The sequence below is a fragment of the Hibiscus syriacus genome, unplaced genomic scaffold (assembly GCF_006381635.1).
Source record: "Hibiscus syriacus cultivar Baekdansim isolate YM2019G1 unplaced genomic scaffold, ASM638163v2 tig00110777_pilon, whole genome shotgun sequence".
Taxonomy (NCBI): Eukaryota; Viridiplantae; Streptophyta; class Magnoliopsida; order Malvales; family Malvaceae; genus Hibiscus; species Hibiscus syriacus.
In genome coordinates this window covers 681,440-753,528 of record NW_024062858.1, presented here as the reverse complement: position 1 = coordinate 753,528, position 72,089 = coordinate 681,440, and the positions used below count along the sequence as shown (strand labels likewise).

Sequence of the window (72,089 nt, the reverse complement as noted above, 5' to 3'; positions counted from 1 at the left end):
AAATTATATATAGAGGGGTATTATTGTAATTATTTCTAAATATATAAGGTAAAATTATATATTTTTTCGGGTCGGGTATTTTTCACCCTAAACCCGAACTCGACTCGACCCGAATATCACACATAAAAAAATTAACCGACCCGACCAAAATAAAGTTTCACCCGACCTGACCCGAATATATGAATTAGAAACCCGACCCGAAATAATTAAAAAATATTTTTATTCAATATATGAATAAGTTAACAAAAGATTGATGAGGATAGTATGGTCAAATTTCAGTTACCTCCAACAAGGGAATTGAATTCCATCCATTCTTGGATGAAATCACTTTCCCTCATTTGATGGAAAGTTTAAGCCATTAGAGATTCAAATTCCCTTAAAAAACTTGAACCAAACATAAGAAAGTGTAGAATTAAATTATATTTCTCACCAACCAAGAGATTCATGCCAACCAAACACCACCTAAAAGTTATTTCAGAGGCAAATATTTGTGGTTATTTTTACACAAACACATGCACACTTATGATAAAGTTTTGAGCCGACAGTAGCGAGAACCAATAAATAATAAAGCTCAGACAAAGCAGATGTAAAGTGAAATCATTCACTCCCAGGTGTCAACCTGATTAAACAGTTATTTTATATTCTTATCAAGTAAAATATTCTATATCGATATTTATCAGAATTTATATAATTAATTGCAAACGCAATTTTATCACAGCATATATATATATATATATATATATATTAGGAATTTTAGTTTAAATAATTTTAAGTATTTTAATTATGATTTAGGATATTAATTTTTTTATATTTTTCTTATCTTTGTTTTAGGAATTTTAGTTTAAATAGTTTTAAGTATTTTAATTATGATTTAAGATATTATTTTAGAAATTATTTTTAGTTTGTTTTTAGGAATTTGAAGGTTATAAATACCCTCTAAGGGTAAGTCTAGAAACACATATATCTCATCTGAGAATAAAATCTTTTGTTTCTTTCTAGCCTTCTCTCTATATTTCACATACTTCCTTTATTTCCCTTTAAAATTTTGTTTTCAAATATGCAAAGTATGACTTTGGTCATGCTTAGCTAATTTTCTTTTAAGCCGAAGACTAAAGCGAACGCTCAATTCCAAATGTGAGAATTGTAAGTTACTTAAATCACTTCGGATTTTTCTCTTTGTTTTTTGAATTTATTTTTCAAATCAAAACGATTTTCAACATTGGTATGGATGTTGTTATGGTTAACGTTGGAAGAAGGATTGGCTTATTGAAGCACATTCAACTTCCTGAGAACACACTTAACAAAATTGTTTGCTAAGAGGAAACGAAGATTGGAATCAGTTATTGTTGAAACAACTTAATCCGAGTCGGCAGCGAGGAATTGTTCTTGTAGTAACCGGTGAATCTTGAAGTAAAAATCAGTTTAGATGATTCGAGGAATTTAAGGCAAAACTGAAGTCTGAGGCTTCTTTTACTATTTCTTTATCCCAATTTATTTATTTTATTTGTTTATTTAATTTTTATATCATTATACTTCTTTAAATAATTTAAAACACACTTTTTATCTTTATTACTATTTTTAAATCATTATTTATTATTTTATTATTTTTCATTTTTCATTTTATTTTATTCTATCTTTTTAACTTCATCTGAAATTCTATTTTCTTCTAAAATCAAGAAAGAGTTTTACTAAATCAGAAATACCACAGTCCCTGTGAATCGGCCCTGTTTCTCGATACTATTTTTCTTTTCTTTAAACTATTGTCATCTTCTTTAAAGTCATCAAATGCTTGTTTTTTCTTCTTAAAACACTAAAGGTTCTTCCACAGTTCAAATATTTGTGGGTATTTTTACACACAAATACATACACACTTATGATAAAGTTATGAGCCGACAGTAGCGAGAACCAATAAATAATAAAGCTCAGACAAACCAGATGTAAAGTGAAAGCATGTCACTCCCAGTTGTCAACCTGATTAAACCGTTAAGTTATATTCTTATCAAGTCAAATATTCTATATCTGATATTTATCAGAATTTATATAATTAACTGCACACGCAATTTTATCAGAGCATATATATATTAGGAAGATTGGACGATTTGGCACGTAAAAAGAATATTTATCTTGTCTGGCACAACATCTTCTTTCCTATAAACAATTTGTTAGGAGGTGATTAGGTGTTAAACGTTATAAATAATTAATATATATTATTGTAGATATCTATAATGTTAAATGGAGATAAATAATTCTTTTTATCTAAAATAAATCATTCATCGCCGCACTTATTCTATAAATATATGATAAGTGATTAAGGAATACAATATTAAATATTGGATAAAATTCTAATTAGAAATTAAATTAGAATTTATTGTAATTCTACTAGTTGAAGATTATTTGCTAGTTAACTTTATTTAGTTAAAAATCTTATTGAATAAGGATTCTTGATGATAAAATATTTATCTATATAAGTGAAGAGTAGGTATTAGCCTTTAGAATTATGGAGATATACTTATTTTAGATAGAAGTAATCATTTTTTAGTCTTTGTAATTTTTAAAGTTTATGTTATATTGGTAAATTTTGTAAGGATATTAAAAGAATGATTGGGATACTTCAGGCTTTGGTATAGATACCAAATTTTAGGATATATGTGATATAATATATTTGTATTCTTTGTGATATCTATATTTATAGTGAATTATTATTCTTCATATTCACGGAGGTAGGTAAGTCGAACTATGTTAAATCTCATATGTTGTGCATGTATTATTTGTATGTTAATATCATTTTAGTTATTTTTTTTCAATTACAAATTTCTAACAAGTGGTAACTAGGTTTGACTTGATCACGATAATTATATCCTTGAAGCATGAAATTCCATCGTTGGATTGCAACACTAGATTCAAGTTGGAACAAATTTGAGAAGAAGTCCAATTTCGTTAAGTACCTTGGATATAAAAGCTGCTATTTGACAATAATATCTACAAATTGTGCCACCTTACATATAATTATCATAACAATATGTATGATATCAACATTAAGAGCCGATATAAAAACTATCATGCATGGCTCCAAAGAGAGGGGTTATCTTTCTTTCGTCGACCTTTACTTGCCTATGGCCTTCAGCTCACCAATCTCCATACAATCACCAATTATGACTTTTTGTTTAAATTGAAAGAATGAATCGCTTACGACTATCATAATTCATATTTTACAGTCATCAAATATTAATAATATTTTTAATTAAAAAATATGAGTCAAATTTATTAAAAAATTTGAGGATAAAAAGGAGAAAGAAGATCTTGCGAAGAGTGAGTGATGGTAAGACGACAATATGCATTTGTTGGCAGGTTATATTGGGTATTGGCTAGTGAGATGATTGATTGGTAGCCTTGATAGAAAATTAAACCCTTATTTATTTTGGATGCAGAAAATAGAATTAACTGATTTAAAATTATCTCCAAGAGAAGCTTTTTTCTTGCGACATCCAAAATTCCAACTCCTTTCAAATTTTGTAACCCTCTAGACCCAGCCTAGACGTTATGCCTATGTCTAGGTGATTACGTATCACATTCAGAAATTCTTTTTATTTTTAAAACAATCATTGAAATCCATATCTCAGTATTCTCAACAGGAATATTCAGACCCTCAGAAATAGAATGTGATACATATGAATTTGTAGAACCACTATCAAACAATGCAAAGTAGGGAAATGAATGAATGGTAACAGTACCTGAAATCACATTAGGCCCATCGCGATCCTGTCGAAGTCTAGCAGTGTAAACCAATACAGGATGTCTGGCCTCAGATCTGACTGGACCCTTACCCTGAGATGCTCGGCCTCTACTAGCCGATCCTGGTACTCTGCCCTGACTACGACTCCCTGCTGGAGTCTGAACAGTACTCTGAGTACGAGCGGGAGTACAAGCTGGCGTCTGAACTGAACGATCTCGCTCTGGACAGTCCTTCAAGAGATAGTCACCAGAACCATATTTATAACATGTACCCAATTTCATCATGAATTCCACAAGATGGTGTTTCCCACAATAATCACATGTTTGCAAAGGCTATGACCCAGAAGAACCACCATGTCTAGAAGGTTGAACAGTTGAAGAACTAGATGCAACAGGTCTGACACTCGCACCGCCTCTCTGAAAGGACTCGCCCCTCTCTTGTTGGGGTGTGCAAAAGAATCAACAGAACCAGAAGGCCTCCTGAATCGGTCTTGAGCTCGATCTCTATCTCTCATGTGCTCCATACCCAATCGCTATATTTCCTCTGCAGTCTTGGCTATCTCAACCAAGGCATCAAAATTTCTCTCCTGGTGGGTAGCAACTCGACTCCTAATCTCATACTTGAATCCATTCTCGAACCTCAAGCATCGATCTGTCTTAGTGTCAACAAGTCCAGGAGCATAGCAGCTCAATCGGATGAACTCAACCTCATAGTTCATAACAGACATATTACCCTGCTCCAGATTCTGAAACTCATAGCGTCGCTCCTACAGATATCTCTCTCCGATGTAACGACTCTGGAAACATGTCTTAAAAACATCCCACGTTAACTGGTTCCTCAGAATACTACCAGAAATCGATTGCCACCATCTGAAGCTCTCTTTCTTCAACATAGTCAGGGCTCCCTTTAACTTCTGCTCATACCTCAGATCCATCTTATCCATAATTCTTTCTAAATCCTCTAGCCAATACTCAGCGTCTGTTGAAGGTCCACCAGTAATACCCTCAAATGGAACTACTCCAGTAGCTACCAAGGAATTTGAAATCTCTACTGCATTCATATTACTAGGGACTCTAACAGCTATCTGAAACATGCGAAAGACAGCTCTATTAATGGCATATTCATTCATGTCAATATTTTTAGCTTCAGTGACAGGAGGGTATCTCACAGGAGTAATCGGATCATCATGAGAAATGGTTGGATCTACATGCGGAACAAGAGGATCACGTGGTGACATCGGATCATCTATCGTAATAGAAGGTCGAGCAACTCACGCTCGACCACTGCCATGACCTGTCTTACGACCTCTAGCAGTACTCATCGATAGATCTATAAGGCTCTACAGAAAGAATTGGAAACATAAGTCAGACTAGCATCAAGGATCTCGAAAAAAATAATTCATAAAATAAGGTGATACATTTTTGAAAATATCAAAATTCTTAAAAATTTAGAGTTTATGACTCATCCACAGTCCGAGTGTTTAAAACCGAAGGCTCTGATACCACCAAATGTAACTCTCAAAACCCGGCCTGGACGTTATGCCTATGTCTAGTAATTACGTATCACATTAAGAAATTCTTTTTATTTTTAAAACAATCGTTGAAATCCATATCTCAGTAATATGTGAAATTTAACCATAATAAGGATTCATACGATAACCATATATAAAACATATTTTAGGAAACCATATAAAACACATACATATCAAAATACCATAAAAAACCGTATAAAACATTTACAGAACAAAATATCGGTAATACGGATATATCCAAAATGATAGCAAAATACATGTCACCAAATACAACTGAAAAACATAAAGAGATATACGGTCATACAAAATTAAAAGTAGTTAATCTCCCTTGATGCCAAATCTGCTAGTTTACGGTCTGTTGTCTGAAAAGGGTAAAATTTACAAAATGAGCTAAAAAAATCCAGTGTGCTCCATACAGTGTATAAAAACATACTAATAAAATATTCCGGTTTATCAAACATGTTTTAAAAATATGAACACTACCCTATCCGTCCAGTCCAAAATGTGTGGGTTCCCTAGAACCATACACCCACCATCAAGTCCAGTAAGGCCCTGAGCACAAAGCTGAGGAGCCAGTAAGGCCCTGAGCACAAAGCCGAGGAGCTAGTAAGGCCCTGAGCAAAAAGTCGATAAGCCTCCAGGTATACTTCCTCTAACATTATTCCCCCAATGACAGTAATAAACATATATGTATTATAGTGAAAATGGTGATTAATCCATTAAAATATGAAAATGTTTCATGCTTGAAAATCATATATAGAAATTACGGAAACCATAAATCAAATCAGTAATATCCGGTAAATCAGATATCGGGTAACCAGTATTCAGAAATCATGTATAATGTCGTAACAATATTCAAAATTATTTACCAATTTGAAACAATTCATATGATAGTTTAAATCAGTAAGATAACACTTTCAGGAAACACATCTGTAACAGTCTGAGTAATCGGATAGGGAAGTCTACTACTGAGTCTGTCGATCACGCTCTGATGCAGTGCTAGATCCTACGAATCAGAAAAATCCATATTGGAATCCTAATATGAATAATCTTAACCTTTATTTAATTAATCTACGGAAAGCTACGAGTAATTCTTGTAGTAAGCAGTTCGGGCTGATCTGACGAACAGTCAATACCGGATCTAACTGATCCTCGCTCAGGTGAAACATGAGTACCTTTATAAAATGTCTTACTGGGTCAATTCCATAACCATATCTCAAATAAATAATAAAAAATGCTAAAAATACTAAGCATTTTTGGGTTAACGAGCTCGATTTGGGGATTTCAGGTAAGAATTTGGCAAAACGGACTTCGGAATCAGACTCAGGACGTTGAAAAACATAAAATATGACTTTTCAAAAATTGACTTTTTGGTCAAAGTTAACGGGTTTGACTATCAATTTCGAGGCTTTCAGGTTTGAATTTAGAAAAACGGACTTTGGATTCAGAATCTGAACGTCAAAAAACATAAGATATGACTTTTCGAAAAATTTGACTTTTTGGTTAAAGTCAACGGGTCAGGTCAAAGTGTCAGGTCAGGTCAACGGGTCCGGTCGGACCGGGTCAGACCGGGTCGGGTCAAACCGGTTCAAGAAACTACCCACACGCGTCAGACGAAGCCCGCACACAGTGGCGGCGCGTGTGGTGGCCTACGGCTGCCTAAAAATCACAGAAAAATTTTCTAAAATTATTTTAAGGGATTTTGAGACACTTATCAAGCTCGGTTCAAAATTTTGAACGGTGGAGAGCTCGATTTCAACACGTTGAAAAATTCAACTGCTTTACCTCCCTCAAGTGCCCGCGACGAGCGGACTCGAAACGACACAAGGAACACGATGGTCCAGGAGGTGTCGAAAATGGAGCAACGATCGGCGATGAATTTAAGATTTTCTCGGCAGTGGTGCTAAAAAAAGTCGAAACTTTGAATCGAAATTCACGACGTTTGACAATGTTTCACTTCAATTGGTTTACGGGGTTTGTTCATAGGTCGAAGACGAACATGATGGTGGTTTCAAATCGACGATCGGTGGCCGGACGACGTCGGGATCGGGTTTGGAAGTAAGGTGTTGGAGGAGTAATTTAACAGAACCAATTGCACGCATATATAACCAATATTCTACCGACACTCTAAGGAGTAATTTAACAAAACTATATTTATTTACGTATATACGTATGATTTTATATTATGAACGAATTTATAAATTTTAAATAAAATAAACTAATAAATTTAAGGGAATAAAAATGAATTTTTAATAAAATATATCTAAAATGGGAAAACTCCCGAGATAATGCTAGCAAAATAAATAATTCATGAGATAATGCATTGGAGGGTTTAATTGCTGAAATAGGGTGATTTCTACAGTCCATGCATAGGTCGACATGCCTTTCGGGCGAGCTGTGGTGAGAGAATGAAGCTTTGCATGTGCCATGCACGTAGCCAACAAGTCGACATGCACTCCCAGCGTCCTACCAGGTTGCCATGCACACCCAGCGACATGCTTGGTCGCCATGCACGCCCGACAACCAAGCTTTCACGCGTGCTCTGCTCCCGTTGCTCCCTTGTGCCATAGCTGCGAGACTGTCCCCTCCCGCTATCATAATTGCATTGTTACAGCGTAAAATCAGCTGATGCATGCAACAATTAGTGCTGCATTATTGCAGCGTTCAACTGTTGAAAAATTTACAGCCTTCAATGTGAATTATACAGCTCAAATTGATTACAGCTTACCAACTGTGCAAAGATCATTATATATTGGATATGAGGGGTTTAGGGTAGAAGCATAAGAAAGAAAGACAATTTGCCGAGAGAAAGGAAAAGAAATGAAGAAGAAGAAAGGGAGATAAAGGCTCAAACATCGTTCTTGAGGTAATTTTTTATTGTTTAATTTAGTTTATTATATGAAATAATTAGTTTGTTAGTTTAGGGTTTAGGGTAAAAAAATTAATTAATTAGTTTGTTAGTATAAATTATTAGTTTGTTAGTTTAAGTTATATTATATTAGTTTGTTAGTTTAAGTTATATATTTATTATATAAAAAATTAGTTAATTAGTTTCTTAGTTTAAGTTATTAAATGTAAAAAAAAATTAATTAATTTGTTAGTGTGGCTAAACGTATATTAGGTTGTTTGTTGAAGTTTAAGTTATATTATAAAAAAAGTTAATTATTGTTTAATTAGTTTGTTATTTTAACTAAGTTATATTATAATAAAGAAATAATTTATTAGTTGAAGTTATATTATAATATATTAGATTATATAAAATTAATTTGTTTAATTTATTGTTGTTTAAAGAAATATTTTTTTACACGTACATGGCATAATTCCACAACATTTGCCCACGTACATATTGATTCGAAGAAAGAAACAAGAAAGGAAAGGAATAATGCATAAATACGAGGTTAATTTATTAGTATTTTTGTTCATTTTTTTTGTTGTGTATGTGTAAATTAGTTAGTTAGTTAGTTTATATTAGATTATATAAAATTAAGTTGTTTAATTTATTCCCGTTTAAAAAAATATTGTGTTTAAAAATATTTAGTGTTTTTTAAAAAATATTTCGTTTAATTTATATTAGATTATGTGTAAATTAGTAAGGAGTAAAAATTGAATGAAATATAATCTTAAAATTTATAATAATTAATTAATAAATTTGTTTGATATTTAAAAAATAAAAAATATTATCAAACTAATCATTATTATTAGTAATCATTAGTAAATTATTAGTATCAAATCTAAATCATTAAATATTTAAAATAAATAATTATTAGTAATCATTACTGACTCATATTATTATTAAATCATTTAATATCAAATTATTATATTAATAATAATTATTAAATCATTATTAGTAATATTAGTAATCAATCAATTTAAATAAGAAATTTTATTTTATCGTTAATATAATAGTATATTATATTTATTTATTTATTTAATGATTTATGAAATTATCTTATCTAATTTTTTTAATCTAAATTTATATTTTTTTATTTGTAGAGAAAATGAGCAACAACGTTTTCACGATTGTCCATTATAATAGATAGATTATGGAAAATGAGGTCGGAGTTGTTTTTCAGTATGAAAAACCAATAGATATGATGTTCAAAAAAGACATCACATTTATATAAATGAAGCAGAAGATAGAAAGAAAAATTTGAGCTGCAGTTGATGGTTTGAGGTACAAGTTTATGATATGTCTCAACCTAGTCATATATGTTGCAGTTCCACTTGAAGAAGATGATGATATTGGAACCATGATTAGATTACATGAGTCAACCAATATAGCAATTATTGAGTTATTTGTTGATGTGCGTAACATATGTGATGTTCCTGGGTCATCAAGAGGTATGACTCAAAATCCAACTGAAATGGCTTTCGATAGTGAGTTTGAGGACCCGACATACAGGATCCCGAACAGTTTTATGACACTATTGGAAAGTAAAAATGAAGTCGGAGGGACATCTGCAGCATCAGAGTATGAGATGAGAAACATACACCATTTGGAATAGACTATTGATATTGATGCTGAAAATCGATAGGGAGAAATTCATGATGATTCAAGTGAAGATGAAGAAATCGAAGAACCAAAAACCCATTTTGGGCGACGACGATAATTTTTCCGGTGGAGGTACAATTGATGAAGTTCTGACACCGTATAAAGCTACTCCACACATGTACGAGATAGATTATGATGCGATGAGGGCACCTGAATTCCCAGACATGCCACATTTACCTCTGTACCAAATGGCTGAATCATTCGATAATTCTGGTGAATTTTCAGTTGGGGTTTAATTCAGAGGAAAAAAATAAAGCTATGCTGGTGATTAAAGAGTATTGCATCAAATGCATGTTAATGTCCATATTACAGAGTCCAACCAGAAAACCCTATATACGAAATGTGTAAAATATGGCCCAGAGTGCAAGATCAGAGTGTCAAAATTCAAAAGCACGATGCTTGGGTCATCACAAGGTATAATGGTCCTCACACATGTTTGCGAAACTCCATCGAACAAGACCACCAGCTATTGGACTCCGATGTAATATGTGAATACGTGAATGCGATTGTTGAAAATGATCCAAGGATATCTTGTTCAGTGTTAGCTGCATCTATTCGAAGCCAATTTGGATATAAAGTAAAATATGGAAAGGTGTGGAATGCGAAGATGAAAGCAATGAAGCTGACGTATGGAGATTGGGATGCATCGTACAATGAGCTACCACATTTTCTACAAGCAATGAAACGATTTATCCCATGAACCATAGTGAAGTCTCAAACCATGCCCGCATATGACGAAGAAGGTCAACTTGTACCAGGGAAGAAAATATTCCATAGACTATTTTGGGCATTCAAGGCATGTATTAAAGGATTTCCATTTTGCAAACGTATGATCCAAGTAGATGGTACGTGGTTGTACGGTCAATATAGGCATGTACTCTTGATGGCAATTACGCAAGATGGTGAGCGAAATATCTTCCCAATTGCATTCTCCATTGTTTACGGAGAGACAACAGAGGCTTGGCATTTCTTTCTGACCAATCTACGACAATATGTCGTTCGTGAAGATGGAGTTTGCTTGATATTCGATAGAGGAACGGGTATTATGAAACAGGATACGAACTACGCTGACTAAATTTTGATAGAGATTGGAGAATTTGAAGGTATTTTACGATGATCAGCGTGTTTGGAAGTGAGCTTCAAAAATACCGCGGGAAAATGGTCGCAAGCATACGATGAAGGTCGGTGATACGGACATATAACCACAAACCTTACTGAGGCTATTAATTCAATACTAAAAAGGTACACGTCATCTCCCAATAGCGAGTGTGGTGAAAGAGACGTACTTAGGTTGGCTAAGGTTTGGTCCGATAAAGGCAAGGAAATTGAGAGTCTCAAAATAGAGGTAAAACTTGAGCTCCTACAGTGGTGGAATCAATGGAAGCAAATGAGCGATTGGCAACATCAATGGTTGTTCATAATTTCGACTGAGTTGGTCATACTTTTGTTGTGTCGTGTATACGTCGTAACGTCAGAGGAGAAGACCAAACATTTAGAGTTGATTTATGACACAAATGGCGTGATTGTAGTCATTTTCAGGCATGAAAATATCCATGTGCTCATGCAGTCGCTGCATGTATGTATGTTAGTGTAAGCGCATACACTTATGTTGATGAATGCTTTCACCTACATAGGATATTAAATGTCTACAACTATGCGCATACCAGTATGGATTTCCATGCTAGAAGAGAGGTCAAGCAAAGAGATGCGGATTATGTAAGGGTGAAGGCCATTCAAAAAACAATTGTCCTAATTTACCAAGATATAGGCCTCATCATTAGTAATCATATATGTATTTCTATGTATTTATATACTTATTTTGTAATAATGAACGTATTTTTGCAAGAAAATTTATGTAATTTCAGTTCTTAAATTAATAGATATTCGAATTGAAGTTGAATTATAATAATGATTTCATACTAATGATTTAATAATGATTATTAAAATTATAATAATGATTATAATAGTCAATTTATCTTTATAAATATGTCGAATTTATTTTTTACATTTTACGTAGAGACTTGCATATTTCATATTAGTTAATTATATAAAAAATCATAGATGTCATTTGGTCAAAGTCATACTTCGACTCAAACATGTATTAATTATAGAAAAATTAGTTAATTAGTTTATTAATATTTAATAATTTGATAGTAATGATTTGATGGTAATGATTTATTAATAATAATTAATTATTTGATAGTAATAATTTAATAATGATTACTAATAATGATTTATTATTAATATTTAATGATTTGATAATAATGATTTAGTAATTATTAGTAATAATAATTTATTAATAATATAATGTTTTGATAATAATGATTAGTAATAATGAAATTATTATTAATATGTAATGATTTGATAGTAAAGATTTAGTTATTATTATATTTAATGATTTGATAAATTATTATATCTTCACATTGAAGTTGAATTTATGTAATTTTTATCGATAAATTATTCGAGCGGACTTTTTAAATAGAGGGACCTAATTTATATGACATTTATAATTTGAGGACTTGAACAGATTCGAATGGACGTGTGGTTCAATTAATCATATTTTCGTTTCATAACTAATACCCATCCATAGAACACTAGCTTGGTTTATAATAATGATATGATTTGATTTAGTAATGATTTGATAATCATGATTTAATAATGATTTTATATTTAAAATTATAATAATTATTTAGTATTGATTACTAATAATGATTTATTATTAATATTTAATGATTTGATATTAATGATTTAGTAATGATTAGTTTGCGATTGTTCAGGAGTATGGTACTCATCCTCCTCATTCATTGGGGGCATTTGAACTGTCATTCCACCATTTTGCGATTACATCCCACTTGCAAACGTTGACTGACAAATTCTGGTGTTTTGACATCATAGATGTCATTTGTTCAAAGTCATACGTCGACTCAAACATGGGAGAGTACATGGGTGCCTCAGGCTGCACAAACTCTGGGTATGTATGTTGGGACAATAGAACCATCAAATGCATGATGCAACGATCCCGCATCACTGAACGGTTGTGGTACGCTATTATCCACATTAGTTATTTCTGCTTCAGGTTGTTGAGATGAACTCCTACTCCCACTCGGTAGAGAGTATTCAGCTTTACCAAATCTTTTTTAAACATAAAAAATTGTCGCCTCTCTACCATCGTTGAACGGCTTTACATTATCTCAAAAATAAGCAAGGTAAGCCAAAGTCTCAAAATTAAAGTCATCGTATTGAATAGGGTCAATAGTTGACATGAATGAAGCTCTATTGTTCCAAGCATTAATGTAGGTTGCATGCTTCTCAACCCAATTCACCTTTTCTTTATGGGGACCATCAAATCTGTGAAGGTGGTCATGCGTCTCAACCCAATTCACCTGACGACGACCATCTAAGTTTTGGAGGAGGTCATGATCCCATGGACTCTGCGGAATAGGTTGGTGGAAGTGGAATTGTCTCAGCACTCTATCCGCAAATTGGGTCTCAACAAAAGCAAAATTGATCAATGCTGTAACAACACACCAATATTGAAACCCATCAAAAACCTCGTGCGACACCAACGCCAAAATTTCTTCATTTATGTATGGTCTCCAATTAAATTGTAAAATTAAAATAACAATAAAATTGATTTAAATCAAATAATATAGTTAATTTAAATAATAATTAATAATAAAATATTATACACTAACTCCTTTTTGCCCTTAATGTCGATATTTAAATTGAACTCTTGAATATTGTTGTACACCAACCCCGTGCCTTTAATTTTATGCCTCCATCTGTATATCAATCAAAACAAAAATATAGTCATTTTGTTCAATAATTTTAATCAAAATAAATAATTTTTAATTAATATTTTATATTAAAATAGAGAATTCATATTATCTTCCGGCAAGTGAAAAGTCAACCGCAGTCCGACTAATCAGTGTCAAAAACGGAAGTCTATGCCAAGCCCATGATTGTAGCAGCAGCAGACATCCACCGATTTCTGCTGTATTATTATCATTCACGACTAATTATGCCTTGAACATCTCACAATACAAGAACGCCAATATCGCCGCTCCCCAGCTATATTGCCTACTATTCTCAAAATTTCTTAAAAAAGAAGATACTGAGTGTGAACATAATTATCGGATTTATCCGGCATTAAAATTCCCCCAATCAACTGCAATATGTATGCTCATGTTGCATATATAATTTCTTGCTCCGTACTATTTGATTGAAGCTGAAATTGATTCTTCAACCATGACAACCTCACATGTCACCCTTTACACTCTGGTGGTACGTGCGTTTTCCCAATAAACAAACTGCAAAGTTGTGCCACATTATTAAACTCATGTGTCATTACCATCGTCATCCCATATGTTTGGACCCCGAGTTGCATTGCCACATCCTCTAGAGTTATCGTACATTCGCCACACGACAAATGAAACATGTGCGTTTCTAGTCTCCAACGTTCAATCAACGCACTGATCAAACCTGAGACCAACTTGTATTCTCACATAATTGTTACATACCAAAATCCAGCCTCTTGCAAGTTTTCTTTATCAATCGGTGTGGCTTGGGCACATATGTAGCCGATGATGAAGGACTCGCTGCTTGTTCTCCTGCAATTAAATAATACAAAAAATTTATCACAATCATAAAATAATATTCAAATATTTATTAATTATAATTCATTAAACAAAAATTTATTCACCATTATTCCCAAATGAGTTGAAATATGTTTATTGTCAAGTCTCAACAGTGGAATTTGGTCAACCATTGGAATGAATCTGTAAAAAAAATTAAACAACAATATTTATAAAATCATTTAATATAAACTAATACAAACTAAAAACTAACTAACAAAAAAAATTTATATAATAACTTATAATATAATAAACTAATATACTAACAAACTAAACTTTTTAAAATATAACTTAAACGTGCCCTTAATCAACTAATAAATTATTTTTTTATATAACTTAAACTAATAAACTATTTTTTAATTATAATATAACTTAAACTACTAATAAACTAATTAACTAAATTTTTTATATAATATAAATTCAACAAACAAATATAACTTAATTTTTTAACTAACTACAAGCTAAGTAACTATTTTTTATATATAACTAACGACAAACAAACAAACTAATTAATTATTTTTTTAATATATAACTATAAAAAAACTAATTAAATAATTTTTTATTTATGTATGATATAACTTAAACTAACAATAATATAACTTAAACTAACAAACTAATTAACTAAATTTTTGTTTTACCTAAACCCTAAACTAACAAACTAATAATTTAAAATAATAAACTAATTTAAATTAAATAAAAAATTACCTCGATGTTTGTCGGACTCCCTTTCTTCTTCTTCCTCTTCTTCCTTTCCTTTCTTTCGGCACTCTTCTCTTTTTCTTTCTTATGCTTCCTTAACATCATATCATACCATATATATTTAAGGGCATGATGCTTTAATTCATGCAGCAATAATTGAAGAAATCACGGGACGTTGAAGCAGCAAATGATGATGCATGAAGCAGCGAAAATTATGCTGCAATAATGCAGCTATTAAAGCTGCATGGGAGCAACGGGGAGCATGCGACCATGAGGGGAGCAGGCGGCAGAAATCTCACCAGTTTGGTCGCCGGGATCACATGGCGACCTTATAGGTCGCCCGACATTCATGTCGACCTTCATTGCGTGCATGGCGACCTACGTGCTGCGTGCATGGCGACCTACATGTATGCAAACTCACCACAGCTCGCGGGGACGGCATGGCGACCTCCTTGGTCGCCCGGAGCGTCTGGCGACCTGCATCGCCACTGTAGATATCACCCTATCTCAGCAGTTAATCTGGCGAGAGCATTATTTGGGGAAAAAAATTGACAGCATTATCTCGTGGATTTAGCCTATCTAAAATATATAGAGATTAAAACTTTTAAAGGCACGGTCTTCCCATCTGTCCCTCCATCTATCCTGTATTTATCTATTTTTTAATTGCAATGTTGAAGAATCCACCAATCATTTTTTTCAGTTTTTTTTGTGGTCAATACACTAAAGTGCGGCTGAGTGTGGGGTCTCTTACCAACTTCAAGATTGTAACAACCATCATTTCCACGCCAATATTGTAATGTGATCATTCTTTCTGAATTCTAGGACACATGTTACTCTTTAAAAATCGTGAAAATTGTGAGGTGACGGTATTCACTAACGTAATATGGGTTGAGAAATTAACTGAAAGAAGGTCGGTTATGTTGGGGAAATTTAGTCACATGTAGAAGAAAAAAATAGTTCAAGAATTTAGTCTTAAGAAGTAGCGCAGAAGCTGAATTTTGAGCACTTTTTCAAGAATTTGTCAAGTAATGTAGATTCAAAGACTATTAAAATAATTAAAGGTCGATTTAAATGATTACTTCAAGATATAAAGTGATAATTAATCAGCTATGAGAATTGTTAAAATTTATGTTCATTCATGATCGGATAAAACATGCGGAGATTGAAGTACTTTAATTCAGAAAAAAATTAACAATGGAACTGTTAAACTACACTATGTTCCTACTCGGTAGCAACTTGCAGATGTTCTTACCAAAGCCATTCCAAGAATGAGCTTTGATGATCTCAAGTCTGAGTCAGGTTTGTACAACATATACACCCAGCTAAAGAGAACGTGTGAAAATCTGTCATGATTTAAACTATTGTGAGAGATTCTAATCATTTGAATGACAATCTTACTTTCCAGTCTTTTGTTGCAATTGAAGTATCTTCATCTCTATAACATGATGTTCATCAATCGAATGTAAACTTCACAAAACAATTTATGAGATGCACAGGTTGAGAGAATTTTAAGAGATGCATCAATTTAAGTCGTCTAAGCGGACTCTTCCTTGTTTTACTACAAACAAGATAATTTGGTCATTTATCTTATCGTCTATGTTGATATTCTTATCACAGGAAACTCCGAAGGAGAGATTGCACAACTCATAGACATGTTAGACACTCATTATTGGAGGAAAAGTAAAAAAGGGTGGGAATTGGGGCACCGCCTAGATGCACGTTTTCAAACAAAGGGTAGGCATCGAATGGTGCTTATTTCAAAGGTTGGAAATTTTGTGTTGAAAATGGTAATGGTTAAATCATACATTTAGCCATTTTATTTGAGGGTAATTACAAGATTAGTCTCTAAGATTCAACTATAAATATCCTAGCTCATTAAGCTTCAAAATCATCCCAAAAATCATTTCTTTCTCCCAATACTAGAGAGCTTTCTTGTGAGTAATGAGTGTTTTGTAAACACCTGTAAATTTTCTCTCTTAGAAAAAGATCTACAACAGTCTGGAGACATAAGAAAATTGGCTGAACTCCGTTTTCAATTTCGGTATTATTTTTCCGCTTTTATTTTGCATTCTCACTAATCTGGTTATAGGGAAATTACTCGTTCTCATTTTATTTCCCAACAACTGGTATCATAGCTTTTGGTTGTGAATTTTGTCAATTTTTTGTGAGGTTACTATTCACGTGAATAATGAAATTTTATCGGCAATACGAATTTGTTGACGGAGATGTTTTAATACATGGTGTTTCGCAAGAATTGTCAGAAACGATCCAAATGAAGCCAGATTCAGTGGCAGCGATGATTGCAGACGAAGGGAAGGTGAAAATTGAAAAGTTCGATGGTGCGGACTTTGACTTTTGGAAGATTCAGATTGAAGATTTTATGTACCAGAAAAATCTATATCAACCTCTCAGGAAAACAACCAGAGGGCATGAAGAATGAAGAATGGGCTCTTCTCGACAGATAAGCCCTCGAAGTTATCCGACCGACGTTATCCTGTAATGTTGCTTTCAACATAGCAAAGGAAAAGACCACAACGGGTCTTATGGCGGCTTTCTCCAGTATGTATGAGAAGCCATCAGCCTCAAACAAAGTTCATTTGATGAGGCGATTATTCAATTTGCGGACGACGGAAGGGGCATCGATGACACAACACCTAAATGAACTCAACACAATCACAACCCAGTTGAGTTCAGTGGAAATTGAATTCGATGATGAAGTTCGAGCTTTAATTCTCTTATCATCTCTACCAGACAGTTGGAATGCTACTGTTACAGCAGTCAGCATCTCGTCGGGAAACAACAAATTAAAATTCGACAATGTTCGGGATCTGGTACTAAGCGAAGAAATTCGACGGAGAGAATCGAGTGAAGCATCAACCTCCTCAGCTTTGCACACGGAGTCTAGAGGGAGAACTTCAGAAAGAAATTCAAATCGTGACATATCCAAATCTAGAACAGGAAAATCAAGAACGGGAAAGAAAGATTTTACCTGTTATAACTGCGGCAAGAAGGGTCACTTTAAAAGAGATTGCCGAGCACCGAAGAAAAATACCGGCGCACAGAAATCTGCCAACGTGACAGAGGAGACAGTTGATGCCATGATTCTAAGCGTCAACAGTCCGATTGAATCATGAATCTTGGATTCAGGGGCATCTTTCCACTCCACCCCATGCCGAGAAATCATGGAGAACTATGTCAGCGGTGATTTTGGGAAGGTTCATCTAGCTAATGATGAAACATTGAAGATCGTCAGAAGAGGAGACATCCGACTAAAGTTGCCAAACCATACCACCTGGATGCTGAAGGGAGTGAGACATATTCCTGGCCTCAAAAGAAATTTGATTTTTGTAGGACAGCTTGATGGAGAAGGTTATAGTACAACCTTTTCAGGTTGTGAATGGAACATTACCAAAGGAGCACTTTGTCATTGCTCGTGGTAAGAAGACTGGTACTCTCTATATAACCTCAAATTTAGGGAATATCATTGCTGCAGTAGATACTGATGGAAAATCAAACCTATGGCACCAAAGGCTTGGTCATCTGAGCGAGAAAGGGATGAAGACACTTTTGTCAAAAGGGAAGTTGCCGGATCTAAAAAATGTAGATGTCAGACTATGCGAGAATTGTATTTTGGCAAACAAAAGAAAGTCAGCTTTGCAAATATTGGTAAGACACCCAAGCTGAAAAGTTAGAGTTGGTTCATTCTGATATATGGGGACCATCTCCAATTCCATCTCTTACAGGCTCATTATATTATGTCACCTTCATCGATGATTCTACAAGGAAGGTGTGAGTTTATTTTCTGAAGAAAAAATCAGAAGTTTTTGATACCTTCAGAAAATGGAAGGCCATAGTGGAAAATGAGACTGGTCTGAAAGTCAAGCGGTTGAGGTCTGACAATGGAGGAGAGTACAGAAATTGTAGATTCAGAGAATTTTGCGCAAACAATGGGATCAAGATGGAGACAACAATTCCCATGACACCGCAACAGAATGGCGTAGCAGAGCGCATGAACAAAACTCTGAATGAACGTGTCAGAAGCATGAGGATACATGCCGGATTACCCAAATTTCTATTGGCTGAAGCTATCAACACTGCAGCTTACCTGATCAATCGTGGGCCCTCAGTTCCTTTGGATGGTGGAATACCAGAGGAAGCTTGGAGCAAGAAAGAAATAAACCTTTCACACTTAAGAGTGTTTGGTTGTATTTCTTATTTACACATAAACTCTGCTGAAAGAAGTAAACTTGATGCCAAGTTTAACAAATGCGTCTTTGTTGGTTATAGTGGTGATGAGTTCGGTTACCAGTTTTGGGACTATGAAAATCGGAAGATCATCAGAAGAAGAGATGTCATTTTCAATGAGAATGTGATGTACAAAGATAGATCAACCATAGAATCAAGTAGCTCAAACACCGAAGCTGAAACAAAGGAATTTACTGAGTTCGAGGAGATTTCTGGAAATGATGTTCAGATCAGTCCTAAATCAGTTCAAGAAGAACCAGACACACCAGAACTAAGACGCTCATCCAGAATTCCTAAACCAACCAGCGTTATTCGCCTTCTTTGCACTACTTGTTGTTGACTGACAATGGTGACCCAGAGTGCTATGATGAAGCAATGCAAGTGGAGGATTCAGTCAAGTGGAGTCTTCCATGAAAGATGAGATGGACTTGCTTATATTAAATCAGACATGGGAATTAGCTGAATTACCACCAGGCAAGAAAGCGCTTCATAACAAGTGGATTTACAGGATCAAAGAAGAGCACGATGAGAGCAAACGCTATAAAGCAAGATTGGTTGTCAAAGGCTTTCAGCAAAAAGAAGGTATTGACTACAATGAAATTTTCTCTCCAGTTGTAAAACTGTCTACAATCAACTGATGTTGAAAATTGTAGCTGCATAGAATTTACATCTTGAGCAGTTAGATGTAAAGACATCTTTCCTTCATGGTGATTTGGAGGAAGAAATCTATATGAGGCGGCCAGAAGGCTTCATAAAGGCATACAAGAAAAACCTGGTATGCAGGTTGAAGAAGAGCTTGTATGGTTTAAAACAAGCTCCTAGACAGTGGTACAATAAGTTCGACAACTTCATGAGTAGCAGTGGTTTTACCAGATGCCAAGCTGATCATTGTTGCTACATCAAGAGGTTCGACAACAGCTTCATTATTTTATTGTTATACGTTGATGACATGCTCGTTGCAGGTTCAGACATGCAAGATTATAAACTTGAAGCAAAAATTGTCGAAGCAGTTTGCAATGAAAGATCTGGGTGCTGCAAAGCAGATTCTTGGGATGAAGATCAAGAGAGACACAAAGTCGGGGACTTTGATGTTATCACAGGTTGAGTACATCAACAAAATACTCTCCAGGTTCAACATGCAAGATGCTAAACCAGTAAGTACACCTTTAGGTGTTCATTTCAGACTCTCCAAAGAACAGTCACCAAAGACGGAGGAAGAACGTGCACACACGATGAAGGTACCGTATGCCTCAGCAATTGGAAGTCTGATGTATGCCATGGTTTATACCAGACCAGATATTGCTCATGCAGTGGGAGTGTTAGCAGGTACATGAATAATCCAGGCAAGGTACACTGGGAAGCAGTCAAATGGATCCTCAGATATCTGCGAGGTACCACAAACAAAGAACTTTGTTTCAAAGGTAGAGATACGATACTGACAGGCTATGTAGATGCTGACTTAGCCGGAAATGTTGACATCAGAAGGAGCACTACAGGGTATGTTTATACTCTGGGAGGTACTACAATGAGTTGGGTTTCTCAACTACATAAGATAGTTGCTCTCTCCACAACTGAAGCAGAATATGTCACTGTTACGGAAGCCAACAAGGAGATGGTTTGGCTCCAAAGTTTCTTTGAAGAGTTAGGCAAGAAATAAGAAAACAATGTCTTGTATTGCGACAGTCAAAGTGCTATCCATCTAGCGAAAAATCCGTCTTTTCATTCCAAGACGAAGCACATACAATTGAAATATCATTTTATCCGGTCTCTTCTGGAAGATGGGATTTTGAAACTTGAAAAGATTAGTGGAGCTCAAAATCCGGCAGACATGTTAACAAAGACGGTGACTACGGACAAACTGAAGTTGTGTTCAGCTTCAGTTGGCATGCTAGAATAACAAGACTAGAAATGCTGCTACATTGAACGAGGTATGAAGACATATTAAAATCAGTCTTCAAGTGGGAGATTGTTGGAAGAAAAGTAAAAAAGGGTGGAAATTGGGGCACCGCCTAGATGCACGTTTTCAAACAAAGGGTAGGCACCGAATGGTCCTTATTTTAAAGGTTAGAAATTTTGTGTTGAAAATGGTAATGGTTAAATCATACATTTAGCCATTGTATTTTAGGGTAATTACAAGATTAGTCCCTAAGATTCAACTATAAATACCCTAGCTCATTAAGCTTCAAAATCATCCCAAAAATCATTTCTTTTCCCAATATTATAGAGCTTTCTTGTGAGTAGTGAGTGTTTTGTATACACCTGTAAATTTTCTCTCTTAGTAAAAGATCTGCAGCAGTCCGGAGACGTAAGCAAATTGGCTAAACTCCGTTATCAATTTCGGGTATTATTTTTCCGTTTTTATTTCGCATTCTCACTAATCTGGTTATAGGGAAATTACTCGTTCTCGTTTTATTTCCCAACACTCAATTCTCTCTTAAAGATCTTGGAGAATTTGTTTTATTTCTTAGGCATTGAGGTTCATAAGTTTGGTGATAGATTACACCCAAGTCAGCGGAAATTTTCTCTAGAGTTGCTGCAAAAGATCAACATGTTGGAAGCTAATGCTGTTTAATACACCTATGAGTGTTTCTCACTCATACTGGACCAAATATTGCATTCGTTGTTGGTAAATTGGCTCAATACATACATGAATCGCATCATGCACCTCGTCATAGTCTTTGGGTAATGGTCAAGCATACTTTTCGATTCCTCAAGGACTACTTGAATTTTAGAATACTCTTTGTCCGGGGTAATTTAATGGTACTCACTTTTTTTTTCTAACGTTGACTGAGGAAGTGATTGAGATGATAGACGTTCAATTGCAAGTTATTATGTGTTTCTTGGATCAAATGTTATATATATCATGGAGTTTAAAGAAATAAATAATTGTATTTCGTTCCACCACAGAAACTGAATATTGTAATTTGGCCGACGACATATTTCAACTTTTCAGGTTAAAATCAATACTAGATGATCTAAATGTTACACTCGACGAGGTTCCGAAGATGTGGTGTGAATGTGTGATAATACTAGCACAGTGTCTTTGGCTACCAGGGTCGGTCCAATGAGTTTTAATGTCATGGGCGAGATAATAATTTTATGCCTCTATACTTGTACCGTATAATAGACAAAACATAAATAATTTTTTTAAAACAAAAATGTAATAGAAATTATAGTCAAACAATATCAATACTAATACAAACCAAAACCTACAAGGCTACAAATATCACCTAAAACGATCAGGTGTTTTGGATTAATTTTTTTGGGCCAAATATATATATATATACACACTATAAACACTAGAAAACTGATGTCTCCCAAACATGCTGTCCTGGGCTAAGGCTTATCTGACACATGTATTGGGTCGGGCCTGTTGGCTACAAATGTAGTTCTTCATGCCAAAACCAAATATGTTGAACTTGTTCTGCATATTTTTCTTTGACAGTTCTGAACCATCAACTATATACCAGCAGAAAAGAAACTTGCCGGCACCCTGACTAAAGCTCTACCCACCAAACTGTTTACACAATTTCGGCAGAAACTATGAGTGTTTTCTTCTACTGAAGCTGCTGCTATTTATAAACAGATCGAAGGTTCAATCAGCAGGGAGATGTTATTCACAATGAATGAATGAAAAGTTATTGCTTCAATCTCTAGCTCTTCTCTTACCTCCTCTGTTATTTCTCATACATCATTATTTCTTTCCGCCTACACTAAATGCTAAAACGTATCAGAGTTGAAAACTGTAGAACAATGTGAAACTACATTAAACACTTGTCCAAAGTACACTCATACGAGGAAACTATATTTAAATTTCTTGCTGAATTGATTCCATTTGTTTTCTTAGAAAATAGATGACTTAAACACTTGTCCAATGTAAACTATATTAAACTAATCATTTTTCATATTGAATAATTTTGGTTATCTTGATTATGTTGAACTTCTTTCTTTTAACAGATGAGTGTGTGCCTTTATCTTCTCACAGTGGTGCTGCCTCTGCCCTCTCCACTGGCCTCCTCGTTGACCCAAGTCTTGATGTATCTGTTCCTGATGTATATAGGACCTCCTCAAATGCCATTTGATGCAGTTTTAGGACCTCCTCAAACTCCTTCAGTGGCCCAAGGAATTGATCAGTAAAAGCAATGAAGCTGTAAAAACGACAAATGGTGGTTCCAGTCAAGAAACCATTGCCATCAATTCTTGAGAGACTCACAAAAAATCCGAGGACACAAAAGAATTGAACTGCAAAGCACAAGCTGATACGAATACGATAATTGAGTCACCGAAGGAACTAGAAGTAAACAGGTTTGATGTCATTTTAAAGGCTAGCACCTACTAGTGTATGCATTACCCTAGATGTTTAGATGAGCGTGCCAATGTTTAGATGAGCGTGCCATTAGTTTCTTCATTCGCCGGTAAGCGAGTGCAAGTTGTTTGTAATGCCGTACGTTGATCGGAAAACCTTCGTAGTGGCTGAAAGCAGTATGTCATGTACAGATATTCTTTCCTGTGAATCTGCTGTAAATGGCATGCGGGCTACACTTATTTTCGGATCATCTGTATGTGAAATTGTTGGTGTTAGAGGTGCTTTTGTGATTGACAAGAATTTTATCTGTGTAGAGATTTTTCTTTGTTTTTCAAAAGACAGAAGGAATAAACTGAATAGGCAATGCACACACAATTGCTCGAACCCCAATAGACGGGATGCCATCCGTGTTAGTCTTCATACCCAACCCATCATCGGGGTTCAGACCCTTACCTTCAGGCTGCTGCTCTACAGAACCTTCAGTGCTGACTTGTGTGGCCAATCCTTCCAAGGAAACAACTGTAGCAGCCGATGGTGAAGAACTCGAAGAAGCAACATATCCGATGGAACGTTTAGATCTGGGTTTGACACGAGGCTTCTGCACAACCACCTTTAGCCAATCTCCATAGGGCACTTTCGAATCCTTCTCAACCATAGGCACAGAGCAGAGCAAAGTACAATGGTCAATAATCCCACATTTGTAGCAAAAGGAAGGCAAACGCTCGAACTTAACTGGGCAAAAACGAGGTTTACCACCTTTCCCTGGCCCAAGGAGGACACAACGACGTAGAGGTTTACTAATACTTAATGGGCTAGTTTCGTTATTGATTTTTTCTCGTCTTCTAAAATTTTATATATTCATATTAATGGGAGATTATTGGATAATACAAATAAAAAAAATTGAAGTCTTATTATTTTAAAATAAGATCTATCTCTAAATTAAGTAGATATTGGCGCGGTTGAAATTTTATTATAGACGCCTTCAATTTTTTTTACTAATTTACTTCTCCTTTTCCCTTATAAATAATAAGTTTTAAATTATTATTTGACACATCAAAAAACACTGTGATTCCACTAATAACCGGTTAGTCTAGTCGGATGAGATGTTAGATTATTTAAGTAAGATTAGGGGTTCAAACATTGACTTTTACAAATACAGCAAATTGGGTTGGGAGGGTTGCCATCGTCTCTGCAATACTTGATCTTAGTTAGTCGATCATAAATCAGATACCATTGATTAATTAAAAAAAACACTCTGATTCCATATTCATTGTTTTTTTCACAAAATTCTTTCCATGAGAAAAAACAATAATATCGATTGGATTCAAATTTTCACTTGAGTATATGACATTTGAAAGACTTCCTTAACCTTGAATGACATTTGAAAGATTGCGCTAACCTTGAAGATAACATATATTATTTTAATTACATCAATCTAAACAAAATTAATTTTATAACAATAGATTTTATCATATATAGTAATTGTATCATTTTTCCTTCTATTATTATTATTTATAGTAATTAATTTTAACTATGTTGTTTTACTTTTTGACATAATATCAAAATTAGTATCAATGTTTATCAAAAATGTCATTTTGGTTAAACTCTTTTTTTTAGCATTTTGGCTTATAACATTTCATTATATACAAAAAGGCCCCTAACATTCGATCAAAAAGTCATTTTGACCCTCAATTTTTTTCTAAAGCATTTTGACCTCAATGTTTCATTTCAGGCAGAAAAGCCCATGTTTTAGATGTTAATCGTTTGTTAACTAACCATTTTTCATTCTCAGACGTAGGGTTGTGAATGAGATGAGACATATCATGAGCTACTCGAGTTTACTCAGTCAAAGCTCGATCAACACTCGAATCAAATAGACTTAACTCAAATTGAGCTTTTAACAAGTCGATGTGAGCTACTTGATATCCGACTCGAAAACCTCACGAACAACTCGAAAAAATAATATATTAAATTTTTATTTTTTAAATTAAGTTATTAATAATATTAACATTTATATATTGTTGTTTTTAAAAAATATAATATAAGGCTTCATGTACTAAAGGTTTAGGTTTGAACTCAAGTTCGAGCTTGGACCGAGCTTTAGTTTAAGCTTCATTCAAGTTAAGTCTGAGAATATTTCGAGTTTAAGCTTTTCCGAGCTCGAGTCGGACTTCAATTTTTTATTCCAAGTCGAGCTTGAAAATTTGAAGCTCACGAGCTTTCTAGTCGGAGTCGAGCTTCAATTTTTGATTTTGAGTTTGAGTCGAGTTTGACAATTTTAGGCTCGTGACTTTTCGAGTCTCGTTTACAATACTACACATAGGAGTTTTTTTATGCTAAAATAAAATATTAGATATTTCAAAAAAAATTCAAAAAAAACTATTTAATGAAGCGTAGTAGGAGGAATCTTTTTTATTTTATATCTTACTGTTTTTGCACAAGTTCATCGTGGGCTGCTTTGTGCCCAACTTAAATCTTTTGCTAGTGGAAGATAGTAAATCCAACCAAGGAGTAGTATATAGGGTGATGTACCTTTCTTTTATGAGATTGAATGAAATTGTTGTTGTGAGGTGGAATTAATGGAGAATTTAATTTCACTGTCAGCTTTGAACTCCATTATCAACTTTGGATGCTAACATCCTACAAATTCATGATTCAATCTTAGATTGCTATAGACAACTTTTATTTAATGTGTTTTCAGCTAAACATTTTGACATTTTCATTCTTTTTTATATGCTTTTGATCCTTTCAGTCCATGCTATCAACAACTCTTGCGCGGCGGCTTCCACCTTCTTTCCCCATCATTTTCCTAGGTTAAATTATTAATTTGATCATCACCTATTACTTAGTTTTTTTGTTTGTTCACATAACTATTATCTTTTTCAAAACCATACCTAGTGTTACTATGGACGAATCTACCTAGGAGGTGGGAGGGGCAATTTCCCTCCAACATTGATGGTTTAATTGACGTTAGGTCATTAATAATTTTTAAAATCATTACAACTAAGTCATTACCCCTCCCAAAATTCACTGATTTAATTATATTTCACAACCCTTTCCGTTTTAAAATGAAAAATTAACTTCTTATTTTTTTAGTTTAATTACTCTTTAAGACCCTTCAATTTAAAAATCAGTGAAATTAAACGAAAATTTCTTTAAATTTTATGATTATTTAATTTTAAAGATCATATTTGTTTCAAAGTTAAACAACTTGTCCCTCTCATAATTTAATCATGGCTCTGTCCCTATATATATATATAGAAGAGAATGAGTGGGAGACAAGTGGATAGAGAGGGGGTTATTGTCCCTCCCAAAATTTTTGGTCTAGTAGTATTTTAGATCCTTATCAATTTAATTCTTATTATTTCAAATTGAAATACGTCTCTCCCAATATTTGATCTTAACTATGTTTCTGAATATTACGTTTTTGTTATGTTTTGGTCACATGTCGTTGAAAAAATAATGGTGATGCTGACGTGGTATTTTCTTAATTATTTTTCAATATTGGCTTGACATTATCTTATTTTGATAGTCAACACCAACGCTAATTTTTTAACGATGGGTGATCAAAACGGAATTAAAACATAATATTAGGTAAGATTAATAAAATAATAATTACGTGATAAAAACAGAAATTAAGTAATAAGTATGTGACCGAATAAGTAGTTTATCATTTGTTTTATACAGAACCACACCCAAACGATTCCGGTTTTCTTCTATCTTCGGGACATGATATTTTGTAATAAAGAAACAGGTGCAAGTTGAGAATGTCGTTATCGCTTTTCGTGTCGTGGCGGCCGATGTTCAAGGTAGACGAAAGACCGGCATCGTTTTGACCAAGGAAGCCCACCCGTACAAGAAACTACTACTACTACAGATAATTAATGGAAGAAAGCCGGACACGAAATGGAACATTCTCAGCAAAAACCCCGAACTTAAACTTTTGTCTCTCTTTTCTACACATGCATTGGAATCTCCATCCCTCCTCTTTCTATCTTTGTAAAACTCCTTTTCCATGTCTTGCATGTACAAATATTCTTTTGCAGGAAAAAAACTAATGGGTCCTCTTTTGACTATTTTTTATTGGGTAGTTCAAGATTTTCTTCTTCTTCCTTCAACACATTCAATAATGCCATTCAATATATTGAATATTTTACTATATCAGCGTACTTATCGACCCCATCGCCTACCTTTTCAAACCACACCTTGTTCATCTGTGCCTCCCACTTTCTTTTACCATTTCAAACTCTTTTTCTTCTCTTTCATATTATATACCCTTTAATCTCGTCGAACAACCAGATTTGTTCAATCCAAAAGAATACATCTTCCGTTTTCTTACAGCTACCCCAAATTTGTTCGACTACCATTTCCTTAATAATCCACTCTAGTTCAATTTTCGAATGGCTACTACATTTTTCCATGAAACTCTCTCCTTTGGAGGCTCGAACCATGGTCAGGGCCAACAAGTTCTGCCATTTAAGACCAGTAAAGAGTCCTTGCGGCTTTTGCTCTTGCATGGCAATTTAGATATTTGGGTCAAGGAGGCCAAAAACCTTCCTAACATGGACATGTTCCACAAGAAGTTGGGTGATATGTTTGGAAAGTTTAACTTAAAGGTTAGTAGAAAAATCGAAAGCCATATGCCTCATAAGATAACCAGTGATCCTTATGTTACAATCTCAGTGGCGGGTGCCGTAATTGGGAGGACTTTTGTTATTAGTAATTCCGAGAATCCGGTTTGGATGCAATATTTTAATGTCCCCGTTGCACATTATGCCTCTGAAGTCCACTTTGTTGTCAAAGACAGTGATGTTGTTGGCTCACAGATCATGGGAGCTGTTGGTATTCCGGTTGAACAGCTATGCTCAGGTACAAAAGTTGAAGGAGCCTTCCCTGTTCTTAATGACAATGGGAAGCCTTGTAAACCCGGGGCTGTTTTGACATTATCTATTCAGTACACACCGATCCAGCAAGTGGCTATTTACCATAAAGGATTAGGTTCAGGTCCTGATTATCATGGTGTTCCTGGTACATACTTTCCTCTTAGAAAAGGGTGCAAAGTTACTCTATATCAAGATGCTCATGTCCATGATGGTTTCCTTCCCAATTTGAAGGTTGATGGCAATGTTCAATATGAGCACGGGAGTTGCTGGAAGGACATCTGTAACGCTATAGGACAGGCCCGTCGTTTGATATACATTGCAGGATGGTCTGTCTTTCATAATATCAGACTTGTTCGTGAAAACAGTAAGGCATCCAATACCACACTAGGCGATCTTCTTAAACTTAAATCACAGGAAGGTGTGCGGGTGCTGCTCCTTGTGTGGGACGATCCTACTTCCAGGAGCATTTTAGGATATAAAACGGTGAGCAACTGAAACAAACTCCTTTTTTGTTACGTTGTTTTTATGTTCCACAAGTTGCATAACAATTAAAACTTAAATACTGCTATTTTTTGTTTCCAGGTTCTCTGTTTTTAACTCATAATTGAAGTTACAACTTTTGGTTTATACTGGTTTTGGAAGAAATACCCCTTTTTTTCTTGAGTTCATAAGTACAGCCGATAAATCTTGAGCCGTGCACTTTGATGTAGCTGCACAAGTTATTAGATGTTGCAGTCATCATATTGGAACTGATCTTATTTCTTTGACAGGAATTGTCTTGATTTTTTTCTGTAATAACATGTTCTAGCTGTGATAAGGCTTTGTAGGTTAAAGGCCACGATTCTTCCTTTGGTCCTTTTAGAGTCTCGTCTCCAGTAATTAAGGAGTGTTGGTACCATATGTCATAAAAGAATCAATTCATTTGTTTTGTCCTTCAAGTAGCAATTAGTCATTTTTTGGGCTTGAAGCCTTGAATACACTGATGGCCTCCAGGGTTTGCAGGATGGAATCATGGATACAAATGATGAAGAGACTCGCCGTTTTTTCAAGCACTCTTCTGTGCAAGTATTACTTTGCCCTCGATCTGCCGGAAGAGGAAGCTGGGTAAAAAAGCAGGTTGGTATAATTAATGAACTTTGCCAAAAATGTTTGTTGGTATTCTGATCAGGGAAATGTCACTTGGGTGCTATTTACATTTGAAATACTCTGAAGCTGTCATTTGACATTTGCTTACCAGGAAACTGGAACAATCTATACCCATCATCAGAAAACTGTAATTGTTGATGCTGATGCCGTTAACAACAAAAGAAAGATTACAGCATTTGTTGGTGGTCTTGATTTGTGCAAGGGTCGGTACGATACTCCAAACCATCCACTCTTCAGAACACTGCAAACAGTGCACAAAGATGACTATCACAACGCTTGCCTCACGGTAACTTATTCACTTTCATTTGTTTATCGACTATCCAATATGATTTGGTGCAACCATATACATATACGCGAAGAATGTGTCAGTTGCACAATAACTGTTTTTATACTAATCTGTAATAATGCAGCATATAGTAATAATGAAGTGGAATATACTTTGAATATAGAAGCCTTGGTGTTGGAATCATCTGCTACACGAGGCAACTTTTTTACTGACATTAATCTTTCACCCTCTGTAGGAACCTAAAGCTGGTTGTCCAAGAGAACCTTGGCATGATTTGCATTGTCGAATTGATGGCCCAGCTGCTTATGACATACTCGCCAACTTTGAGGAGCGTTGGTTAAAGGCTTCTAAACCTCACGGGCTTCAAAAACTAAAGAATTCAGTTGACGATGCATTACTAAAGCTTGAAAGGATTGATGAAATTGTTCCGATGACAGAAATCCCTTATTCGAGCAAAGACGATCCTGAAACTTGGCATGTTCAGGTATTTTGCATGTTAGTGAGCTGTTGGTGGTAATTATTTCTTGTTCTGTACTTGGATTTTCCTAATTCTTTTTACCTGTTCCTGCATTGCCTACTATGAAGGTTTTCCGTTCAATTGATTCCAACTCTGTGAAGGGTTTTCCAGATGACCCAAAAGATGCTATAAAAATGGTGAGAGAAGCCTATGGATTTTAGCTGTTCTTATCAACCATTGTTGAAAGATTAACGAATTATAACCCACTTTTATGTTTATATTTTGTTTAGAACTTGGTGTGTGGGAAGAATATTCTTATAGACATGAGCATACACACAGCATATGTGAATGCAATCCGTTCTGCTCAACGCTTCATCTATATCGAGAATCAGTACTTTCTTGGATCATCATATAATTGGGATGCACAAAAGGATTTAGGTAAGGAAGTTAGCCTTTAAGATGAAAAAAGGAACGCAAGATGAACTAGTCATATAGAATTAGCTTTTGACTTAATTATCAATAGAAGTTTCGATATCTGTCCTTATTGAGATGTTCATGAGAAAATAGAGACATCATTCCAAATAGTTCACTTTTTCATACCTTTCACAAGATCTCTTTCTAGTCAAACCATTTATAACTGCAAACCTCCATCCCCTAACAGCTGGATTGGACTGACTACATTCATTTCTCTTGTTCATACTGATGTCTTTGTCCATACTGCGAACCTCCAAATAATTGGTTTTAAGCATGCTTTTGGCTTTTGCTTGCAGGTGCAAACAATTTAATTCCAATGGAAATTGCTCTGAAAATTGCTAACAAAATAAGATCAAACGAGAGATTTTCTGCTTATATTCTCATCCCGATGTGGCCAGAAGGAGTTACAACCAGCGCTCCTATCCAAAGGATTCTCTTTTGGCAGGTAGACTCCAATTACCTTTGGGGGAAAATTACTTCTATATGTTAAGTATCAATTGTTTGCATGCTAGACGACGTATCAGGCAGTAGTATTCATTTCAAATTCGGCAGAATGCTCCCAAACTGATCTTATTCACTCTGTACAATTGTTGGTTTGTGCAGCATAAAACAATGCAAATGATGTATGACATCATTTACAAGGCATTGGTGGAAACTGGACTTGAGAACAGATATGAACCTCAAGATTTTCTAAATTTCTTTTGTCTTGGTAATCGAGAGGCCGTAGACGGAGGAAACTCTACAAATGCTAGAGATCCCACTGCGTCTAATACACCTCAGGTACCTCCCTTGCCTACCTATATAGACCTCTCATCTTTCTCTTCAATATTCCAGCCTGCTCATCCATAAGAAAATGAACCAAATGTTGTTAACACAGGCACTTGCAAAGAAGAGCCGGCGCTTTATGATTTACATCCATTCTAAAGGTATGATAGTAGATGACGAGTACGTCATAATAGGATCCGCTAACATCAACCAGCGCTCAATGGAAGGCACCAGAGACACTGAAATAGCGATGGGTGCTTATCAGCCTCGCCATACCGGCTCAAGCAAACGATACAATCCACATGGGCAAGTAAGCTGAGATGATACATCATACATTCCAGTGCATTGATCTTAATCACTAGATACTGATAGTTTTGCTCATACATAAGGTCTTGTTTGCATATTTAGATCAAGACTTGAATCACTTTCACTTAAAATGAGTGCAGGTTTATGGATATAGGATGTCACTATGGGCAGAGCATATTGGAGCTCTTGAGGAGAGTTTCGAGCGACCGGAGAGTCTAGATTGCGTGAGACGGGTGCGATCTTTGGGTGAGCAAAACTGGAAACAATACATAGCTGATGAAGTGACAGAAATGAAGGGTCACCTACTCAAGTATCCGGTCGAAGTTGATCGGATGGGCAAAGTGAAGGCACTTCCTGGATGTGAAACATTCCCAGATGTGGGTGGAAAAATTGTGGGTTCATTTACAGCCATTCAAGAAAATCTCACAATCTAAATCTACTTACCAACCTTTTTGTTCTTGTTTTAGAGGAGAGAATTGTTTGAAGGCTGTCTCTGTAAATTAAAGCAATAGATGGTTTCATTGGAACCCATTTGCTAAGTTGATTCCAAAATGATTATATTTGTTTATTTTAAGACGGTTGATTTTCATATCGATTAATATCAGATCGATTTTAAGACGGTTGATTTTCATATCGATTAATATCGGATCGATTTTCGGATTAGATGAATATCAGACCTTCCCCGAATATATATTAGTAATGTTTGTTGCAAAGACCCAAAATGCTTGAAGGGCTTCTGTTAATTAACATATAAACTTGAAAATAAAAGTGTGAATCTTCCATTGAATTGAATGAATGTTTTTATTTGTACTAAATTAACAAATGATTTATTATCATCTTAACTAAAAAATAAACAAAATTTAAAATCAAATCAAATTTCTCTGAGGCGCACAATTTTAGGAAATTCCAATCTGAAAATTGTGGAGTACTTTTTATTCTAAAAAGTAAAAAGCAGAAGGGGTAAACAATTGGTAAGAGGAGTGTTACTTTATAGTCAAATTAATTTTTTAATAATTTATAGCGAATACAATTAAAACCTATTCAAAATTCTTAATTTTTTTTATAGTAAACACTCATACAATTGTATATGAAGTGCTTGAACATAAAACTCGAGAGATCATAACAAATTTTTTAATCATAAATATTGTTTGATTCGTAATAGTCAAATTAATTATATATATATATATATATATAAAGAAATGGTGCCTTATTTGGGGTCTTCTACTTTACTTCAACTGTACATGTGGACCCACCAACCCTTCCCTAGTACTAGAGGCAACAACACAAATTTACCTCCACACTGGAATCCAATGATCTATGCTTTGCCGGACTCTTATTTTGCTCCCAACTCTCCCTTTCATATTGACAAATGTACCCATCGAAAGCTTTTAACCATAATCAAGAAATGACTGTCAAGGTCATTGAGATGGAAAACAATGATTGAAACCGGACCAATTGAAGGTTTAAACTAGTATTCAACCGCAATTTTTTATACAACATACAAGCACCTTTTTTTTTTGGTTTGTTCCCCTGATCACACTGTCTCTACACAGTTGCAGACAAATAAATAAATGGACACTTGGGGATATGAATTAATAAAAAAGACAGGATTTAAGGTTGTAAGAACAACTATAATCAGTATTATACTTCACTAACCTCACCATCCTTGCATACACCCACATCTACCACCATAGTCCTTGGCTACTTTGATTCCATGACCCTGCAACAGTTTCTTCTCGGCGACTGCCGATGAGAAAAATACCGATGTCAGTATGAATGAGTTTTTACAAATAATGTAATGCTAGAGCAACTTACTCTGTCCCGCAGATGAGGATCCTGTTTCTTATGGACGATCACCGTTTCGAGTTCATCGGGATCAGCCATCTTCCATCTGCAAGGAGGGTGAAGTGCATGGTGCCTACCGTATTCACTCACGGTTTGATTCATTTTGGAATCCATTCTCCCAATTGACATGTAAAACACAAAAGGTTTTTGGCATGGATTTCGAGTAACAGGGTGAGTGTTGAACGCGTACGCCGTGTAATCCGCTCTTCTATACCAATTCAAGAATGTTCTCGACGGCATTTCGATCTCCCGCGGCGAAAAGATTCCTCTAAAGACTTGAACGGCGAAACCCCACGAAACCGAGACGGTCCAACCCTTAGCTTTGTCATAACAGATAGACTGCTGGATTATCCCGGCGGAATCGAACTTAGCGGGCAACATAAGGTGCCGAAGGGCTTGAACCCTGGTCACGTTGGGGAAAATTGGCTCGACAACATCAAGATGATGTAGTGACACCAATGGCGTCACCGGATGCGCGGCGAAGAGTCCAAACAAGTTGACGTAGACGTCATACTGATTGTAACGCATGAACCAACGAGAAAAGAACTTGGAATCAGATTTGTATCGGATGACAAAATCACAAGTGAAAAGTCAATAGCATTAACACTAGTGTGAAAGTAGTTCCAGCAATGAACCATCTCCACTATGAGCACTAAACAAAGAACATCCCATAGATTAAAGACATCTAATCTACAAATGCACAGAAATCAAACAATTGTCTCGTGTGCCCCACGTACATACAGGGCTTAGCTACCTGTTCTTTCAGTCAAAAGAGCGTGGCAACCACGTAACAGAATCGCGCCTGAGCAGAACCAGGTCTAAAACCCTGTCAACACGTGGGTTCCACTTCCTCTACACTACGAACTGATCATCTACCCCAGGTTGATAACACTGAAATTAGTAAATTAATGTCCGAAAACTGTAGCACTCGGGTGAAGAAAATTTGATTTAAAAAAAAACTCTTTGATATTAAAAAATTTAACTCGTAATTTTATAAATTTAAATCCGCTCATAATTTTATAAATTTAACAAGACTTTAAAGGATTTCAAATAAATTTAAGTTACAAAATAAATTTTAAATAATTTAATTTTTTAATAATTAAATTGATTGGTTTTATAATTTAAATTGATTTTATAATTTAAATATCTAAACATATATATATATATATATATATATAAAATATATATGTATTTACAATAAAATTTAAATAAAAACTTAAAAATAAACTTTAATAATTTTTTAAATATGGATTCAATAATTTAATTTTTTTTAATTCAACTAGATAGAATAATAACGCCTACTGTCGCCGACCAATGTGGCATTGTCCACTACTCTCAATAACGATTAACTGACCCCAAATCATAATTAGAGACAAACATTCAAGTATTGAACTCATACAAAAAAAGGGGGCAGGAAAACCCATAATAATGCACTTTCAGTGTTTTGAAAATCGGATCGGACTGGTTGGTTTAATCGGTTCAAACTACATCGGTTGAACTATTACTAGTGAATTGGCCGAAACCGTTAAACCGTTCGAACCGACCGACTGAAAACCGAAAAAAATCGGGAAAAACCGCAAATTTTGTTTTTTTTTAAATTAAACCAAACGACGTCGTTTGTTAAACGAGCCAAGTCGAACTCGAGTATTGCTGAGCTCGACTCAAACTTTAAAAGTAAGCTCAACTCGACTCAAACTAACTAAAAATTATCAAGTTCAACTCGAAATCGAAATATAATATTGAAACTTGAACTCGAAAAGGCTTGAACTAAAAAAAATTAAAAGCTCGATTGAAGCCTAAAATTCGAGCTTGATTGAAGTGAAAGAATAGTTCACTCTATGCTCACCAAAAGGCTCCATGATTTTGAATGCAAATTACCTCTATTATTTATAGAAGTTAGTTGTGATGCTCTTCTATGTTTCTTAGCCATCTGGGATTGTTTGGTTCTCATATTTTTACTCTTTAGACTTTTGGGATGTTCTTCTATGTTTCTTAGCCATGTGAGATATTTTTAAAAAATTAAACCAAACAATATCATTTTGTTATGATTTTTTTAGCCCCAAATTTATTTTTTAATTATAGTTATATAATTATATTTATTATTTAATATGTTTTACCTTAAATATTATGTTGTAGTTAATTTGAATCGTTTTGTTTCACTTGATTTTATGGTTTTTAACTTATATATGTTATGACTTGTGATATACAAAATTATTTTTTATTAAATATTTTTGGTATTTTTATTTAATTTTTAAATAATTATGACCTCGTCCTATTCTTCCGACCGGTCGGACCGGTTCGACCTGTTGAACCAGTGAATCAGTAGCATGACTGGTTCATTAACAGGTCCGGTTCTGAGTCGCCGACCTGGTGGAAACCGAGTTCCTTGGTGAGTGGAACACCGAGTTCAGCCATACAAGCCTGCATTTGATCGTCGGAGTCGTACAAGCCGGGGTACCGCTTAATACACCGATCTTGCATCCTTGCCAAAACTTTAGCCAACGGGTAGCTAATGGCAAAGCCTCCGCCGCCGTAAGCCATACCGTAAGAGAAAAAAATGTTCTGAATATGAGATTCCGATAAGCTACCGATATAATAAAACTGGGTATGATCATATTTCCTTAAAATCATAACCAGATTATCCGTTAGGAAAACGGTGTCGTCGTCTCCCATCACAAACACCTCACGTTATCAATCTTCAACCTCAGCGTCTCCGCCACGATTCGAGAAATCCGAATCGTATGTTGCGGAAGACGGCTATCGAATAAAGAAAAATCACAACTGATAATTTGAGAAAATAAAAATGAAGATAAAAGAGACACAAAATTTACGTGGAAAACCCCTAAATAATATAGGGTAAAAATCACAGGCAACGGTAGAAGAATTTCACTATGAGAAAATAGGAATTACAACTTCTCTCAATCTACCAAGGAGAAAACAATGATAATTCTCTTTTGATAAAAAGGAAAAAACAACTCTCAAGAAACTCTCTAAATTCTCGCTAGTATTGGAAGAAAGCTAGAATGCTTTGGGATGATTTTGAAGCTAAATGAGCTAGGGTATTTATAGTTGAAACTTAAGGACTAATTTGTAAATACCCTAAATTACAATGGCTAAAATATGATTCTACCATTGTTGAAAAATCAACAATTCCAGCTGCAACTTGGAATGCTTTCGGTGCCCTTAATATATATACATATATTTTATAAATTTCCACCGAAATGCATGTTCATGCTTTGACTTTTCCACAATCTCCCACTTGAAGATTTAATTGGAACAATCATATATGCACATCATTCTTTCTACCTTGTACCTTCATGTTGCTTACGTTTCTGACATGCCACAAGAGGATCGACACCAGGAAAATTTATCAGCTTGATTGCCTTCGTCATGAAATCTGCTATGTTGTATTTGGTATTGATCTTTTGCATATCTACTGTCCCTTCTTCCACCTTTTCACGAATGAAATAGTACTGAACTCGTATGTGCTTTGTCCTTGAATGAAATGTTGGATTCCTTGCTAGATGCAAGACGCTTTGACTGTCACAAAACAGAGAGACATACTCTTGATTGTGCCCAAGCTCCTCCAATAGCATCTTCAACCAAATTGCTTCTTTACTGGCTTGTGTAGCTGCTACATATTATGCTTCTGTTGTGGATGTAGCCACAACTGACTGTAATTTTGAAACCCAGCTTACAGCTCTACCAGCAACTTTGAACACATATCCTGTAGTAGATTTGCTTTTATCCAAATCCCCTGCATAGCCAGAATTTACATACCCATTGATAAGTAAATTTGATCCTCCGTAACATAATGCAACAATTGAGGTCCCTTTGATGTACCTCAAGATCCTCTTTACTGTATTCCAATGTTCTTTGCCTGGATTTGCCATGTACCGACTAACCACTCCCACTGCTTGTGCAATGTCTGGTCTTGTGCATATCATAGCGAACATTAAACTTCCCACTGCTGATGTATACAGTACTCGAGACATCTCCATCCTCTCTTCTTCACTGCTAGGACTCATACTGGAAGATAATTTGAAGTTAATAGGAAGAGGGCTAGAAATTGGCTTACAATCTTGCATGTTGAATCGTGACAAGATCTTCTTCAAATAATTCTTTTGTGAAAGCCAAATCTTCCTATTACTTCTGTCTCGGTGTATTTGTATCCCTAGAATCTTGTTTGCTGATCCCAAGTCTTTCATTTCAAATTCCCTAGCCAGTTGTGCCTTCAATTCTTCAATATGATCTTTGTTGGGTCTTGCAACCAACATATCATCCACATACAACAGTAATATAACAAAATCGTTATCACTAGGCCTCTTGAAATAAGAACAAGGGTCTGCATTAAGTCTATTATATCCAAGGCACATAATGAAAGAATCAAATCTCTTATACCAACACCTCGATGCATGCTTTAGACAATACATAGATTTGTTCAACCTGCAAACCAAGTTCTTCTTTTCTTTATCTTCAAAGCCTTCAGGCTGGAACATGTAAATCTCTTCTTCAAGATTTCCATGAAGAAAAGCTGTTTTAACATCTAGCTGCTCTAGATGTAAGTTCAATGTAGAACACATTGCCAAAACTACTCGAACTGTTGTTAGTCGAGCCACAGGAGAAAATATTTCATTGAAATCAATACCTTCTTTTTGAGCATATCCTTTTACCATCAATCTTGCACAATACCTCTCAACTTGATCGTCACCATTTTGCTTGATTTTGAAGACTCATTTGTTACCAATTGGCTTTCTTCCTTGTGGTAGTGGCACAAGGTCACATGTATTATTTTTATGAAGTGCTTTAATTTCTTCTTGCATCGCCATCATCCACAGTGAAGCATATGAGCTGTTTATTGCCTCCTGGTATGTTGATGGCTCACCGTCCTCTATTAAAAGGCAGTATGCAATATTACCTTCTATAACATAATCTGAGTGCCAATTGGGACGTCTTCTCACATGATCTGATTGACAAGTTGTTGGAGCTTCAGAACTCTCTGGTTCTTGTTCATCATGTGTTGGTTCTGCTTCAGAATAATCTCCTTGTTCAACCTCCTTTTCCATATGTATCTGTGTAGTCTCTGACTTTTCAGTGCTATCATCGTCTTCTTTTCTTTGTAGTTTATCTTCTACAAAGATAACATCCCTGCTAATGATCACTTTGCAGTCAGTGGGATCCCACAAGCGATACCCCTTTACTCGCATACCCTAAGAATTTGTATTTCTTGGATTTTGGATCCAACTTTGAAATTTCTTGGGCGTTGTACATCACGTACACAATACTTCCAAATACATGGAGGTTTGAATAATCAGCTGGTTTACCAGTTCACATCTCCATTGGTGTCTTTAGCTCTATTGCAGTTGATGGAGCTCGATTCACCAAATAACAGGTGGTATTGACTGCTTCTGCCCAGAATGATTTTTCAAGGCCTGCATCCCTCAACATTGCTCTTGTTCTTTCTAACAAGGTTCTGTTATGAAACACTTGATCTTATTTCCATAATCAAGCTCCACCCGTGCTTTGAAGTTTTTGAAAGTGGAAAACACATCTGACTTCTTCTTAATAGGGTACACCCAACATCTCCTGGAGTAGTCATCAACAAATGAGACAAAGTATTTTGCTCCGCTTAGGGATGTAACTGGTGTTTGCCATACATCAGAGTGAACCAATTCTAGAACACTTTTGGCTCTAGAATTTGACGTGTTGAATTTTAACCGGTGCTGCTTACTTGTTATGCAATGCTTACACAAAGGAAATGATACCTTTGTTAAGCCTGGAAGTAGCTTTTTATCCACAAGGACTTTCATTCCTTGTTCTGACATGTGTCCAAGTTTCTGATGCCATAGCATTTCAGAATCTGAACTACATGAGGCAATAGAGGCTTCTGCTTCTAGCAATGTTTCTCCCTTCAGCATGTACAAGTTTGCAGCTATCTTTTCGCCTTTCAGCACCACAAGCACTCCATGGAACACCTTCATGATTCCTTTCTGTGTTTCAATCTTACTTGCATTATTATTCAACAATCCGTAGGATAATAAATTTTTCTTCAGGCCTTTCACGTGTCGCACATCTCGAACAACTTTAATTATTCCATTATACATCTTCAATTTGATGGTTCCCACGCCAATGATCTCTAAGGCATGATCATTGCAACTATACACAGATCCTCCTGAGACAGGTTCATAATGATGGAACCATTCTCTTCTTGAGGTCATGTGATATGTTGCTCCCGAATCAATGAGCCATATGTCTGCATATCTCTTTTTACCTTCTATGGTGGTTGACGCTTCACAGCATAGAGCATCTCCATCATCTGAAGTGTTTTCAGTATTGCCTTGTGGATTGGAGTTTTTATTTAGACTCCAACAATCCTTCTTCAAGTGACCATTCTTTCCACAATTGTAGCACTTTAAATTCTTCTTGCTTCTTGACTTCGATCTATCATGTTTGTAACTGCTTCTTTGGCCACGTTCTGTTGATCTCCCTCTCATCGTTGTCAACGCTTCTGCTTGTTGCAGATTTACTTATCTGCCTTCCTTGTTTTTGCGTCGATTTTCTTCTTATAGAACAACAGCTGCAACGTCATCGAAGACTAGACTGGTGACATTACTGTTTGTCAAGTTGATGATGAGTTGATCATACGAATCCGGTAGACTTTGAAGTAGAAGTTCAGCACGTTCTTGTTCTACTATTTTACAGCTTAAGGATGTAAGCTGAGAAAATAAAGTGTTCAGTGTGTTTAAGTGCTCCGTCACTGAAGTAGATTCTGACATCCGAAGAGTGTACAATTTTCTCTTAAGGAAAATTTTATTGTGCAACGATGTGACCTCGTACAATTTGGTGAGATGATCCCATATCTCCTTAGTTGTCTTGTTCTCCTCGATGCTTGACAATACTTCATCTGCTAATGCTAGATGAAAGTTTGTCATAGCATTCCCATCCATTTCGATCCATTTGTTGTCATCTGTGAAATCCACCGGCCTTTCACTGATAGTTGCTAGACAACCGTCTTTTCTCATGACGACCTTCATCTTCAATTTCCACAATGAGAAATTTCTCCCATTGAATTTTTTTAATATCAAATTTCGTTGCCATAGCTTCTTTTACGGATAGCTCCCACTATTTCACTATCGTGAATAGTTCTCTGGAACCTTCAAAGAATGAGTAATAACTTCTTACTTTCTTATGTTAGAGGATCCACCTTTTGGTGGCAAACACAAATACAATAAGCAAATATTACACACTCTAATCTGGCTCGGATATCAATTGTTGTGGAAGACGGCTATCGAATAAAGAAAAATCACAACTGATAATTTGAGAAAATAAAAATGAAGATAAAAGAGACACAAAATTTACATGGAAAACCCCTAAATAATATAGGGTAAAAACCACGGGCAACGGTAGAAGAATTTAACTATGAGAAAATAGGAATTACAACTTCTCTCAATCTACCAAGGAGAAAACAATAATAATTCTCTCTTGATAAAAAGGAGAAAACAACTCTCAAGAAACTCTCTAAATTCTCTCTAGTATTGGAAGAAAGCTAGAATGCTTTAGGATGATTTTGAAGCTAAATGAGCTAGGGTATTTATAGTTGAAACTTAAGGATTAATTTATAAATACCCTAAATTACAATGACTAAAATATGATTCTACCATTATTGAAAAATCAACAATTCCAGCTGCAACTTGGAATGCTTTCGGTGCCCTTAATATATATATACATATATTTTATAATTTTCCACCGAAATGCATGTTCATGCTTTGACTTTTCCACATCGCCGACCGGTGACCCTTCGGGTTCGTGTAAGGGAACTTCGAAGTGTCGCTGGAGACTCGAAACGGCGGAAGGGTTTGCTCTCGTCGGCCGAGTATTTGACGTGATCGTCTAGCCAAACTACGCCGCGCATTTGGTCCGGCTTGTACCAAATCTTTATATACTCTTTTCTCTGCTGCCATAGCTTTGAAGAAGCTGCTATTCCAAACACAACATGTTGAATCTGAGTCGGCTTTGGTCTCATTTCCATTGCCACCACTTGTTTTTCAAGGACATCACGACGGCCGAGATTGGGTGGCGATATCACAGCCTTTTGATTGAGAACCAACGGTGGAGATGGGAAGCTTGTTTTGTTGGGATGCAGCATAGAAGTAAATGGGGTATCCTCCATGGTTCGTTGAGCTGAAGTTGTTAAGAGACTGAGAGTGTAGACAATGTAGGTAAATACAACGGAGATGATCAACAAGACCATGAGCTTAGGAATTGGTCGTGTCGGGTGTCCAGAAACAAGAGTGTTGCCTGAAGAGCTTCTCATGGGAATCTGATCCCACACCATTTCCGAATCTTTCTTGGAGTCTTTCATTTTGTTCAAAAACTTAACTTTTCTTCTTCTTCTTCTTCTTCACTGTTAGATTCGGTATGAAGAAGCTAAAACAAGAGGGAGAAACATGTAAGATTTATAAGGAAATGTTGGACAACTTGGGATTACCCAGAAAGGAAAATTGGGATTTTGAAAGAAAGTGAAGGTTTATGAATGGAGGAGGAAAAAAGAGGACTTTCCTGCAGTAAATGGGATAGATTGCATTGTTGACAGGTTGCAAACCACACCTGAATAGGAACTACACCAGGCGTATACATATTTTTGTGTGTGTTTATTTGTCTTTTTTTCAGCCGTGATTCAGTCAGATTTCCTAGAACCATAAGATTTCGCAGAGAGACTTTTTTTCTTTTTCTGGGAATGGAGCTTGATGACATTCGACCATTTTGGAAATTTGGATTATATTGTATCAAAAGAACATAAATCTAAAAATTTAGAATTAACTATTATTATGTATCACCAAAATTTCAATTTTGAATATACCATTACAGTGTTAATTTTAGTTTTACATATAATTATATCATCGCATTGTCAAATGATAAATAATATGTTGGTATAAACTATAATATTCGTCGAACGTGACAATGTGACAAAAAGTAACATTGTTTTAGTGTGGATATACTAATGTTCAAAATAACATTTTTTATAGGACTATATAAATCCTTTAGCTCGTATATCGATTTTGTCATTAAACTTTTAAATACTTAAATTTTAGGTATTGAAATTTTTTAGTCGATCATCACCGGTTTCTATTCGCAACAAGATATGTACAAAAATGTTCATATTTTACTCTTTGTTCTTCTCCTTGAATTGGGTTTCTACGAAACAAACTTAAAATCTTCAAAAATCTATCTAAATGTCTAATTACTAAAAATTTCGAGTTATTTGAGTTATTATTCGAGTTATTTGAGTTGTATTTTATAACTCGATTTAAATTTAAAAAAATTTCAAATCGAGTTGAGTTTATGATATTACAACTCAAACTTAACTCAAGTCGGGTTTTGCTCACCCTGCTCACAATGCATCAAATTTGAGAAATGCTTCAAACCCCTAAAAATGATAATTTTTTTTGTTTAATTTTATGAGTTTTAAGAGGTTTTAATAAAATCTAAATTGACAAAGTTATAGAGAACGATGAGATGAATTCATCAATGTCTAAGATGGTCGCAAAAAATGTTCGAGAGCAACGATTTTCGAAGATGACTAAAAATGGATGAAAACCCCTAACTTTAATAATTTAAAAGAAAAAAAGATGATGAGGTGAATGTAATGGTCCGAATTTCTACTTTTATACATGAACTAACCTTTAGCCATTCAAATACACGAAATATAAAATACTCATTAAAACAAAGACTTTGATATAAATTAGAATACTAAAACATATGAATTTATATATAAAAATCACGTAAATGTTTGACTCATCAGACATGTATCACTACTTTATTGGTAAAATAAAATCAATTAAACATGTATTTGGATTGTTGAGAGAAAATCATGTAAATATTAAAAAAAATATTATATCAACATCGTCATCAACTTTTTAACATCGAATTATCTAAACAGAAATATAATATTATATATGTCTTTGAAAAATCCATTAAACTATTTAAATAAAAACACGAAATTAAAATAGAGATCAAATAAATAGTTTAATTTTTTATTATTAAACCTATAATTAAATATATGAATTGGGTGGCAAATGATACGAATTTGGGACGATTGAGTGCAGAAAAAAAAAGTTTTAAGGGTAAAAATTTGGAGAGTTTTTATTTCACAGATATAAAAACTTCCAACTTAGGCTAAAAAAAATGAAAGCTAAGAAACAACGTAAAAGAAGAAAGATTGAATCATTGAATGGATTTGAAGTGCAATACTATTTTTGGTAGATCGTTTAATGGTGTTGTAAAAGTGTGTAATTAATATTTTTTGTCACATGAGATGGGAATTTCTTGACAAACTACACCAATGCTTAAATGCTTTTTGACTGGTTCAATATCTATACAAATTTTAGATTTCAATAGAAACATGTATAGGGATGGCAGTATGACCCGAACCTGACGGTGAAACCCGAAATCCGATCAAGTTCGGGTCGGGTTGAATGATATCGGGTCAGGTGGGGTATCGAAGATTTTTTTCGGGGAATTTTTCGGGTCGGGTTCGGGGCAAGGTATCCCCGCCCCGCCCCGATTATATATATATATAATATTTTATATATTTTATATTAATTATATATAAAATATTTTCGGGTTCGAATTTGGGTATAATATTTCGGGTCGGGTTCAGAGATGGGGCAAAAAAAATCCCCAACGGGACGCCCCGATAAAAAAACCCATCGGGGATCGGGTCGGGGTTGGGGACAGGGATTCATTTTGGGTTCGGGGACAGGGCGAGCAAAACCCGACCCGAACCCGACCCGTTGCCATTCCTAAACATGTAAATGAGGAAAATACAGGTTTATTGAATAAAAGTTTATTCTTTGTTATGTTATAATATGTATTATCATTTAATTAGAGAAAATATTTATTGAATTAAATAAATTAGAATTAAGAAAAAAAAGTCTAATCGTATAACCATCTTATTGGAAGAATACATTTATTAAATTTAATTTAAATTATGCAAAATTGATTGAATGTGTAAGTAATGATGATCAAATGTATAATTATACTAATTATATTAATTGTCATATTAACTTATCCATCAAATGTAAATGAGTTGTAACTTGTTTGATATCATTTAAATAGTTGAGTACACTAATTATACCAAATGTATAATTATACCATCCAGCTCAATTGGTAGAGCACAAGGTTTTTAATCTTGAGGTCGTGGGATCGAGTCCCACGGAGGGCATTTCATAATTCGGAGGTCTCTTACGGAAGCTGCTCTCAACCTGGTGTTGGAGGCAGCCTACTATCTTACCTCCCACTTACCCCATACATATGGAAAAAAGGGACAGCTATATTAATTGATTGATAAAATTAAAATATCGATGATCATATTGGAATCTCTAATAGTTAAGTGATCATGGGTGTAAATAAATTAAATAAACTTTTTTAAGGCTAGCCGCCTTCTTCGTTATTTTTTTCTTAATTTAGGTTTTCTCTCAATACTTTTGCGACTCTTTCCTTTTTTCCCTTTGATTTTTGTTTATTCGGCAGTAACACTAATCTTAATGTTCATTGTTGACCGCTAGTGATTATTAATTCTCTTGTTTTTCATACTATGTCATTTGTTTTCCTTTTTTCTTGAGTTTTTTTTAATTTTGAATAAGAATTTATGTCCTTGTGACACACTTTTCTCTACTCTTATGGCACACATTTTCTCTGTTGTTGTGGCATAATCCTTATGACTTTTGGTACGTTTTGTGCATAACTTTGTGGTCATTTTGGTGCTCACACAAAGACCCTTATCATCATATTTGTTTCCTGATTGGTTTGTCGATGGTTACGTATAGTCAGATCCCCTCTTTGGTAAAAGGTTGTTTGTCGATATAATCAGAATTGTGTAACGAAGCAGCCTGCCATATAGTTTGGTTCGCGAACTACTCTTTTATCACTTTGTAAAGCGTCTTGTTCAATAAAGACAATGAATTTTTATGAAGGTTACTAAGTTCTTTTGATGTTGGGCATCATTCTCAATGGAATGTTTCGTTTTTTCTTTGTATCTTTGGGTTTAATATTTTTGTTTTGTATGAGTTTTTGTGTGACAATTATTCTCATTTTTCTCTTTATGCTTGAGTGCATTATAATTCTAACTCATTTCATTTTTTTTATTAATGAAATCCAATTGTCACTGTTAAAAAAATTATGAATGTAATTCATCCAAAATATAAGTACAAAAGACTAATATCACATGAATCGCCAAATATAAAATTGTATAATATTCTCTCACTTAATCCTTGTGACATAAATTTCATAGTTTGATAATAGTAATCATAATATGTGTAGTTTAAACTAATTCTTTTTTCATATATTAATCACATCATAAAATCATCATTAAATGAAAACTAACAAGAACTATAGCAATTATAGGTGATTAATTCAACATAACTTCATTCATGTATCATAATATTAGTTCTAAATTCAATATGATATATAATGAGATATATCATAATGGTTTAACAATAATATTGTCGAAACGGTCTTTTCCCGGAGGGGGAAAAGGGGGTCATGTTTCAAAAATAATTCTTGGAACTATCGGTTAGTGATAAAAAAAAACGTGGTTCGAGGAGTCGCCACCAATCTTTAATTAGGGTGTGATTGGGCATCCAAAAATAAATTTGCCATTTTAATAAAATATTAATTTTAATTAAAACGACAAACTTGCGGTATGCGTTACCAAAATTTGAGTTCGGGAGTTGGTTACGTGTGGGGAATGATTAGTACCCCTACAACGCCCTAAATCGGTACCTAGTCGATTAATTAATTGTCTTTGCAATAAAATTTAAAAGTTCGAGTCTAATCTAATTTAAGATCCCCTAAGTAATATTCTTTGTATTTTCGGATGAAACATGATAATATTTAATTATTTCCAATCGAGAAGAATTGATCTCTCATACCTTGAAGCAATCGATTTTTACTCCAATAAAAATAAAGAAATATTAAAATTTCATTCTAAAGTTCACTATTAATTCAAAATAATAACACCCAAAATAAATTTAAGAGTGAAAACAATAATATCTAATTATTTCCAATCGAGAATAAACGAACTTTTGTGCGTTAAAAAATCATTTATTACCCCAATTGAAATAAAGAGATATTAATATTTCGTCTAAAAATCGATATTAATTCGAGAAAAAAATGGCAATATCAAATTATTTCCAATTGAGAATAAATGACATCTTATGCCTTAAAGCAGACATTTATTACTCCGACCGAAATGAAATGATATTACTATTTTTATTGTCGATTCGAATGTTATTATTTTGAAAATCCATCGGAAAACACATGCAAAAATAAAAAAAAATAAAAAGCATACATTAAGCAAACACAATTAATTAATTAAATATTTTACCGATATTTAATGAGAATAAGAATGTACTTTTAATTAAATATCTCGAGATGAGGCCTTAGATTCGTTCTAACAGTCTTTTCCCTATGAATTTAATTAAAAGAACATTGTCTTTTTCTTAATTTCCAAATTTAAAAAAAATGAAATTGATTCAATTCATGTCACTAAATGGGATAGACTTTCATTTTAAAATTATCGAAAGTAACTTTCTAATACGTTAAGAGAATCACTTTATGACAATATTAAAATGATCAAATATTACCCTTAGTCAATTTATTTCAATTTGAGTCAAGCAATGCTTATGAGGATATCATGCGAGATTAATTAGGACTAAAATGAACTAACATGCAAAAATTAAGATAAAGAATAAATGTGGGACTAAAACATAAATGATTAAACTATCGTGTCAAAATTAAAATAAAATGAAACGTACAAGTGACTAAGAAAAACATTTTCAATATTAAGTGCTAAAATAAAAATAAATATAACATGGAACTAAATTAAAGTAAATTAAAATTCTATGGCCGAATTAAAAATAAATAAAACTCATTCGGGTTCGAAATATAAACATGCAAAAATATAGGGGCTATTTCATAAATATTCCAAATTTTTTCTACATTTTACATATTCAAATAAATAAAGGTAAAATTACAAACTAAATCCCTAAATGTTCAAATAAAAATTAAACTGTCATTACAGGATTAAAATGCAAAACATGCGTATACATGCAAGGGCTAAATAGCAAATATTCCTACAGGTGACTAATATACAAAACGTGCTAAAAGTAAAAGGACTAAATTGTGATTAAACTAAACATTGCAAAGCATGAATATAAATGGCCAAATTCTGAAAACGATCCCCCTAGTGATTATTCTGTAAAAACGCACGTAAGTTAGGGGGACCAAAATGCAATTTCCCCATAACTTACCCCTATATATACCAACTTAAGCATTTAATTTCATTCTCACCCGAGTTTTTTTTTAAATCATTTTTTTGTTTTCTCTCAAATACTTCGACTGCCCCACTACCGGCCACCGCAACTCACCTCTGCCCGCCATCCGACCGCCGCACACTATGGTCAGACCTCCCAAACTCAACCAAAATAACCCCTAGCTCAGATATAAACCCCTATGACTAGATTTAGGGTTAAAATCCCCTAAAATTGACCCTAACCGAATATAAAATAAACCTTCGACTTACAAACTCTTCGCGATATCCGACCACCACCTGACGAAAGTGACCCAACCACCTCCAGTTCGAACCCCCTAGGTAAGATCTACCCCTTTAGCTTAAGTTTAGATCTCATGCAAGACTCGAAAATAAAGATTTATATATATATATATATATATATATATATATATATATATATGTTTTGAAACCGAAAGAAAATACCCAAAAAATACCTTGAAAATTTCTGATTTATTGCTTTGTTTTTCTACCAAATCGAAAGGGGAATCGACCCCTTTTACATTTTTGTTTGGGGTTTATATAACCCGAATCTTACATATTTTTTCTTTCTGTTTTTTTCTTTTTCTGATGAAAATGATTACAGATAAAAAATGATTCTTGCATGCTCTGTTGGTCTTTGTGGTTGCTTGTGATACGTTTTTTACATTGCGGGCTTCGATTGGCTACAACGTTTAGTAGTCAGTAGTTGACGCAATAAGGAGGTGGCCTGAGATTGGTGAGCGGCAGAGATTTTTGAGGTTTGATCTGGACCATTAGATGGGTTCAGATCGGACGATTGAGATGAAAAGCGGTGGCTGTTGAAGAGGAAACACTAATCTGGGTTATATCTGGGCCGTTGGATCTCTCTCATATCCAGCAGCTGGGAGTTGTTGGCGGTTGCTGGAAAATGAAGAAACCCTAACGGGTTTGGGCCCTGAACGGGTCTCGGGGTTGGGTTGAACTGGGGTTTGGGCTTCAAATTGTTTTGTACTTGGGCCCAGAACTGGGCTAGGTGATGAGTGTTCAGAATCGTTAATCTTTGCTCATTATTTCTTCGATTTTGTGGAATTATTGCTGCTGAATTGGTCGTGTTATACTTGTTTTTTGCAAGTCCTTACTTTCCAGAATTAGTGACAAAACGGGTGCATTATGTATTTTTTTATTATTTGGTCACGCCTGGAGACATGGGCACAACTCTGGGTACGACACGGTGTGACATGGCAGTTTCTAGAAGGTCCAGTCAACGACGGTTTCTAGAAGACTTCCACCGCACGCCTTTTGGAAGATTGATGAGGAGAGTTACATTAGGAGACTAGTTTAAGTTTGAATTTAAATTAAAAAAAATTATCTTAGGATTATTTTATTTTATTTTCTTGTTTATCCTTAGGCTTTGAGAGGCTATAAATACCCACTTGGGGTAAGCCTAAACTCATCACTCAAATTACAATCTTCTTTTCTCTCTAGTTTTTATTAAAGCTTTCTCTTTTTACTTTTCAAGTTCTTCATTTTTCTTTTATTTTCAAGTTTTGTTTTTAATATGCTAAGTATGACTTTTGTCATGCTTAGCTAAATTTTTCATAAGCCGAGAGATGGCGCAATGACTTAATTCCAACTGGAGAATTGAAACAGGCCTTTAATATCTTCGGAATATCTCTCTCAATCTCTACGCTTATTTTTCAAAATCAAAACAATTTTCAAAATCAAAGATTGACTTTGGTTAAGAGGTTGTTGCGATTAAATGTGTGGGAGGAAGATTCGGCTTATAGAAAGCAAATTCGACTTCCTGGGAACACACTTGGCTAGATGGCTTCGCTAAGAGGGAATTGAGATAGGAATTAACAGTTATTGAAGCAACAATCCGAGTCGGTCGCCATGAACTTAAACGGTAATTGATCTACGACAATTGATGTCGATTAGATCAATTTTTGAAGCCGGAATCAAAGATTTCCTTGAGTATTCGGTGTACAAGATAGAGTCACGGGGATAGCCCTTGTAGACAAAGTAACCGACGTGAATCCCGGAGGGAAAATCTTATTCGATGATCTAAAGGAAATTGAGTCAAAGCAAAGCTTGAGGCTATTTTTACCGTATTTATTCACAATCTTTACCCTCTTATGTTTAATTTAATTGCTTTTATTTATTTAACCATTTTTACTATTTAAATCTCATATTACAAACCCCTATTTTTACTATTTTTGCCTGGTTAGAACCATTCAAACATAAAATTGTGATTTTCTAAGTCTTAAGGATTCGACCCTTATTTCTCTATACTACGTATTTCCTTATTTATTAATTAAGAAAAAGGAATTTATTTCACATCGAAAACAACAGTTGTCAAATTGGCGCTGTTGCCGGGGACTTCGCCAAAGTTACTAATTTTTGTTTGCTTTTGATTTATGACCAGGACTAATCTAGGTGCATTAGTGGAGTACAACACGGAGATTGAAGCCAAAGCTAGGATACTCCACGCACAGACACTTCGAGAAAGAATGAGACAACAAACAAATCCAGAAGAAGAATCAAATTCAGGTAATACAAATTCGATGGTCGATTCTACTATCCGGGAGTTAGCCACGACACCTACTGAACAAGGGCCTATGTGCATTGATTTTCCCCAAGGTGAATCTCCGTACCAATTCAAAACCGGCCTTATTCATCCCCTCGCAATATTCTGCAATTTCCAAACGAGGACCCACACAAACATCTCAAAGAATTTCACATGGTCTGCTCCAACATGAGACTACAGGTTAATTTCTCAAGGTAAACCTTATTATCCCTAGCAAGCTTAGAGACCAAAAGAAAATTCTTGGTTATGTGAGGCACATGCTTCAGTCAAGACTATAGTTCTTGAAGAAGCAGAGGAAACAATTGCAGTACCAATGTTATGAATATCAACAGAAACTCCATTGCCAACAGTAAGTTTACCTGGACCTCTAGTTGGTGCCATTATATCAAAACAATTACTGCATTTTCATTGACAAACCAGTGAAGAATTACATGGTTTATATAGCAGTTGGTTGTTGAACCAAGAAGCAAACTTCCTAACAGACTTTGACAAATATAACCGTGTAACAACAACCTAACAACCTATGGTTCTGATTGTCTGCAACCCAACATACACCATTAACTATGAGCTTAACTACAAGCTTCTTGAATCTTCTCCATGCACACCATGCAACATACCCTGGAGCTCGAGCAATGTTAGAGCATGATCATTGATGTTCACTAACTCATTATGCTAACAGTCCATGGTCATTATTATTAGGAGCTAAGTGTTTAATTTTAAATGATACACGCAATAGTATGCCGAAATTCTTTGGGGTTGTTTGGGTGGGTGAAAAGATAATTATCGGAGGGAAAAGTTTCTTTTAGAATTTAATATCTATGTTTGGATTGAAAAGATTCCTAATAAGAAGTAATAGTCCATTCGCAATAGTATTATTTTGGGATGTTTTATTGGGAATGTCAATCTCTCCTATTGCTTAGGTATTTATCTGTTCCAATGAATTTGAATTAAAATACCATTAAAACAATATAATTATTTCAAAAACCTTCCTTTTATTCCTTTATCTATTTGTCCTTTTAATCGGCGATTTAACTATTAAAAAGTGGAAATAATGTGATTATTTTTAATAAAAATTATAATATATATTTTTTAATCAATAAATTAAAAATATTCTCTAAAAAATTAATAATGTAAACCTTGTATATTTTGATAAGAGTAAAATGATTCATCTATTAAAATTTTTATATTCTTCTTTAGTTAAATGTTAACGTAAAATTTTAATATATTTTTAGATAAATAATATAAAAATTAATATTAATTAGAATTAAAAGAATATATGATATATTTATTCTTTTATTCTACTCATTTATCTTTTAAATTTTTGTAAAAAATTATAAATTTTATTAATCTATATATATATATATAAATTAAAAATAATAAAATAATATATTTTCTTTGAATTTTCATATAAATATTTTTATTTGAATATTCAAAATTCAACTTGTTAAAAAATATATCATAAAGATAATTTAGTAAAATATATATTCCAGTAATCTCCTATTTCTTTAACCAAACATTGTAATCTTACATTCCTATCAATCAAATCAAATACAATAACGTAACTTTTTTATTAATGTATCAAGTAATATTATATTTAGATAATCTTATTCCTATAAGTAATGCTACATTCCATTCCATGGACTAAACGTCCCTATGCTCCTTATCTGTCAACTGGTCCTGAAACAATAAACCTGGCAACTAACAGAATGGTGGAAACCAGATAATTAAATATTCATCCATACAAATGCGTGCTTCAGAAAACCTAGGCAAATTGCATTTAAACAAGTAAATCTGTCGGTCAGACCAGAACACCGAATCATACCTCTACAATAATTCAGACGTTTCCCCAACATACCTTCGACTTATGCACTAAAAAAATTACCAGAAACCAGCACCATGATTCGTAGGAGAGCTCCTAGATATCTTTGAAAACCACACGTGTTTAATAACAAGGCAGGCAGCCACCAAATAATACCAGGAATTGCTACTGTCTCAAGTTGGGTCACAAGGAATCTTTTACAGCCTCACAAATTGTCCGGCACGTCGCCCGGCTTCCACCAATTTCCAAAGGTCCACCTCTACACTTATTCCCTCATCCATAGTATTCAAATCATTACCCCTTGAATTCTGATGAGATGTTGCTGTGTTATATAAACTGTCAACCTAAGCAAGTCAATCAGCCATTTTGCAATCTTTATTCATAGAAATTCTTAGTAGTAGCTGTTGAAAGAATATCCCAGTGTGCATCATGGACAGCAAAGAGAAAGGTGTTGAAACCAGTGCAATTGGCAGGAGTTCAAGTGGCACAAGGCCTATCCCAAAGAGGGGACAGATCAAGTCAAGAATTGCAGCAACTGCTTTTCACTCAGTCATTTCAATGTTATCTAAAGCCAGTCCAAATCACCATCATTTTCACTGAAAGGCATACTTAAGGGAGGACTAAAACATTGTAATTAGTGATCACATTAAGCATTGTATTAAGATTATTAAGCAATTTTCTTTTTCTCCTTCATCTTTATTCTCATTTAGTGTATATTTTAGATAAACTGTTTGTTTCCTATAAATGGTAGTCACTTACCAAAATCCGAATGTTCGTAACATGACAATATATCCACTCAAATTCCATGAAAGTATCAGCCTGCTCCTTCAACCGGAATAGTTGCTCAAAGAAAAAGGTTTTCCACGTAGAAGAGAAGAAATTAAAGAACAGCAATACAGCATAAAGACTTCCACTCAGTTGTTTGTGCATTTGCCAAGGCAAATGCAGTAAATTGTACAATTGAATTCATAAACCAACTTAACCATGAGTAAGGTAAAACCAAGCTGGATTCCCGTCACTACCATCTCCATGGTTCTTCACACAAAGCGAACCAGTGGGATACAACATTCAAACTCATAGTTATCTCACAACTTGCCTCGACTTAATAATAGATTTTGGCCTCGAGATGAGGGGTTGTGCATTCCAACGGTCAAATCTCGGCTCAAGTCATTTTATGACATTCTCTCGACTAATAGAGACAAATATTGTACCTCATCATGGGTCCTCTGTACACTATTCTCGTGCCTTATAGCCTCTGGAAGACTCAAAAATATCTTCGAATCCTCGACACCCAGAGAACTCCATAAGACATAAGAAAAACATCTCCGAAAGAGGGATCTAAAAGATCTAAATATCGAGAACTCGCGATTTATTGACATTATCTCTGACAAACTCACATAATCCACTCAAATCAAATCCACCGTCACATAACAATATCCATCTAGTATGTTACCTACAATATCTATCATATAATCACTATAAATTCTCTCGACTATGACAAACTAGAAAAAGGGCAACCGAGGAGGAACCTATTTTAGATCACCTCACCCTTATTCATTTATCTTATCTTTTTTTATGGAGACGAAATACTTAGACACTAATCAATAAATGATCCATCACCAATTACGTTTTTTTTATCTAAATCAAAATAGATAAACCTTTTATAGCATTACAATCCATTTATTCCTCTCAACAAACATTATCCCTTTCAACATCGTCATTGTGCTTTTAGAAAATATCGTAGATATGTCACCCCTAGGGCTGTAAATGAGACGAGACAGATCGAGAGTTACTCGAGATCGACTCGATCAAGGCTCGATAAATACTCATATCGAATGGACTCGACTCGAGTTCTTAATGAGCCGAAACGAACTACTGGATATTCGACTCGAAAAGCTAGTGCGTAGCTCGAAAATATAATATATTAAGATTTTATTTTTTTTTAAATAAATTATTAATAATATTAATATTTATGTATTGATTTTTTTTAAAATACAGTAAAATTTCTTGTATTTAAGGTTCTTGTTTGAGTTTGAGGCTTCAATCGAGTTAAGTTTAAGAATTTTTTTCATTTCGAGCTGCTCACGAGCTTCAGTTCAGGATTTCGAGTTCGAGTCGAGCTTGAAAATTTTAAGCTCGCGAGTTTTCGAGTCGAGTCGAGCTCCATTTCAAAGTTTTCGAGTCTAGTCGAACTCAACAATACTCGAGCTCGACTCGACTAGTTTACAACCCTAGTCACCCCATTGTTTTTATTTACTATCAATGCTATATGTCAGAATGTAAGACAGGCACCGGATTAATCAAAGATAAAAGAGAATACTATATTTTGGTTAGAGGCTACCTATGAACCATGCATAACACATTATAGGTAGCCGCCGAATACATCGATTAGGCGTAGCATGTGAACCTCTGTCACGTCACTCATACAGTATATGGCATTCTACCTGGATCAAAATTAATCAACTGCTTTGCCATGTGACGCTGAAACAAGTAGATATATTATATAACAAGGTGGCTTCACCTATTGGCTATATGACATTACCAATATACTTGAACAAGCATAAATATTCATCCATACAATGCGTGCTTCACAAGACCCGGGCAAATTGCATTTAAACAAGTAAATCTGTCGGTCAAAAGGAATTTAGAACAGAACACCGAATCATACGTCTACAATAATTCAGACGTTTCCCCAACATACATTCGACTTATCCACTAAAAAAATTACCAGAAACCAGCACCATAATTCATAGCAGAGCTCCTAGATGTCTTTGAAAACCACACGTGTTTAATGGCAAGGCAGATCCGGTATTAATTATCATCCAAACAACTAATTCAGACAGCCACCAAATGATACCACGAATTGCTACTGTCTCAAGTTGGGTCACATGGAATCTTTACAGCCGAACAAATTGGCTGGCATGTCGCCCGGCTTCCCCCAATTTCCAATGGTCAACTTCTATACGTATTCCCTCATCCATAGTATTCAAATCCCTGCCCCTTGTATTGTGATGAGATATTGATGTGCTATATAAACTGTCAACCAAAGCAAGTCAATCAGCCATTCTGCAATCTTTATACATAGAAATTCTAAGCAGTAGCTGTTCAAAGAATATGCCAGTGTGCATCATGGACAAGGTGAAAGGTGTTGAAACCAGTGCGATTGGCAGGAGTTCAAGCGGCACAAGGTCTATCCCAAAGAGGGGCCAGATCAAGTCAAGAATTGCAGCAACTGCTTTTCACTCCGTCATCTCCTTGCTATCAAGAGCCAGTCCAAATCACCATCATTCTCACTGGAAAGCATAAAGGCTTATTGGTGTATTAAGCAATTTTCTTCGTCTCTTGTTCATCTTTACTCTCATGTAGCTTATATTTTAGATGAACTGTATGTTTCTAATCAATGGTAGTCACCTACCAAAATCCAAAACTTCGTAACATGATAATTTATCCACTTAAATTCCATGAACGTATCAACCTGCTCCTTCATCCGGCAAAGTTGTTTAAAGAAAAAGCCTTTCCACATAAAAGAACATGTGTACTAATGAGTGTCAGATTGTCTCATATCGTATCATTCTAATTTAGAACTTGTGCATCAAAACAGAACATGTACGTTTACATATTAACTTTTCATAACCAAGAACACAACGCATACCTCTAATGAATCAAATCAACCGAAATTAAACAAAAGAAGAACATCAGTTACACTTGGGACTTAATTTAGGTGATTAGCGAAATCTTAAGCCCTCAATTAACTCTTTGCATTGCAAATGAATGCACTCAATAGTTCTTGTCGATGCACAACCCGATGACTCTGAAACGATAGTTTCTACCTTCTGATTGGTGGAATCAAACTCCAGTACTTTAAATCCACCTCATCCTACACAAAACATGATCACAAAAAACAAATAAAAGATCTGAAAATCACTAAATTAAATGGATTAATATAGCTTCCTCTCCATATTAAAATATTATTTAGAATTATCAAAATCACTATCAACCTTTCTAAATTTTAACCTATTGATTATATCTGATTCAAAACATCTAAACGTAATTTTTTAAGATCATTTTTATCTAAAAGATTAGTGTAATTCTAAGAAATTTCATTTTCTATAAATTTTCTCCAAAACAAGATTAATTAGTCTAGAAATTGATAAAATAAGATTGATTTATCGTATTAGATGCAAAGTACATTAGAGAACTAGATTTAGAACATAAAAAAAAAAGATTTTACAATTATTAATCATGATTTTCATAGGATTTAGAAAATATATTTAGGTGGATAAACACTCATCCTAAAAATTAAGAGATAGTTTAGATCTTTATTTTATTTTATTTTTTGTATATATTTGTTTTAGAGAACTTATTGTATATTTTTCATTGATTCTTTTGTGAGCTTATAATTTGTAAACATATATTTAGAGAGATATTTTTCTGTTTACATACTTCTTAACTTATAAAAGTAAAATGTTTTACGTTCACCTTAAAAAAAGCAAAAAAGAAAGCTATAAATGTTATAGTTTATCCTTGAAAGGTATACTATAGCTCTAAGCCAATGATTCCCCAGTTATTCTATAATTAGTAAAATCGAAAAAAAAAATGATTACATGTTTGAATAAAAACAATATACGTTAAAAAAGATAAATAGTTCATTGAATTATTTTTTAAAGTTGAATTTCATACTTATGACGAGTGATATTATAGTCTGTAAGAATGAAAGAAGAATCAATGTTGGGCCTAAACTTCAATAGTTTTCTGATTAAGAGCTTTGTATCTCCATTTTTCTTTCTCCAGAAAATCAGCATCAAGGAACCTGGAAATAAATGCCCATAGCCTATAAATGTCTTCAAAATTTGTGATGAAACTAAGAGCAGCTGTAACAACAGATATACCAGCAGGAAACTTGTGGCTCTTTTTGCTTAACGTTGTTCCTTCAGCTTCACTTGTTCTTGTCTCCAACACCTTCTCTTCATGCTTATCTGAGAACCAAATGTGTTGCAAAAACCCAAGGCTCAATGAAATGTTGTTTCTATCAGCCAGCTTTTGGATTAGTGCAGGACCGATCCTCTCTCCTTTCCAATCGAATACATTGAATGCTACTGCAGGTCCTCGGTCGAACATTATTTTGGGCCCATAGATTTTGACTGCAGGAATTCCATTTTCTGAATTTGGATGCCTAAGGCTCATCAACGCATTCACCAACCAATTGATGAGGCCCCTTGTTCTGCTGCTGATTAGTATCAGGCCTAATGAATCTGCATGATCCAAGCTTCTACATTCGATTCTAGGGGTGTTGCTGATTTCTGAGTTTCCGGATTCAAAGGATGTATCCATTACTTCATCAACCTTAGCTGATTTTTCAGGGATTTGAGCTGGCCCTGAAGATGGGACAAGATGCAATACTCCCACCATTGTAGCAGTGACTGAATCATTCAAAATTGAAGCATTGGATTTCTTGATAAACAAGCAACAAAATCCTGATGGGTTTACTCCGAAAACCTTGAAAAAGGAGCAGATGAGGAAGTCGGGATTGAAAAGAGAGAGCCCCAAGGTCTCCATGTCCTTAGCTCCCAACGCAGATGCATCAAGCAACACATGCCACCCATTCTCCCGGGCCATACTCATCCATAGACATGAATATCTTGATCCTGTGACCCACGATTGAAGTGGGAAAACAAAAAGTCCTCTTCTCTTGTACTTGCTTCTACTCACTATCTTCCCTCTCAGTTTTTCTGATTGAATTTCTAGATTTGGCCATGAGAAATCAGCCGACATGACATTTGCTCCTCTCTTTTTGGAACTCTCAATCATCACCTGAACAGCCTCACTTTGGTAGTCATAAACCGTGAGAAGATTTTTACTAGACTGAAATGGGTAACACTCCGACAGAAGCTTGAAAGCAGATGACTGAGTGGCAGTAAGAACCATGGAGTAATCAGCTTCTGAGATATTCATGAAAGCCATGATCCTTTTCCTTATATCAGATTCAAATTGTGATTCTTCCCTAGTTCCATATAGTACCTGAGAATTCAGGTTTATTGACTTGTAGGAAATATCAAAAATTGCAGGCTCTAAAGAAAGTGATGAAGAAGGGAAAAGAGTTGAGCCTGGAAATTGAGTTTGAAGCTGAGAATAAGAGAAGAGGCCATGGCCAACGTAGTCAAGACAGACATGCTTTGAGTGGGAAAGATGACAGTATTCTTTTGCTCGGATATGGTCAGCCTGTTTGGTTTGGGAATATTGAGGGTACACTTTGTTGAAACAAGCAAACGATTCCTCAAATGGAGGAAGCGACTCATGATTGGTGAAATGGGAATTCGGGTACAGAGAATTAGCTGTGCAAACCTCAAACTCATGCCGTGATGCCGCTGCACTGCCAGGGATCTGTGCATTAGACTCGGGAAAGCCAACAAAAGCATTGGGACAACAACCTGAAGAACAGGCTTTTGAAACATCTCTTAACCAATGTGATTGCATTGTTTCTACAAGTTCATGTATTTTTTTCCCTTGTAGTTTCTGTCATATGCAAACTCCAGGTAATTATTTCAAAGATCATAAATGCGAAAAGTCGTGTTACAAGGTAAGCAATTCTGACACGTTTGTAGGAAGTCAGCATACTCAATTGACCCTGCCTTCCATGGATTTTTAATGTTGCAGATTATTCATATTATTCAGTACTGAAAGAGCTGACCACAAGTGTGAACCTTTGCCTTACGTGAAGGTTTTATCATATTTACACCAACATATGAGGTGTTGATAGATAAGCCACAATTTTCAATTAGCTTTTGATGTATGTTATTGTAGATATTAAAATCCAAATTTCTTTATGTTAGTTATTTATTTTATTCATTATGCTCATCATGAGATTTTAATTATGTCCACACACATATATAAAATTCTATTAACGTATGTGTGCCCACTCTTAAAAAAATATTTATAAATAATCTATTATTATTTTATTTCTATAACTATCGGTTAAACGCTGAAATAGATTACATCAACAGGATCAAATTAAACGTTTAATTTACAACTTTCATTGCAATTTGAGTACTAAAATTTCCAACTTCAAGAAAAGAATACTGAAATCTCAAATTTATGATGACATAATTATGCTTTCATGTTTGAGTTTGGGTTTAGAATTGTATCCACACTCATTTTCTTAGAATTTTCCTTAGTAGTTGGAGGATCCAAGCAAGACGACAAGGGGGTGAAAAAGGAAAGCTTTTTTAAAAGTATATATGTCTTTAAATTAAATGATTATTTATTTATATATTCGTATTAAAAAATTTCAGAATGAAAAGAATAGTCGGAAGAAAACTAAAGGTAATTGTACTCAACAGATTTTTAGAGTGAAAATAAGAGAAGTGAATTAATAAGGAAGGTGGCAATTTTACTTTTTCAAAAGTCAAATTACTAAAGCAATCTTTTAAAAGAATTCAGTAAGGTATTATATATTTATAATTTTGTTTAGTTATTAACAGTGTATACACATTTTGTAGACGTAGCTGCTCGAATTTATATCTTTCATTGATAATAACATTCTTTTTTTTACAACTGAGATCATATAATAAATTCATCTTGCAAATGTGTTACATTTAATTTTTAAATCAAATTGTTTACATGAGTTACGTGATACTGAATCCAAGAGTATTATAAATAAATTTAGTTAAAGAACAAATTTGCCTATAGTTTTACACACAAGATAGATTTCTCTTAAAGAGCCAGCCTTTTTTTTTGAAAGAAACTTTAGAAATAATAATTATTTTAAAATATTATATAACTAATAGTAAGATAACTAAACAAAGTTCATGTCTTTCCGAATTTAGATAGCTATTAGATAGTTCATAGCCATTGTATTAAAAATTAGGTTCCATTTTTTTTTCAGATCAAATATTTTCATCTACATTTTATATTTACATGACTAATCTTTCTTTTTTTAAATAAATATAATTAATATTTATTTAAAATCTTTATTAATTATCAATAATGCATACACACTCGTATTATGAGTTTCGCCACAGTTATATTGTCAAAGATTTTGGTATTTGGAAAACAAACTCAATAAAGCTTGAAAAGTAACCACCGTTATTGCGTATCGGTGCTGGTATTTGCATGATAAATATTAAATATATCCGAGTCCCGCAGACAATGAAAAAGACTCAACCTGAGGTGACTGTGGACCAAATTTCCAATTCACAATTTCTAGATTAATCACTTCCCTTTGACCATAAGAATAAATGCGAAAAAAATTATAGTTAATTTACCACAGATTTCTACTCCACCTTAATTGAACTTATATCAAATTATATCCTTGACTTCATCAAAGAAATAAGTGCTGTGCTCTAGAGTTTACAATTACGAAACATGTAAAGATATGCATGTAAAAATCTCTACTTGAGAATGGAATCATTCAAATCTATATGTTTTTTTAATCACAACTTGAATTTTATATTATCAGAGATGTCATAAAATTTTATGTTAAGATGAAAATAGATTATCAATAAAAAATACAAATAAAATACATAAGAATTTAAAAATTTTAAGAGAGAAAATTGCCTCTTTCATTATCTCGATCTATCATGCTTGTATCTTACACCAGATTCCACCACCGTCGCCTGTCGGAAAGACGCATTTTTTCAAATAATTTTGTCACTCATGGAAGTTGAGGCCTTCGAGTTTAAACTCCTTATCCATTTCCATTCCCGTCAGATTCAAATAACGTGCTATAGAATTCTCGACTCATCAGCATTCACACTACATTTTCCCAATATATAACTCACTGTCGTTATCTCAGGCTCCAGTACAATGAACATGAAGCCTGCTAATACTATTCATTGCCCCATGTCTATGGGCATAAGTTCCCTTGGTTGTGACTGGCTTGCTGCGATGTCCTTGCAATTAGAATATTGCAATACCAGGTAATGTTTCGTTGAGTTTCTCTATAATTAATAATTACAAAATAATCTCCTAATTATAGGGTAATACTCTGTTGAGTCACTGACTATTAGAAGTTACAAAATGATCATCCTACTATTCATATGTTCCAAACTCATCCTTTTTCGTCAAAAATATTGTCAGTAGCCTGGACTGAACATTAACTTGCTAACTGAGATAAGATAAAATCATATTTTAATGATATTTGGCACTGTCGTTGCTTTCAAGCACTGGTTCGACAGTATAATATAAACAGAGAGTATATCCATAAAATACAACTTAAATAGTTCTGAGACCAAATTTTATCATGTCTAAGTGAGTATGTTAACATCCAGCTCAGACGGCCGTCAATTTTTAATGAAAAAAGACGAATTTGGAACAAATAAATAGTTGATTGACTATTTTATAACTTTTAATAGTTGAGAAACTCATGAAAAAAAATACCTTATAGTCAGATGATAAGTTTATAACTTCTGATAAACGGAAGATCCAACAAAATAACTCTATAATTACGAGACCATTTATGTATTTTACCTTAAATATTTTAAGTTTTTTCATTGAGTGTGCGGAGAACTTGTGGACGAATAAATCATTAATATGAGAAGAAAAAATGATAATAGAATTAACCATATGCAAAGAAGATAATATTTTACCTTCGAAAACCCCATTTAGGAGGTGGAAACAGAGATGAGAATTCCAAGGCTCACTTGACAAAACTTCAAGGTTCACTGGCCTTAAAAATTATCTTCATTCGGAACCATCACAGCAAAGCATATGTATATAGGATGAAAATCTTTCCATATATATATATATATTAGAATCTATTTACATAATATAAAATTCTTTTAATTTCATATAAATTTAGGATTATTGGATAATTGTAAATAGATAATTAAGATTAACTTCTTCTTCTTTTTTAATAAATATATTCTCATTTATTATTATTAACTTTTTATTTTATTTCGCTTGCAGGCATGTCGGAGTGGAAGAAAAAGAGAAATTAATTGCAGAGATTCGCTAGTTGATCGAGTGATCAAGAATATTCATATTATCTCACCTTGTATGAATTCAAATCTCTACCTTTACCATAAAAACATAAATATATCTCGGCACTTAATACAAAAAAGAAAGGGAAAGGGAAATTAATTGCAAATAATGTGACAATCCCCTGGAAAATTATCTCATTAGACAAACAAGATTACATATTAATTTGGAATTCCATATTCTGAAAAGCAGATGTAAATCAGAAAAGAATATTACAAGGGATATACCTCTAGGCCTATGTTTGGGTGCCACCTACTATACTAAAAAGCTAGGCATCTCCTCTCGACTCTTCTTTTTCTTTTCATCCTGCCTTCACCTTCTAGACATGGATATGGACACAACTGAAAGAAAAGAGAAATATTAGAGACATTGATTCATGTGTCTAAATCAAGCTAAGTATAGAATCTGTCAAATATAGAATTTTTCATATAAAAGGAGCCTCTGCTTTGCATGAAAATGCTTAGAAAACAGGCATCAAATAAGGATATTATCCGCATATGCTATGCGTTAAACAGCATATCCCATTGGTAGAAGAGCCTATAAATCTCTGGCTGAACCCTTTGGCTTAAACCAGAAATGGAGTTTAAACCTTCTGTTTTGGTGCCACAAGAAAACGAAAATTATCAACTAAGTGAACTTGTTGTAGGGCTTCTGTCCCTTGGCAGGTTAATGCTCGTAGATGATAAGTCAATATCTAATTGTCAACGAGAACCCGCCAAAGGAGAGTTGCCCTTCAACTGATTCTACTTAATCTCCGAAAGCCCTGTGTTTTTAGCTCTTGTTCAAGAGGTATGATCATGATTAATCTTCGCTTTTAATGATTATCTAGGGCTAGGGGTTCCTTGAAACACTATTCGACCAAATTAATGTGATGAACTTATAAGAGACAAGATATATGTCGTCAATTATAGATCATCTAATGGTCTTGGCTCAATAGTTAGGTGTGTGCTTGATCTCCCAAGCTACTCAAGTTTGATTCTCTTACTCCTATTTTTATGTCAATTATTTTTCTCCAATAAAAGAGTGATACATCTTACCGTCTTATTAGAAAAAAATAAATTTATTAAACTAAAATAAATTTAATTCTCCAATCGGAATGTGACACGTGTCATGATATCTGATATCAATGACACATATCACCATCTGAATAGAGAATTTAATTTATTAAATTAAGTTAAAATTGGAACAAAATCGATAAAATATACAAGTAACATGTATTAAATATATAATTATACTATTTTTTAAAATGTTACATTCTTTGTTAAACATTTGCGTGAGTGGTTTGATTGATATCGTTTGAATAGTTAAATAGCTTTTTGACAAATCTAAAATATTGGTGGTCTGATTAAAATCTTTCCATAATTAAATAATCATGAATGTAATATACCCTCCACTGATCCATTTTTTGTACTAAAAATAAAGCTGTAGTAGTACTAGCATAAACAGCAGAACAAACACATAAGATTTTGCAATGTCAAGCATTCATAACTGTTACTCATGACATATGGTTTAAACCTCAAATTTTGCACCAGTAAATACTCAGTTCTTAATCAAAACAAAGAAAATCGAACCAACTTCAGTTGCTTGGATTCTTAATTGGCTACTCTTTCACGCAATATCTTCACCCCCATGTACCTGCATCACATTAAAATATAAACGTCAATTAAACAACCAGCGTATTTAATCCCCATAACTCATCACTTTGACATGCCATGTTAAACAAGTCATCAAATTCAAAGAATTTTAAGGTTTAAAGTAGGCTGCATGGTGATTTATTGAGAGTGTGTTGACTGCAAGGTGATTTCTGGAACTCCTGTATCCGGACTGCATTGCTGCCAGCTAATGTGCATGCAAGTAGCATTGAGAAGTCCTCCTGTAGTCAACACGTTTTCCAGAAATCATCGTGCAGTCAACATGTTTTTTAGAAATCATCGTGCAGTCAACATGTTTTTTAGAAATCATTGTGTAATCCTGACGAGATGTTAAAAGTTAATCACCTTCCAAGCATCATTACGGTGGCCTGAGGATTAGTCCCAGGCGAGACGCTGAACGTGGATCCATCGATAACCCTCAAAGAATCCACACCAAGTACCTTGTAGTCATGATCGACAACTTTACCAACTTGGCAGCCTCCATGATAGTGCCATATAGTCATCACAGTGTCCTTACAATATACTTCCAATGGCATCGAAGGATTGTAATGTTTGGGCAACAAATTCAACGGAGCATTGGCTGTCATATTGAGAAGTACCGGCCAAGACAGAAAGTCATATCTGAATTTAGAGAAAGGCTTGGATTCAACAATTTTCTCAATGGTTTGAATTCCTTGGACACATCTTTGTAGGTCTCGTGAATCCTTGAAATAATTGAAGGTAACTGATGGGTTATCGTTCGGATTTCGTGTTCGAAGCTCCAAATGGCCCGTCGAAATCGGTCCCGTGACTTTTTCTATGATGAATCCACCTCTAAGTGCTGCCTCCTGAAGATTGTTCCTGTATTCGACAGCTTCGGTTATGGCTTCTGGTGAAAACATACTAGGAGCGGAAGCACCGCCGGCAAAGTTTTCACCGCCGGCAGCTTCAATATAGCTTCCGAAACGAGTGATACCAACTACTTGGATAAGCGAAACCTCAACTGGAATAGGAGACGGGATAAACACAGCGTTCATGGGATTATCAGACATGCCTTGACCAACCCGTGGTTGTTCAAGCACCAGTCTGATGTTGTGGGACTTGAGGTGTTCTGCAGGCCCGACTCCACTCAACATCAACAGCTGTGGGCTTCCCAGTGCTCCGGCCGATATAATAATCTCATTCTTTGATCCTTTTTTAAGATATGCTTTGTGCTTTGCCCCTCTTGCGTCTCTAAAAACCACTCCACGAGCCTTCGGTTTTTTTCTCCCTGCCATCATGGACGAACACATAATTTTCATGGGAGGAACTTATGAAATCTTAAGAGTGACAAGAGATTTATCAACATAAAATATTTGAAATATATAAGAATTCAAAAAATTTCAAGGATGATTATCTCATCCGTCCCCTTTGTCCATCTTTACATGCCATGAAGTGGGTTATCAACAAAACAAAAAAACTTTGGATTTTGATCAAGTTAATCAGATTATGTACCTTCAACTGCAAACAAGATTTTGTGAACAGAAGCATGCAAAAGGACAGTGAGTCCACTGGGATTAGCATACTCCAATAAATCAGCAGCTGTGTGTCGAAACCCTTGTTGATCGAAGATTGTTCCACCCACTTTGGTCCCATAAATATGGTCATAAGTGAAGCCATTGAATGGCAACACCCCAGCCTCCAGCAAACCATCCCTTACTGCTGACTGCCATTGTCCCAATGGTGGCTCAAATGCCACCAATTTCTCCACCCATTGATACGACTCATTTACTAATCGTCCATCCCAACCAGCTTGCCTGATAATTAACAACAGAAAAATAAATGAATCCATTCATTCATGCTTGATCGAATTAGCCTACAATATACAAGTTAGTTACTTGACAAAGTCGGTGGAGGCGCGTGTATAAAACCCTGCATTGAGACAACTTCCGCCGCCCAACACCCGTGCCCGTGAATTAATCACGCCATCTTCAGAGATGAACCGCTGTGAAGGAGATGACCGGGAAAGATCGGAGAGGGCGGCTCCAAACCTGGTCATTTTAGTTATGTTGGGGTTACCATAAGGGGAGCCACCACGTTCAAGGAGCAAGACGGTGGCTTTTTGAGATAATGTGGCGACTAATGGGCACCCGGCGGTGCCACCACCGACAACAATGTAGTCGTAATATGATACCGTTGGAGCTGACGTCGCATTATGCACGAATGAATAGTTTGGAGCTGTAAATAAGGATAAGAGAAGTATTTTATGTTAGAGAATGAATTTATAAAAATTTAAGTATGAAGATATATTATTAATAAAAATACATAAAATATTTAAATTATATAAAAATTTAAAATTTTCTACCGATGATTGTCCTTGTTAACGCTGTCTGTCCATCCTACTGCATGGGTAGGGATGACATTCATTGCAGTTTAAGAAGCCTCACGTTTTAGCATTTGTGCATGAAAACGATGGTATGGTAGTAAAATGATATATTTTATTTGTAATCAAAATAAAATATTTAAAAATTTGGTTTATTGGAATTATTTGAAATATATATATATATATATATATATATATATATATATCATAGATGAGAAGAGAAAAAAGACACGCTCGCAATAATATAATATGTGGATTTAAAGGACAGCAAATTTTTAGTCTAAATAAAGCACAACAGTATGGGCGGCATTAATTTGGCAACAAGCTTTGATTTAGGGTGTAATAAATGAAAGGGGACCATGACAAGTACTTGGAAGATAAAAGGAGAAACCTTAACTTGTACTTATTCATTAATTAGATTAAATTAATGTATTGCATTGCAAAAATTAATAATATTTTTATTATTTTTTATTAATATAAGGTGATTACAAAGCCGCATATATTATAAAGTTTTTTAATTATTTGACAATAAAAACTTAAATACTCTTACAATTCATTCATAGAAGATTTTGTTTCCTCAAATAGTATTTTTGATTATTCTTAATATGTGATTATGGATTGACTAAACTAACAAATTATAAAAAGAAAATACTTTGAATTAGGTTATTATAATGTCTATGATTCATAACTCTACATGCAATAAGAACAGTAGCACATTGAGCTTCATGAACTTTAATTATGAAGAAAAAGTATGCTTATATTGGCAATTTAGTTATAAAAGATTTGAATGAATATACCTGTGTCAGTGGCAGCAAAACCATGAAAGAAGAGAAATCCAGCGGCAAAGGCAGCTGCAAAAAGTGTCCACCACCCAACACTCATTCTCTGCAAAATGCAAGGCCAACACCTTGTCAAAGATACATGAACAGATTATAGATTCTGGGTAAAGACCAAAGTAAGCTGTTATATTAAAGGATTGATTTTATACAATTTTAAGGTACCAAAATAAATTATCAATAGAAAATATCTAAATTATATAAGAATTTTAAACTTTAGGAGGCGATCGTCCCGTCAGCCCCTCGATTCATCCATGCTTGCGGGGAATGTACGGTTGAAACAAACCAAACCAGGTTAAACTGTGCCACTCTTTCAGGGGAAAATAGCTGGAGGAAATGTTGCAGACAGTGGTACCTGATTCAACAATCCAATTTGTGGGGCAGGTAGCCAAGCTAAGTAATGGCACTGGAACTGCTTCTTTTTTTCCCCCACCTGGAAAAGCACAAGGCTAGAAAATGAAACCAATTGTATGATTGCTCCTTCAAGTTGGAGCTTGGTGATTCAAATGTAAATAATGCTCGGCGTTGCCTACCAGACTTTTCCTGCTAATAATGTGTGTATATATATATATATGCTGATTGACATTGCAAACAAATCAGCTAGTGGGGGAAGAGGGGGCAGTTGAGCTTGGTTTAATGCACCTGATAGTAGCTCACAGCTACAAATATTCATATTCCAGAGGTTTTAGTCCAGAAAAAATAGTATTTTCTTAAAAATAATAATGAAATATACTTCTATAAATTTATAGGGATCTATTTTTGAATTTTCGCACAAAACCAATAAAAAAATACTATATGATGACTACGCTTAATCACGCTATATGGGTTGTGTCGATGATGCAAAGAATATTAAATTGGGCAGAAACCGGTCCAATCCGGTTTGTGCCCCTTATAAGAGAGTCAAGGTCCAAAGAGGGATTTTTTTTTTTATTTTAAAAAAGGTCCAAGAGGGCTATTTTTATAATTTAATTTGATTTTATTCTCTTAAAATGGTGATATGTCACTTTTTTATTGGTCGAAAAATCAATAAAAATACATCAATATTACCGTTAGTTTTCCAACAACAGATGACCAAAAATATGTTTGAGTATGATTTTAAAAGGAAAATAATTGAATGATTAATACAAAAATAAATTAATAGATGGATGACTAAATAGATACCCTTAATTTATTCGTGAGTTTTCCACCTCTGCGATAAAGCTTCCCTTCGGCAGAGTAATATTACAAAGACCGACATCAAAGCACTGTGTACAATGCATCTGAATATACATTGGATTCCCATATAAAGAAACACGTTTGAAATACATATTGTCAATCTTGAACCCCCCAATAATTTCACACTTTGTTTTTTTCAGACTAGGGGTTTTCTCTCTGCTTCTTCTTCTTCATCATCTTCTACACTTGCCACTTCTTTAGAACAGGCTTTTGGTTGCATCATGGCGTCTCTATTTGATCTTTGAACCCTAGGACCTGGTTTACTGTCTGGCAACATCTTCAATATGATTCCCATTGATATCAGTAACAGTCCCGAACCGTGCTGTTCGGTTAACGGCTTTGTAAATATCATGTATGACAGCAACAGAGTTACAGCTTTTCTAGCAGTTGTTATCTACAAACGCAGGAAACAAGTCAAGTAGATGAAAACCATGATGTGGTTTCGAGATCACAAGTCTATTTTTACCATGGCAGTCGTCGCGGCACCGAAAATGGCAATCAGGGATAAAACAGATACTTGACCAATGAATGTAGCCATGGCTTCAAACACTAACACCCCATACACATACGGATGCTGCAATCGATCAACATAAAAGAGAAAACCCGATGATCAATACAAACATCTAATGGTGTAACCATCAAGGTGCACTTCAGTAATCGAAACAAGTGTTTATTAGGATCATGCCAATGGAATAAGGACCAAGATGCAACCAGTGTAACTGGATCAGAAGCCTTTGTGCATTCTATTCCATGTGCTAGGTCCACACGCATACAACAAGAGAACCACTGATGGTCCCCAACGTATGTCATTTTGTAAATGCAAATACCTTATAAGAATGTTATTTTTCACATTAATAATGTTAAACAACTCCCCCACTTCAAAAGTGTAGATTTCAAGTTTAGGTCACCTAAATAAAATATTATTTTATGCAGCCTCGGCCCCTGGCAGTGCAGGAGGCCAGGGGTGTGCATGAAAGAAGTCAATCAATAAAATAAAATAAAATAAAAGGCATTGCTGCTTACTTGAGAACAAGAATTCCATGCCTTAAAGAGCTCTCCAGTTAGAAACATTGGCACAAGTAAGAAAGGAATCCCAACTACAGTTGAGCAAAACAACATCTCCATCTGTAGATAAATCATCCATATTCATAAATAAATTGTCACGAGCACTACTTCATCAGTTATTTGTTCCAAGTTTCCAAAAAAAAAAGAATGAGAATTTTCAAGGCTAAACCTGTGTTGTTTCTGGATTCATGGTGAAAATGGCTTCTTGAAAATTACCCAGAAATGCATCCATGATTAAAGCACCCGAAATCATTATAACACCAATGATGCTAAAATTTGGAGATGTCTGAGCATCAGCTAAGGTGAAAAGGATAAGACCAACCACAAGAAGCAAAGCAGAGATGTATTCATGAAATGGGTATTTCCTTCTCAGTCCAGGAACAAAAGCGCCCATAATCATAACTGGCAGAACCTGAAAATTTTTCATACAACAGCACAACACTCATTAGTCAGAATGAACATAGATTAAGAAAATGCACCTTAAATTACATTGCGAAACGATATAACAGCTTGAAAAGGGAAGAAAAATAAAATTCAGCACAAGAAACATGCAAGGATGGACCGACGGGGTGCTGGGAGGTGCGGTTGCACCTATGGAAATTTCAAATTCGTACATAGTTTAGGTATTTTTTATGGATGATCTAATTTCGCACCACCTGAATTTCTAACATAACTTCTTAAGTTCGCTCCCCTGTCATAAAATTCTGCTTCTATCCCTGGAATCATGTCTTTATCTAGCTGAAGAAAAGAAGGAAACAGAGCAATTTGTAAAAGAGTTGCAGAGTTGTTACCTTTGTAGATTTAAACATGATTTGGGCAGGATAGTTAAGGTAAGCCAATGAACCCTTGGTTAATCCATGAGAACCCATGAGAACACCAGATAGTTTCACATATGTCTTCCATGGATTCACCATTTGTTTCATAGTAAACCCTTGAAGCCGTATCAATATCAGGTAAACAAATCCTTGTATAAAAGTAAAATACCATCCATAGCTGAAACGTTTCAAAGATTTTAAGTCAAGAAAAAAAATCAAAATTAAAAGGAGCAAAATAGAAGAAATTATGAAGAATGAACCTGAATTGAAGCCTATTATAAACATATTCCTGCAATAAAACAAAATAACACATCGATCGTCAGAGTAAAATGGGAATTATACCAAATAAAAAACAGAGTGAACTTAAGAACACATTCTGAATCATTTGAAGAAAGACATCAACAAGTGAAAGAAATGAAAATGCAAATATAGAGAAACTAGTTTTACAAATATATATATATATATATATATATATATATATACAAAAATACAATGTCCTAAATTTCAGTTTTCATAATTTTTCTTAGCAAGCAAACACAGAGAAACACAGAAAAAGAGAAACCCGCCATACATGAAAGGGAATTGGTCACATGCAGAGTCGAGAAAACTTTGCAAATGAAATAACCGGTTCAAAACAACACTAAAATGTAATTCTATCAACAAAAAAAGATCAAATAATGTTTTTTGGAAGAAAAAAAATAGCGAGAACAAACCTCACAAACGCCATTAACAAGGTAGCCAAAGAAGAACCCAGATGAGCAAATAAGAAACTGTTGCCATTTCGGTCTGTCTGTAAGGGAAATTCCAAACAAAAACCTTGTTTGATACTCGTTTTTTCATCTCTATTCAAAAATTCCCGCTTGATGAGTTTACAAAACACCCAAAAATCTCTAACTCCTAAAAAACAACCAAAGAATCGGAGCAAATCCCAGAAAACATATGAAGAAAAGGGTCTTCAATCTTCACCTAACACGTTATAGTCTATAACTTTTATTACCCGGAAATGAAACCTGAAAAAAGGTTGATTTTATATAGTATTAAAATAACAAGAAGGGAAGTACGAGAACTCGGAAGGAAATTTATGGAAGACTTGTCTACTCTTTCTCCCTCACTGAATAAAAATGTTGTATCAATTTAGGGGCGAAGGAGAGATTTTTTAAGATTTTTTTTATTCTTTATCTCCTTGGGAAAACGGTGGGCACCAAAGCTTACGACTTAAATAAGTAAGAAAATAAAAAAAAAGTAATTGGAGTTAGAGAGTAAGAGAAAATGGTGACGTGCGATAATTTTAATATACAGTTAAAAAATATGTTATTAGTTTTATTATTATTTAAATAATAAAATTAATAAAAAAATTATTAGAAATATTATTATTTTTATTTATTTTGTTATTATTTAGCGTTTTATTGGTTTTGTTAATAAAATCAATAAAACGCTATTAATTTTATTATTTTTTTATTGATTTTATTATTATTGAATACTTTTCTAGAAATATTAAAAATCATTGATATTTTATATAAAAATAATAATTTTTTAAATAATTTTTTATCAATTTTATTATTTAAATAATAATAAAATTGATAATATTTTTTATATGCAAATTCTCGGAAA

The 72,089-nt window shown here is 34.5% G+C and overlaps 4 protein-coding genes and 1 pseudogene across 5 annotated transcripts; 1 reads left to right on the top strand and 4 right to left on the bottom strand.

The window, feature by feature from the left end:
* Positions 1-28,062: 28,062 nt before the first annotated feature.
* LOC120140048 (phospholipase D beta 1-like) lies at positions 28,063-32,480 on the top strand. Its single transcript, XM_039155108.1, has 10 exons — positions 28,063-29,066; positions 29,586-29,699; positions 29,821-30,015; positions 30,251-30,499; positions 30,601-30,669; positions 30,763-30,910; positions 31,243-31,391; positions 31,550-31,726; positions 31,824-32,021; positions 32,158-32,480. Exons 1-10 carry the CDS (start codon positions 28,101-28,103, stop codon positions 32,449-32,451), a joined length of 2,559 nt encoding a protein of 852 aa, XP_039011039.1. The 5' UTR covers positions 28,063-28,100; the 3' UTR covers positions 32,452-32,480.
* Positions 32,481-33,658: 1,178 nt separating this feature from the next.
* On the bottom strand, positions 33,659-42,224 carry LOC120139918 (annotated as a pseudogene).
* Positions 42,225-57,278: 15,054 nt separating this feature from the next.
* Positions 57,279-59,053, bottom strand: LOC120139960 (molybdenum cofactor sulfurase-like). The gene has a single exon (XM_039155049.1). The coding sequence runs from the start codon at positions 59,051-59,053 to the stop codon at positions 57,314-57,316; it is 1,740 nt and encodes a 579-aa protein (XP_039010980.1). The 3' UTR covers positions 57,279-57,313.
* A 4,965-nt stretch (positions 59,054-64,018) lies between these two features.
* On the bottom strand, positions 64,019-67,460 carry LOC120139961 (protein HOTHEAD-like). 2 transcript variants are annotated; one of them, XM_039155051.1, is made up of 6 exons: positions 67,345-67,460; positions 66,063-66,402; positions 65,680-65,981; positions 65,069-65,455; positions 64,552-65,038; positions 64,019-64,189 (listed from the first exon to the last, which is right to left on the bottom strand). In XM_039155051.1, exons 1-6 carry the CDS (start codon positions 67,427-67,429, stop codon positions 64,147-64,149), a joined length of 1,644 nt encoding a protein of 547 aa, XP_039010982.1. In that variant the 5' UTR covers positions 67,430-67,460; the 3' UTR covers positions 64,019-64,146. The 2 variants fall into 2 exon arrangements, with proteins under 2 accessions (XP_039010982.1, XP_039010981.1); XM_039155050.1 differs by having other exon boundaries at positions 64,552-65,455.
* Positions 67,461-68,734: 1,274 nt separating this feature from the next.
* On the bottom strand, positions 68,735-71,314 carry LOC120139962 (UDP-galactose/UDP-glucose transporter 2-like; the record flags this gene model as incomplete). The annotated part of the gene is made up of 7 exons (XM_039155052.1): positions 68,735-68,992; positions 69,065-69,172; positions 69,622-69,723; positions 69,833-70,075; positions 70,455-70,656; positions 70,739-70,767; positions 71,192-71,314. Coding segments are annotated over 7 exons (1,065 nt in total), but the record flags the coding sequence as incomplete, so codon positions are not given.
* Between the last annotated feature and the right edge of the window lie 775 nt (positions 71,315-72,089).

Excerpts from the sequence above, each read along its gene's own strand:
- LOC120140048 (XM_039155108.1), top strand. The coding sequence starts at position 28,101 with ATGGCTACTACATTTTTCCATGAAACTCTCTCCTTTGGAGGCTCGAAC. Across the intron at positions 29,067-29,585 it reads GCATTTTAGGATATAAAACG|GATGGAATCATGGATACAAA; the intron begins GTGAGCAACTGA and ends CAGGGTTTGCAG. Across the intron at positions 32,022-32,157 it reads GATACAATCCACATGGGCAA|GTTTATGGATATAGGATGTC; the intron begins GTAAGCTGAGAT and ends AAATGAGTGCAG.
- LOC120139960 (XM_039155049.1), bottom strand. The coding sequence starts at position 59,053 with ATGCAATCACATTGGTTAAGAGATGTTTCAAAAGCCTGTTCTTCAGGT.
- LOC120139961 (XM_039155050.1), bottom strand. The coding sequence starts at position 67,429 with ATGAGTGTTGGGTGGTGGACACTTTTTGCAGCTGCCTTTGCCGCTGGA. Across the intron at positions 65,456-65,679 it reads AATCTTGTTTGCAGTTGAAG|GGAGAAAAAAACCGAAGGCT; the intron begins GTACATAATCTG and ends CCATGATGGCAG. Across the intron at positions 64,190-64,551 it reads ACCGTAATGATGCTTGGAAG|GTACATGGGGGTGAAGATAT; the intron begins GTGATTAACTTT and ends AATGTGATGCAG.